General features: G+C 30.8%; 7 protein-coding genes and 1 non-coding gene across 12 annotated transcripts in view; 6 read left to right on the plus strand and 2 right to left on the minus strand.

Annotated features, from left to right (window-relative positions):
- Positions 1–8,307: 8,307 nt before the first annotated feature.
- On the plus strand, positions 8,308–13,455 carry LOC109797746 (importin subunit alpha-1b). The gene is made up of 11 exons (XM_020357872.3): positions 8,308–8,662; positions 9,037–9,133; positions 9,225–9,316; positions 9,402–9,533; positions 9,871–10,056; positions 10,989–11,152; positions 11,247–11,325; positions 11,986–12,114; positions 12,209–12,336; positions 12,443–12,824; positions 12,975–13,455. Exons 1-10 carry the CDS (start codon positions 8,447–8,449, stop codon positions 12,819–12,821), a joined length of 1,602 nt encoding a protein of 533 aa, XP_020213461.1. The 5' UTR covers positions 8,308–8,446; the 3' UTR covers positions 12,822–12,824; positions 12,975–13,455.
- Positions 13,456–22,770: 9,315 nt separating this feature from the next.
- Positions 22,771–28,880, plus strand: DPD1 (Polynucleotidyl transferase, ribonuclease H-like superfamily protein). Of its 2 annotated transcripts, none has more exons than XM_020356263.3 (4): positions 22,771–23,312; positions 26,644–27,288; positions 28,175–28,380; positions 28,498–28,880. In XM_020356263.3, the coding sequence occupies exons 2-4, from the start codon at positions 26,717–26,719 to the stop codon at positions 28,707–28,709; spliced, it is 990 nt and encodes a 329-aa protein (XP_020211852.1). In that variant the 5' UTR covers positions 22,771–23,312; positions 26,644–26,716; the 3' UTR covers positions 28,710–28,880. The 2 variants fall into 2 exon arrangements, with proteins under 2 accessions (XP_020211852.1, XP_020211850.1); XM_020356261.3 differs by lacking the exon at positions 22,771–23,312 and adding an exon at positions 25,397–25,603.
- LOC109796439 (GATA transcription factor 16) lies at positions 22,913–23,276 on the plus strand. Its single transcript, XM_083076335.1, has 2 exons — positions 22,913–23,017; positions 23,118–23,276. Exons 1-2 carry the CDS (start codon positions 22,913–22,915, stop codon positions 23,274–23,276), a joined length of 264 nt encoding a protein of 87 aa, XP_082932461.1.
- A 556-nt stretch (positions 28,881–29,436) lies between the features above and the next one.
- On the minus strand, positions 29,437–29,510 carry TRNAT-AGU (transfer RNA threonine (anticodon AGU)). Its single transcript has one exon. It is a non-coding gene; the product is annotated as a tRNA-Thr (tRNA).
- A 3,120-nt stretch (positions 29,511–32,630) lies between these two features.
- Positions 32,631–39,369, plus strand: LOC109796438 (kinesin-like protein KIN-14G). Its single transcript, XM_029271068.2, has 19 exons — positions 32,631–33,078; positions 33,569–33,735; positions 33,839–33,982; positions 34,150–34,389; positions 34,490–34,561; positions 34,644–34,712; positions 34,828–34,938; positions 35,049–35,258; positions 35,344–35,425; positions 35,516–35,611; positions 35,712–35,888; positions 35,976–36,082; positions 36,163–36,341; positions 36,439–36,600; positions 36,779–37,032; positions 37,122–37,285; positions 37,372–37,551; positions 38,286–38,803; positions 38,918–39,369. Exons 1-19 carry the CDS (start codon positions 32,964–32,966, stop codon positions 39,027–39,029), a joined length of 3,159 nt encoding a protein of 1,052 aa, XP_029126901.1. The 5' UTR covers positions 32,631–32,963; the 3' UTR covers positions 39,030–39,369.
- Positions 39,370–40,597: 1,228 nt separating this feature from the next.
- LOC109797925 (putative protein phosphatase 2C 5) lies at positions 40,598–44,227 on the plus strand. 3 transcript variants are annotated; one of them, XM_029271067.2, is made up of 7 exons: positions 40,598–40,836; positions 42,215–42,386; positions 42,465–42,682; positions 42,763–42,870; positions 42,976–43,101; positions 43,183–43,418; positions 43,613–44,227. In XM_029271067.2, exons 1-7 carry the CDS (start codon positions 40,828–40,830, stop codon positions 43,830–43,832), a joined length of 1,089 nt encoding a protein of 362 aa, XP_029126900.1. In that variant the 5' UTR covers positions 40,598–40,827; the 3' UTR covers positions 43,833–44,227. The 3 variants fall into 3 exon arrangements, with proteins under 3 accessions (XP_029126900.1, XP_020213683.1, XP_029126899.1); XM_020358094.1 differs by lacking the exon at positions 40,598–40,836 and adding an exon at positions 41,426–41,640; XM_029271066.1 differs by lacking the exon at positions 40,598–40,836 and adding an exon at positions 41,426–41,640 and having other exon boundaries at positions 43,321–43,418.
- Positions 44,228–52,814: 8,587 nt separating this feature from the next.
- LOC145949364 (wall-associated receptor kinase-like 20) lies at positions 52,815–53,777 on the plus strand. Its single transcript, XM_083059099.1, has one exon. It carries the CDS (start codon positions 52,870–52,872, stop codon positions 53,494–53,496), a length of 627 nt encoding a protein of 208 aa, XP_082915225.1. The 5' UTR covers positions 52,815–52,869; the 3' UTR covers positions 53,497–53,777.
- A 10,107-nt stretch (positions 53,778–63,884) lies between these two features.
- LOC109796150 (TOPLESS-related 3) overlaps positions 63,885–70,478 on the minus strand; it is a 10,563-nt gene continuing 3,969 nt past the window's right edge. For both annotated transcript variants that reach the window (XM_083059100.1, XM_020355808.3), the window contains 19 exons: positions 70,402–70,478; positions 70,124–70,256; positions 69,931–70,040; positions 69,692–69,761; positions 69,543–69,616; positions 69,375–69,470; positions 69,212–69,304; positions 67,905–68,032; positions 67,550–67,784; positions 67,293–67,463; positions 67,120–67,203; positions 66,216–66,368; positions 66,008–66,118; positions 65,729–65,908; positions 65,521–65,649; positions 65,318–65,413; positions 64,785–64,967; positions 64,518–64,693; positions 63,885–64,353 (listed from right to left, as the gene is read on the minus strand). The exon at positions 70,402–70,478 is cut by the window's right edge and continues 39 nt beyond it. In XM_083059100.1, the coding sequence (XP_082915226.1) occupies positions 64,137–64,353; positions 64,518–64,693; positions 64,785–64,967; positions 65,318–65,413; positions 65,521–65,649; positions 65,729–65,908; positions 66,008–66,118; positions 66,216–66,368; positions 67,120–67,203; positions 67,293–67,463; positions 67,550–67,784; positions 67,905–68,032; positions 69,212–69,304; positions 69,375–69,470; positions 69,543–69,616; positions 69,692–69,761; positions 69,931–70,040; positions 70,124–70,256; positions 70,402–70,478 (2,516 nt within the window). In that variant the 3' untranslated portion in view covers positions 63,885–64,136. The remainder of the gene's footprint in view (positions 64,354–64,517; positions 64,694–64,784; positions 64,968–65,317; positions 65,414–65,520; positions 65,650–65,728; positions 65,909–66,007; positions 66,119–66,215; positions 66,369–67,119; positions 67,204–67,292; positions 67,464–67,549; positions 67,785–67,904; positions 68,033–69,211; positions 69,305–69,374; positions 69,471–69,542; positions 69,617–69,691; positions 69,762–69,930; positions 70,041–70,123; positions 70,257–70,401) is intronic.

The following is a 70,478-nucleotide window of genomic DNA, read 5'->3' on the forward strand; positions in this document are numbered from 1 at the left end:
CTAGACGCTTCCAAGGAGTAAGGGTTGTCAAACGGGCCCCTTCGAGCTCACAGATCGGAGTAGGAGTTGAAAGTAAACAAAGTTTCTTCTCAAAGATCGCGTTGAGCCATAGTTGAAGTAGCCATAATGGGCCGGAGAGATTCCGAGGTCCAGATTCTCGAAAAAGGCTCTCTGAAGCTTCATCGAGACAAGTGTTCAAAGAAGCCAAAAGAAGTTTGCTTAAACATATTTTCTTCTTTGAATGAAGAGTTTGGGCTAATATATAATAATATTTCGGAACCTGGAGTGAAGGAGTACAGAAAACACACGCAGACAACCAATACATTAAAAAGGCAATGTGTTCGGAGGTCGAAACAGGCGTACCGGGTTGCCCCAGATGCGCAGTAATGAAAGCCAAGTAGGTCTTTTTGTCCCAAGAGATCGAAATCTCCTTGATCGAAATTTCTTCTTCAAATGCATCAGGATGGAACCTATCCCCAATAGGCGCTAGACCCGTTATGGCAGCAATATCGAGCAAGGTAGGACAAATAAAGCCACAAGGAAACTCGAAAGCCCGAGTTTCTCTGTTCCAGAAAAAGATAGCAGAAATGAGCATCTGAGGGTCGAAAAGGTGAAGGTCGAATTTAGCTAATTGGATGAATTCGAAAATACCAGTTTCTTTCCACTCAGAGTGCATTGAAGCCTCTACTCGCGTTAGCCAAGATGAATGTCTATCTTTAACAGGAGGGAACGCCCTAAAAATTTTAGTAGTATCTCCAAAAAGGGTTAACTCTATCTCTGGGGAATGGATGAAAGGTAGGGTAGAGGAGTCTTCAGGTAATAGAGTGTTACCAAATCTTTTCTTATTCTGACCAGCGAAAGGACCAAGAAAAGCGTGAATAGAACCACTTTCTAAAGAGAAAGGGAGAAGTACCTGGGATTGAAAGATCTTCAAACTGGCTTCTTCCATGCCGGGGATAGGGACAAAAGTGTCATCACCATCTTTGACCTTGCAGACCTGAGCATTGGTCATCAGTAAGGGATTAACTTGAGTAGAGGTTGCAGTAGCCATGGTGGTTACAGGGGTAGTGGCCATGGTAGGTGATGTTGCAGTAGCCAAGATAGGAGACGACGTAGAGGCAGCAGTAGGCGACGCTGTGGAAACTATGGCGGCAGAGGTAGACGCAGCAGAAGAGGCCATGTTGGTAAGAGTAATAATGAAAAGCAAGGAACGGGAATGAATAGAAAGAAGAAGAACAGGGGTGCCGGAGATCAAGAACCAAACAAAGCAATGGAGAAACAGGGAAGCACTGACTTGGGCATGAAGGAAGAGATGAGTAAAATGGTGAAAGTGGTTTCACTCTAGGGTAAAAACAAGGTTTTTAACGCATTAGTGGGCCTGAGGTGAAACGGGTTTATCAAATTAATTCAAATTTTAATTTGAAATTTCATAACAGTCGCCAAAGATGTTTTCTAAAGAAAGAGATTTATGGAACAGTGTGAGCATGCGCCGTCAAGGAAATCAATTTCCCATCAAACAGTCATTTGCATTAAATGTGAGACAGGAGTAGGTTTTCATCGAAGAAATATAAAGGCACTATTTAAACCATTCGATGGAGAGTCAAGAACAACTCTCGATAAGAATTCAAATCTCTCTGACCAGTAAGCATATCAAGATTGAATTCCTAGGGGGGCATTTGTTAGGGTTACTTGAAAATCGTATGACTCGAAAAGGGTGTTTGTACTCGAAATGAAGATAAAGGTCAACACCTACTAGGATTGTATCAGGAGCCTTAATTATTTGCGTTCGAAAGTCGAATCCAAGAGAGAAATGCTCGAAAATAGATAAAGGAGGTTACCAGAGGTTTCCAAAAAAGGTTGAAGAGTCAAAACGGAACAGTTAGTGGAAAGTGAATCGAAAAGATAAAAAACACGTGGGATTAACGGTTATGAGAAGTTATCTGTCAGACCACGTAATAAGAACGTAGTGAATAACAGTTATTTTCCAATAACTCACGCGTACATATTTAACTGCCCTTGATTAAGTTCTATAAATATGCAAAACATGGTAATTTACGGAGGTCAGAAAACTCATACTAAAACTATACTCTCAAGCACTCTCTGCCTACGCATATGACTTTCGTGCATGAAATTGTTTTTGGGTATGATTCCTTCTCGGCCATTTTTCTGTTTTCTTTTTAGGAGTAGTATTAGTGTAGTTCGTTCTTCTTATTTCTTTTGATTACGTAGTTCCAGCATTCTGGCATTGTAATTCCTGTTAATTATGCAAGTGAACCATGATCTGTATTGCAAATGTATCTATCGTTCATGCTGTTTATTTAAGGATTTACTTTCATGAATATTATTACTTGATAATCATTGATGAATATTTAGAAATAAGTAGCTTTTAAATCTTTCTGCTCCATCTCGTTGTACTTCAAATATCTTAAAATGAAACATACCTAAATTGAAACGTGTGTCGTGCTAGTCCGAATAAAAAGAATCCATAAAACGAGTTTCACCGTAAACACAAGCTAAACGACTTTGACCTCCTCCATTCTCTGCTTCAAATCACGAATCAGATATGTTCTTCACCAACATTGTCAACTTTCTCTTAAACCCACATCCTCTTCCAACATCCACAAAACGCATCTCGATGTTGTTTTTGAGGACCTAATTCGCGTTCCGAATTCCAAACAGAAAATTTTTTACGGATATTTCTGTCAGAAATTTCTGACAGATTTATATTTTCGTCAGAATTTTTGACAAAATTTTTCGTCTTTCCGCCAGAAATTTTCGACGGAAATATAAATCCATCAAAAATTTCTTATTTTTATTTCTTATTTTTAATTTCTTATTTTTATTTTCCAAAATTAGAATTTTTATTTTTAATTCTTATTTTTGATGTAATCATTTTCAACTACTTTTTATTTTTTTAAAAAAAGATAAATAATTATCTTAGGTGTCACCTACAACAATTACGTATACGATATTTAACACCTCTAAATTTTTTTTTTAGTTTTTTAAAATAAATATTATTTATCTACCTTAAAATAATCAAACTAGTGAATTTATATTTTAGAGGGATGAAAATCAAAGAAAAATATTTTACTCATTTTACAAGTACAAAACAATCTTTATAAATTTTACAAGGATAAAAAATAAAGAAAAAAATTTACAAAGACCAAAATCAAAATCACCCATCTTTTAGGGACTAAAATATATTTAAACCTTCTAAAATTAATATTTTTGATGTTAACAATTATTTTAAATAAATAATTTATTTTTAAATATTTATAAACTTCTCAAAGATGTTAATATATTGTCTTTAAAATTATAGTAAGCAAGTTCAAGTGTGAATATTTTCATATTTGTGTGTTTCATGAGTTTTCTATTAAATAATTAGTGCATATATTAGTTTATTTAACATAAATAGTAATTTTATATTTTAGAAAAAAAAAATATTTTCTAGAAGTAATAAGCTTAAAATTACACACACACACACACACACACATATAATATAAGGGGTTATAATTATACCGGTGTAACTTTTACTAAGTATTACGCCGCTCAATAACTTTATATTAAATGTAAATTTTGTAAATCTAACCGTTAAATTGAAAGTTCATATCACTTTATATGTGTATATCAAATTTTGTTAAAATTGAACAACAACTAGAAAGTAATCAAAGTGTTCATATTTTAGTGTATTTTGAAATGAATATATTACATCAATTTTGTTTTATAAAAATGAAGTATCAAATCATCTTGGATTAATATAAAGTTTTATATATATAATCTAAGAGATATGAACTTTCAATCTAACAGTTGGATTTACCAAATTCACATTTAATTAATATAAAGTTATTGAGAGGTGTAATACTTAGTAAAAGTCACATTTAATATATATATATATATATATATATATATATATATATATATATATATACATATGAGGGGGTTATAATTACACCTGGGTAAATTTTACTAAGTGTTACACCGCTCAATAACTTTATATTAAATGTTAATTTTGTAAATCCAACCGTTAAATTGAAAATTCCTTACTCTTAAATCATATATACAAAATGCTATATTAATCGAAGATGATTTCTTATAAAACAAAATTAAATCTGTCAGAAAATTTATATTTTCAATGAGAAATTTTTTGTAGGAAAAGCTATATTATTGATGGAATATTTTAGACAAATTTATATTTGTCGAAAATGTAAGAACTGGTTTTAAATTTGATATGAAAATATTATAATATAATTAGATAAGATTTTAAGTTAGTATTTTATTAATGGTTGATAATTAAAAAATAAAACAAGGAAAAATATTTTTTTTGAATTTTATATGTTTGATTTAAGATAACTTATAAAATAACTCTTGGTAAAGTTATTCCGCTCAATAACTCATGGTGTGTGTTAAATTTCATCGATCCAATTAATTGTTAAATTAAAAGTTTTTAAATTTTACTAATAATTAGTATAAAAAAATTAGTTTTGGAATAAATTATTTGATAATTAACAATATAATTGAAACATTAATTATTTTAAATTATTTAACTAAAATCTTATTTACAATTTACTATATGATCTTAATATTTTTGTATAACTAATATATGGTTTTAAATTTGATATGAGAATATTATGATATAATTAGATAAGATTTTAAGTTAGTATTTTATTAATGGTTGATAATTAGAAAATAAAATAAGGATAAATACTTTTTTTGAATTTTATATGTTTTATTTAAGGTAAATAAATATATTAAATTAATTAATAATTTATTTAAAATGTTAAAATTTAATTTATAAGTATGTAATAAATAAATATTTATAATTTTATAAATTATATTATCATTATAAATTATAAAATTAAATAATTTAAATTATAATTTTAAATAGAAATAAGTAGATGTCAATTATAAAAGTAAGTACATATAAATGAATAATTAAATATATTATTATTATTATTATTATTATTCGTAATATAAAATTATTATATATTATTATTATAGTACAAGTATGAGATTGTATATTTGAGGATGACATAAATGAATTAATTTGTACAAGTTATAGTGACAACATACATATACATTTCGGTAGCTTACTCATTAGAACTTCACAGTTAAGCGTGCTTGACCTGGAGTAGTATAAGGATGGGTGACCTTCTGAGAAATTTCCCAGAAACTAAACAGTGAAATATCGTAAAATAGAATCCTTGAGAGGCCAAATATGAAGGTTGTTACATTAATAAATTTATTAATATTAAAAAAAAATTCTGACAGAAAATTCCGTAAAAAATTTCTGATGGAAATTTTTGACGGATTTTTCCGTTGGAAATTTATGACAGAATTTTCCGTCAAAAATTTCTGACAGAATTTTCTAACAGATATTTTATCAAAAATTTATGACAGAATTTTTCGATAGAATTTTCTGACGGATTAAATTATTTTCGACGGATTTTTTTGTCCGACGCCACTTTTTTCGACGAATTGAAATCCGTTGAAAAAAAAAATTCATAAAAAATTTACCTATTTTTGTCGAAAATTTCCGTAAAAATTCAGCATTTTTCTTGTAGTGTTAATTGATGCATTGTGGGGACAATGTTGAGTCATGTTGTCTATAAGTGACTGTAGTATAAGGGTCATGTCGAGCTATATTAATTATATATAAAACAAATGGATGTTGATTCGTATGAGAGTTAGGTTAAGTTATATGTGTACAAAGTGACAGAAACGAGTAGGATACAAAGTTGAGGAACATAATCCCAAATCAACTACTAGAAAGGACATATTATTTGAAGGGTAGTCGATGACTGATTTCATAAAAGGCTTAGTTACAACAGTGTTGTATGTTGAGAATTGATTGTGTTATGTAATTGACTTGTTAATGTTGGTAGTATAGTTGCATTTTTTACTTTTATACTTAATATGTTGTTTTCTTTTGAATGCTAACTTACCTTGCATATTTTTTTTTATGTTCTAATGTTACTTGATTGACGGCCTATGTCATACTTCAGTTTTTAGATTATTATATATATATATATATATATGTATATATATATATATATATATATATATATATATATATATATATATATATATATATGTGTATGTGTGTGACAGAATTTTGTTGAGGAACAATATTTTTAGTTCTAGTTGACTTGATATTCCTATACATATATTATTACTTGTATTATCTAGGAATTATTTAGTTTTAGGTAGTTATATTTATAGTTTTCACTACGAGTAATTGAATTGTAAAATGTGGTAACATAACGGATTTTTACTAAAATTAACTATAAATATAAATGATTAAAGAAAATACACTTGTATTTTATTTTTAAAAATTTAATTTAATTAAGGTGGTTAGTTTACGTAATACTAACTAATAATAATAATTTTACATAATACAAAACTGCTAGTTTTCGATTAACAATTCTCAAAATTAGAAGATAAATATATTACTTACATTCATTGTTATTAATATGACAATATTCAATAAGTTTTTCCAACCAATAAATTCTTTTGTCCATTAGCTAACATGATTATGTAATGTTTCAAATTTTTTTATTATAACTATGATATTAATATGAAGTATCTACTATCATAAATAATAACTAATTTTTATAAAAAATTATAGCACATACAAATTGAATATTCCTTTCCACTTTAACATGACTTATATTAGGTAAACATTATCTAACACTCACATTTAATATTGATTTATACATAACATTCTAAAAGACAAAGATAAATACTCTTGCCTAAAATATATATATATATATATATATATATATATATATATATATATATTAATGATATATTTTAGAAAAATCATTAGACTTTAATGCTATAAAAAAGTCAACAATACATTATTTTTGGTGAGAAAAATTAACTGTACATACATGATTACATGTATAATATATTTTAATAGATTAGTAATTTATCCTGTACAAAGCATATCATAATAAATGTATATTTTATATAATTAAATTTTATAAAATCTAAAGTTATTAATTTTGGTCTCTATTGTTCATTTTAAGCAAAATAAATATTATTTATTTGAGGGATTTATATTTTTTTTTTTAGAAATGTCACATATTAACATAATTTAAAATATAGTTGTGTGTCATTATGAATGATCACTTAATGATATAATAAACATAGAAATAATTAACAAGGATCACAAAATACTATAGACTAAAAATTCAATTTGAATTTTAGAGTGGAGAAAAATAAAGAAAAAAAATTTACAAAAACCAAAATTAACTCATTTTACATGAACTAAAAATATATTTAATCCTAAATTTTATTTTGAATTCACAATTAAAAATTTTAATGTTAGAAAAGGTTACTTTTAACAAATGACATTATTTTAGAAAAGGGTTATTGGAATTTAATTTTGACAAAGAAATAAAAGAAAATATATTAAAAGGGATATGCGGATAAAATATTTGAGCATGCAATTAAAGACAAAAGAAGAAAAGATAGTTTACTCTATAAACAAATATTTTTTATTTTATTTAATATGATAATTTATTTCCATAAATATATTTCTTTGGGCAAAATATCCAAATTTATTTGTCCAGAAAAAAATCCAATTAAATTGGGTACTAACTAACGTGCTTACCTTACTTTCCTGAGGAAGGCGCCAATAACATTGCTTACTTTTTGGGCCATAATAAAATAAACGTGGTTTATGATATATGCACCTCCTTTTTTTTTTTTTTTCAAGTACACCTCCTTTTAAAAAAATAATTAAAATTTTAAAATATTCTTAATTTTTTATTTTAAATTTTTTAATTTTATATTCACAACATTTAATTTAGTACTTTTTTTTACATATCTTTTCTCCTTTTTTTAATTTTTACATGCACCCCCTTATTTTTCCTTCACCCCACCTATTTTGGTAGCATGTAATAATTGAAAGAGAAAAAAAAAAGTGTGTGAATAAGAAGAAGAAAGTAACAAATTGAAAGTTAAAAGTGTAAAATTAAATTTTTATTTTAAAAATTATAATATTTTATAATTAAAAAAAAAAAGGAGGTGTATATATGATGAGCCAATAAACGTTGATTTCGACAGGCCAACTAATCGAGGCCAGGCCCCGGCCCCGGCCCAATGCAGAGAATCATCACAGAAGAATATTGTTGGAATGCAAACGAAAACGTTGGTAGCCGTACGAAACCTTTCCTCCAATTAAAGTAGCTTTTTCCCTCATCTTTAAATTCAAAAACCAGTGGCATTTTCGTAAATGCAAGCCGATCCAGGTCCACTTGTGTCCCCAATCATAAACCCTCTTTTCAAATTCCCCAACAATAAAACCCCAAACCCTCTTCACCATTTTATTCCTTCGCTCTCTCAACTCAATCGCTATCTACAAAAACCCTACGGTTCGGTTACCCATTCCCAGTCCGATTAAACGTGCGGTGCCTCGTACCGTCCCCTTCGATTCAGCACGATGTCGTATCGTCCTTCCGCAAGCGCCAGAACCGAGGTTCGTCGGAACCGGTACAAGGTCGCCGTGGACGCCGATGAAGGTCGCCGTCGGCGAGAGGACACCATGGTGGAGATCCGAAAGAACCGTAGGGAAGAGAGCTTGCAGAAGAAGAGACGCGAGGGTCTGCAATCTCAGTCCATGTCTGCATCAGTTCACTCTACTGTAATAGAGAAGAAGGTCAATTATGATAATCTTTTGAATAGAGTTCACTTGCTGTTTATTCGTTTATATATAATACTTTGCCTCTATTCAAATCTCACTCCGCCAACATGGATAAGTGATTATGTTAAGAATTTAACTGTCCAAGTAGGACTCTGGTTTTTGATTGAGTTTGTGTTGCGTTCGTGTTTGTTTATTGAAAGAGTTACGCCTAATGCGTTGGTTAAGAAACGTGGAACAATTTATCTTCTCTTGCTCTTGATGTGTCGTGCTGTACTTACCTATATGAGGCCTTAAAATTTGATTGTTGTTATGTACTTATGTTGGATTTGCACGAACCAGAAATAAGTTGAAGCTTAATGAAACGTGGTTGTTTTTCTGTCTTGCTGCAGTTGGAACTCCTGCCAGCCATGGTTGCAAGTGTGTGGTCTGATGACGGTAGCAAGCAGTTTGAGGCCACAACCCAGTTTCGGAAGTTGCTTTCAATTGGTTAGATAATGGTCTATGGCATTTTTTGTTTTCACCTTTTGGTTTATGGATGTCAAATGATCATTGATGAACTCTGTTTATGTCTTGCCAGAACGTAGCCCACCAATTGAGGAGGTTATTCAAGCTGGTGTAGTTCCACGCTTTGTTGAGTTCTTGATGAGGGAAGATTTTCCTCAGCTGCAGGTTTGTTATCTGCCTTGTTTTACTTTGTGATAAATATTTACCTCTTCTTATATATTGCCTTGCCGGTGTTTAATGTATGTTGTAGTTTGAGGCAGCTTGGGCATTGACAAATATAGCTTCTGGAACATCTGAAAACACTAAGGTGGTAATTGATCACGGTGCTGTCCCAATTTTTGTAAAGCTCCTTGGTTCTCCCAGTGAAGATGTCCGTGAACAGGTATATTTCATGTGTCTTTTCATATTTTTTGTCTATTGGTAAAAAGTATACGCATTCTTAAAATGTGGAGAACAATCTTTTTTTCTACGTTGTTTAACCAGAAAATGTGTTTCTTTATGTTTATTTTGGAGTTGGATGGTACGCTATTTCCTGGTATAATGTTTGTATGTTTGTGCATGTGCATGTGCATGTAAGTGGGGTGAATTCAGTGACTGTGCATCCAAGTGTTATTATTTGTTAACTTTTAGCCGACAATATTAATGAGAAGGATGACAGTACCCAGCAGTTATATTTCATTTAAAGTTTAACACATTTTCTGTGTTTTGGAGACAATCAGGCTGTGTGGGCATTAGGAAACGTTGCTGGAGATTCACCCAGATGCCGTGATCTTGTTCTCGGTCATGGAGCCTTGCTTCCTCTGTTGACACAATTGAATGAGCATGCCAAGCTTTCTATGCTGAGAAATGCTACTTGGACACTATCAAATTTCTGCAGGGGAAAGCCTCAGCCTCATTTTGATCAGGTATGAAGTTCTGCATTGTGTTATCAGAAATAAAGAAGTTTTGGTAGCTTCCTATTTGTTGCTGAATGCTCTTCCATGGAAAAATGAAATCGAACCCTTCTTACTTGTTTTGTTCATTGGAATTTTCTTGTTGAATAACATCTTGTATCTGCACCAGAGTAAAATGTTATGTTCTTGTCGATATTGAATTCTTTTAGAGTTTTTACTTTAATCTGATGAGCAGCTTCTTTTAGCTTTTTATTCTTCATTTTCTATGAAATAACATTTTTCTTGTCTTTTATATAGATATATTAGTAAACTGTAGTGTGCTATCTTGTATTTCCTCTGTGGCAGTTATAGTCGATTAAATTTTATCATTTGCTCATAAAAGCTATATTATTGAACGAGTAATAGGCACACTTAACTGTTGTAAATTACACTACTCTGATTAAAAGGCTTGGAAGAGCTAATTGTTGGCTACATAAATGGTATTATATGATGCATGTACATTATGTGTATTGGATATGTATGTATATCCTATGGTGATATGATTATTCTTAAAATATATAGGATGCAGTACATGTAGGATATTCATATAGGTATGTAAATGTACAAGTAACAAGTATTGCATAAAACATACTATTGTTTCTGTCCCTATAAAATTGTAATCTTTTGATATAGGTACCTCTTATATTGGAAGATATTTATTTTGATTTGTTATTTAAGAAACATGAGACCTGTTATCTCATTCCTGTTAACCACATTATCCCTCAACAATGAAGCCCTAGCGCCAGGATCTAAAATTTTTTTAAGGGGACCAAAACAAATATACAAGTATTGTAAACGTATTGTATGCCAATATGTGAAGCAAATGCAAGTTGGTTTTCCCAGTTTTGTTTTGCTGGCTCTGTTATGACCCAGTATTAATTGATTCTTATTATTCTTTTTTACAGGTTAAACCTGCACTTCCTGCTCTTGCCAGTCTTATCCATTCAAATGATGAGGAAGTATTGACTGATTCCTGTTGGGCACTTTCATATCTTTCTGATGGTACAAATGACAAAATTCAAGGTGTAATTGACGCTGGTGTTTGTACCCGGCTTATTGAGCTTCTAATGTGAGTATTCTGAATCTAAAATATGAATTTACAGTAAAATGCATGCATTGCAGTGTTCTTCTGTCAAATTCTAAATATTATTTTACTTGTTCAGGCACCCATCCCCTTCAGTACTTATTCCTGCTCTTCGTACTGTTGGAAATATTGTTACTGGAGATGATGTGCAGACACAGGTATTAATTTAGTTCATGAATTTCTCATGGTTCTTTTTGTTAGCTACTTGGTATGCAGGTTACAATTTTTTATTAGGCAGGAACCCGTAATATATATAAGAAAGAGAATTATTTTACTGAATTAAGTCAAAAGAAAATAGGAGATCCCTCTTTCAAGGGTTTCCCCTTCACAAAGGATTTCTCCTTTTGGAAAGGGCAAAACTCAACTCTCAAATGATAGAAGACCGAATGCTCTTCCCTTACATCCTCCTCCTATTTATTTACCTCATAACTCCCCTGGAAGGCTGGAACTAACTACAATAATAGACCTTAGTTCCCAACTCCTGACAAACTGATAATAATGTTGAAACAGAACTGAACTCAAGATTGAAATCTCCTTCACAAAGCAGAAAAATATTGCTCAAAATCAAAGATGCCAGAATAGAAAAAATGCAGCAGATATAACAATTTCTAGATTAAGCCCCCAATTTACTATACTGTTTTGCCCCCGTAATATTCCCTCCCGATCCTTATTATTATTACTATTCTGTTGCTTCTTTTTCTGTAGAGAATCCATTTTTCTGAGGAATCTGTCTATTTCTGCTTGGATGAGCTAATTATATATAGATACGCATTTGTACTCACATAATTTTTGTTTGTGTTGTGTTCTTTTTTGCTTAGGTCATCATCAACCATCAAGCTCTTCCTCGTCTTCAGAATCTCTTGACTAATAATTATAAAAAAAGCATAAAGAAGGAAGCATGCTGGACCATATCAAACATCACGGCTGGGAATAAGCAGCAGATTCAGGTGTAGATTACATTTTCATTGTGTTGTAATTGTGCATTTATGGTAGTTAAAATTTACGTGTTTTCTTTGTGTTTTAATTTCTGACAATCCACAGGATGTAATTGAGGCCAACATAATTCCTCCTTTAGTCCACTTGCTTCAAAATGCTGAGTTTGATATAAAAAAAGAGGCTGCTTGGGCTATCTCAAATGCTACTTCGGGTGGATCTAATGAACAATTGAAGTATGGAGAGATTCTTGAGTTTAGAATGTTCCTTTGAGATTATTTTTGTGTTGCAAGTATAACTTTTTTCCTTCAAAGATTATGAATCTTTTTCCTTGGTTGACAGGTACCTGGTATGTCAAGGGTGTATTAAGCCCTTGTGTGATCTTCTAATATGTCCTGATCCAAGGATTGTTAATGTTTGTCTGGAAGGGCTTGAAAACATCTTGAAGGTAGGAGAAACTGAGAAAAATATTAGCAATACTGATGGTGTGAATCTATATGCCCAAATGATTGATGATGCGGAGGGTTTGGAGAAAATTGAGAACCTCCAGAGTCATGATAACACGGAGATTTATGAAAAGTCAGTGAAGATTCTTGAGACATACTGGATCGAGGAAGATGATGAGACTATGCCTCCAGGGGATGTTGCTCCTCAATCAGGGTTTAACTTTGGTGGCCCTGGAGTTCCTACTGTGCCGTCGGGAGGATTCAACTTTAATTAAAAGGTATTCATGCTTTACTAAGATAATTTTATGTTTTATTTTTCCTTGTTATTTTTTCTCTGCAAATTCTTTATTGGAACTAGTAAAGTTTTCCGGTTTACATTCTGGTTTCCTTTATTAAGTGGACATTATTTTGAATTTTGTTAACTGCAGGAGTTTTGGCTGGTCTATCTGTAAAGTCCTCCAGTTTGACAGTCCAACATTTGGTGGTCAAGTCAATGTCTTTGCATTGTCCTTGGTTCCTGCAAGGTTCAGCCTTGGTAAATAGAGGGTTGCTGGACCGGCTTGGGTTTTTGAAATGGCTGGTTTTACATACATTATGGGAACAGATGGTTGTGGCTTGATTTTCTTTGCCATTTTAGGGCTATATATACTAGAGTTTGCTTTCTGCCAAGAGATCTTTCCGAGTGACTTGGCTTTTATAGAATTGTTGATTTTCGCTAATTTTTTTCTGTCATAGATTGGATTCATTAAGTACCACACGAGATTTTGGATGTTTTGGCAAATACCGAATGCTACTATCTTTTATCTATGTTTAGTTACTAGATGGAGTTTTTATTTTACATCTTTCTTTGTAAGCTTTTTTGAATTTTACCATGAAATTCTATTCATTATGTTCTCTAGGTTCCTTTCAGGCTCGGTATGTAATGTTTACTGATCTGGTACGGGATAGGTCTTGCACCACTTTGTTCTCTCATCCATGCATTTTATCTCATTTGCACTCGTTTTGTGTATCAGATTGCCTTTATTTGCTTTGAACATTGCTTCATATTTCTAACTACTCGTGGCCTTCGATGGAACGTATAAATGGATAGTTATGTTGATTTGAAGAAGAAACTGTCGGTGTCAATTTCTAGCATTCGATATTCTCATGTATGATATGCTTGGGGAACTAAACATGTAGAATCTGATTTGGAATGTAAGTCATTTTTAGGGATAGAAGTGTGTTTTTTTTTTAAAAATGACGCTGAATTCCTTATAAACTGGTGCTAATTCGTTGATTGAGAAATAGTTTTTGTAATCCATTCCGTCGTTAAAAAATTGTGTCTTCAAATATGTTTAATTAATGTTTTAGATTTGAGGAGTTTAATTTAAAACTTGGATGCTTAAGATGATGTCAGCAATAGGAAAAATAGCAGAGATCCACCGCCAGTATTCGATCTCTTTTGCTTATTATGCCTTAACGAATTACTCAGGCACGTGCTTTTGGTATTACGATTTTGTTTAATGTATTATCAGTATAGCTTTCTCTTAATGAGTTTTAATTATTTTAAAAATGTAAAATTTACAAAAATATAAGCTCTTAATGTGGAGCCTGTCTTTTTCATTATTTTGATGTCCTTTAATAAGAATTTTGGATGTTTATTTATTCTGTGTAAAAGATAAAAACTCGAAATAATCGTTTTTGATAAAATTGGATTTGGATCTTTCCAGCATAGTTATTTCCATCGCCTCTCCAGCAGTCTTTCTAATTTTTTATTATATTTTTAATTCACTTTTTCATTGCCACGCTGCTTTTCCTTGTAATTTTTTTTTTGCTGGAGATGCAGTACAGCAGGAGAGGATCTGCCTTTGATCATGTATGTGATCCGAGCCAGTGAAGGACCTGTCACCTGTGGCATGCTTTCCTCAAGCTCATTCTTGGCGTGGCTCTTCACAGGCTTATTCAACGGTCCCTTTCGTGTAATAGTGTTTAAGCTGTTGTCTCATGTCTCAGTTCAGTCATCAGGTATAGTCAAAATCGATTTGGACCCCTGCATTGCTGTGTTGATTGATTGAACAAGTGAAAGATGTTCACTAAAACTATTTAAAATAAAACTATCATATAACTGAATTGCTAAAATCGCCATTACTATCATATAAATAGCCATTGCCTCCTTTTCTAAATTGCTAAAATCGCCCTGAAAATAGCTTGTCATTTTGCTTACTCTTCCAACTTCGAAATGTTTTCGACAGCTCCTCTACTCTCTTCAGTAGACCGTAGATTTAAGGAGCTTTACCTTGACTACCCCAAACTGGTAATTGATCTCATGGACTTTACGATTTACAATAAAAAATCAGGTTAAAATTGTGATTATAACGGATTTTATGTTGGAGAATTTATTTTAGATTCAAATTTAATTGAGTTGAATTAATATTAGATGATTTTTTGTACTGTATTAAAAAATTTACATTGATATTTATTATTAACTTATTTTTAGAATTAAAAATATAATTATTTTTCTTAAAATCAATTTTATGAAACCAGTTTTTATTCAAAATCTAAATAGACCCCAAAGCATTGGATCTAGACAGATCTTGGATCTGTACGATTGTGAATTGCCAGCGCTAATTAGTAATTATAACCAATTAACCATGGATCCTTCGCACTGGATCGCATGAGAATTCAAGTAAAATTCATTAAGGTGTTTTATTTATTTATTTATTTATTTATTTTTCTATATTTAATATTACTATTATTCAGCTTCTGAGTTGGTGTGAATAGCTATGTAAGAAGCAAAGCCTTGGGAAAAAAATTAATTAATAAAAGTACTGGTTGGACAGTTTTACACCATAAGGCCCAAAGAGTTGGTTCACACAAATTCCAACCAATTTCACAGAATAATTCAAAAATTCCAGGATGGTCTTCTGTTGGATCAAACATAGATGGAGGGACGATTTTAAACTTTAAAGTCTCATGAAGATAATAAAAATAATGAGCTTCAACGAAGTGGATAATTTCTTCAGGACTATTAGGTTTAAAACCAGGAGGATATAGCTTTTTTGTTTTTGCAGTATCAGGTAATGGTTTCACCATAAAGATTAATGGAAAGCTATTTTTATATCCTCGTAGGTGGAAATCAAACTTCTTGATTCCATTCTTCATAGCCAGTGCTTCTTTGTAGGTGGTGTGCTATTGTTTTTCTGCTTCTTTGAATTGTCCATTAGCATGCCCACAATATAACCTTTTTCCGTCTACTTCTTCAATGAAAACGGCACCCCAATAATGATCACTTGCATCTGTCTGGAGGATTTTTTTCCCATCTCCTGGGATCTTAATGCAGGAGGATTCTGTGCAATCTTTTTTATTTCTTGGACAGCTTTGGTTTGTTCTGGTCCCCATTGAGGGGGATCTTTCTTCAACAGTTTTGAGAGAGGGCTTGTGTATCTAGCAACTTTCGGAATGAAATCTCTGATGTAGTTTATGATTCAAAGGAACTGTTGGATCTGTTTGACAGATAGATTTTCTTCAGGAAAGTTAAGTAACTCTTCAGCAATATGAGGTTGAGGTTGATAAGTTCCTTGAGAGAATTTCATCCCCATTTAGTCAATTTCCTATTGGGCTAACTGTATCTTCTTTTCTGAGAACATGATACCATACAAGTTTGCTCTTTCCAGGAATTGGCTTAAAAGCTTTTTGTGACTCTCCATGTCTTTGGAGAATAAGAGAATATCATCTATGTAGATGATAGCATTATCTAAGAGTGGTTCAAGTATCTTTGTTATTGCTTTCTGGAATAGTGGTGGTGCTACCTTTAAGCCGAAAGGTAGGACAGTCCATTGATACTATGCATTGGGTATGCAGAAAGCTGTCTTGTGCCTTTCACTGGGATCAACTCCTAACTGCCAAAATCCGGATTTGAGATCAAATTTAGAGAAGATTTTTGATTCTTTTAGCAAGATAGGCAGAGTGGATGTCTTGGGTAGTGGAAACTTGTCATCTTTCAAGAAATGGTTGAGAGGCTTGTAGTCAACGACTAATCTTTTCTTTCCTCTGAGTCTTTCTGATCTTTTTTCTACGTAGAAGGCTGGGCACGCCCAATTTGATGTCGTATGTTCAATGAGACCTTGTATGAGCAGTTCTTGACATTCTTGTTTGGCTAATTTAAGATCAGATGGAGATATGCCTGGATGAGAAGCTTTTGTGGGATTTACATCCTCATTTAGCTTGAATGGCAGGTGTACAAAGAAATCAGGATTTTTCCAGAGTGGTTTTGGATGGGTGAAATCTTTATGATTATCAGAACATAAAGATCTCAGTTGTATCTTGATTTCTTCTAATTCTGGTGGAGCTTCAGAAAGAGAGTACAACTTACTGGTTGGCACGAAAGGCTTAAATTCTCCTTTGAATCTGAGTCCAGTTGGATGGATGAGTAGCTTGTGTGCTTGAGTGAAAACATCCATTCCAATTAAGATATCTTTGTTAGGGAATTTAGTCCCAACGACTTTGGACCAAATTATGCAATCTCTGAAATGCGGATGCCTACTGGTGCTCGTGAAATGACTTCTGATTTGTAGATTTTTCCGTCAGCTGCTATGAAGAAGGTATCTTCTTTTTTCCAGAAATGTGGTGGCAAGATTTCTGGATTCATCATAGTCTTAGAAGCACCTGTATCAAGAAAACCTATAACCTTAATAGGTTTCTCATACTTAGATGGTAGGATTTCAATTTTCACATTGGGGTGTGAAGGAACAACAGTTGTCATACTATCTCATTGATCAACAACAAAGATTGGGACTGAATCTTCCTCTTGGCTATAGTCATCTGTATCACTACTAGAGTTGTCTGAGAAAGAATCTTGTAGAGCAAATACAGTATCTTCATCTGCAGAACTTTGTTCAGAGTAAAGGGATTCTACTTCATCCCTATCATTCAGATGTAAAGATGTAATCATCTTTATGGCCTTTTGAGCTTTATTTGGACAGGACTTAGCAAAATGTCCTCTTTTGCCACAGATGTAACATCTTTGCCCTGGATTTTTCTCACGAATTTCTTTTTTCTTAAAAAACCTATAAGGTTTCTTATACTTCTTCTTCTTGAAATGAGATTTGAACTTCTTGCCTTTGAATTTTTTCTTTGAACAGTGGCATCGGTCCTTGTCTTTGCATTTGATCTCCAAGAAGGGTTTTCGGCAAGCTTTGGCATACTTTCCTTTATCTTTCAGCATATTTGAGAAGTATTCATGTTGTCGGCAAAGCTTGTCTACAGCCTCTTGGGTCATCTGATGGATTCGACCCATTGTTAGGCCTATAAAATCTTTATTCATGGCAGCATCCATTCTAGCAAGTTCTGGCTGGATTTCTGTAGGAAGTGAGCTAACATAGGTGCTTTTCAAGCTCGGATCATTCATACCATTAAGAAGATAGAATCTTTTAAGCATCCTTAAATAATGCTTATCAAGATCCTTTAGTTTAAGAGAACAACACTTCATCTCAAAGAATTATTGTCTGATTTTTCTGTTTGTGAGAGCTCCATCTCTTATGAATTCTTCGTGGAGTGCACCTAGGACAGCAGCTGTATTTCCCAGCTCATGAAATGTGTTTTGACCGATTGGACCTAAATTAGCATACCATTCTTTTAGGATGCTAGTCATCCTACATTCAAATTCTTCAATGATCTTGTAGGATTCAGTATCTCCTTTCATAAACCTGGTGTCTAGCCAAGCTCTAAATTCAATTAGCCGAGATCTCCATTGACTTGGGTCAACATCATCAAGGGTGAACCAAGGTCCCCTAGTTGGTTTAGCGGTCCTATTTCTAGGACTCTGTATTGGGCTCTCATCAGGGGATTCATAAATAGGATCTGGTCCAGTAGATGCCATTAAAACAAAGAGATCTGCTAATTGTGCTTCTGATGAAGCTGTAGTAATGGAATCTTCGTTAGATAAATTTGTGAGAAGATCATCTTCTGATCTAGTGTTTACAGAAGATTCTAGAATAGCAAGTTGTTCATCCTCCTTGATCATCATCTGAGAGTAAGGGTCTTGTGAGTCTTGAAAGTAATGACCCTTTCCAGTATCGTGCCTTTTTGGTGACGAAACCGGGGTAGAAGATTTGGAGTCATCTTCTATTGATTTAGAGATTTTTTGTGAACTGGATTGTGTCTTTCGCCATTGCCAATTTGCAGAGGCAGTAGGAATGTTGTAATGTGGTCTTTCAGGTTTAGACCATGAGACGGATTGTGTCTTGAACAGAGAATGAGACACAGGTGCAGGAGGGTGCAAGAATGCGTAAGGATCTACAGCAACTGGCTGAGGCTGTAAAGCCTTTTTCTTTTGTTCTATTTGTCCTTCTAATTGGAAGAGTTGAGCTTTTAAACTCCCGATTTCTCGATCCTTTTCATTTAGTGCTGCACCAAATGGAATATTCTTTATTTCATTCTTCAGTCTGGAAATGTCAGCAGTTAACTTTTGGTAGTATGTCTTCATCTTGGATGAGAGATAATCCAGCTTGTTTTCTGATTTTTGCATACTGCTTGACATTTTTGTAACCTTGTCATCAATCTTTTTCAGCAAGGAGTTCTGTGCTTGAGCGTTTTCAGTTTGCCAGTTGAGAACTTCTTCTGCCTGACTTAGTACCTTTGGCTTTCTGTCAGTACCAATCTCCGAAGGAATGATGGTGGGTTTGGTAGAACTCGTATTAGGGTTTATTTTTCTTTCCAGAGGAGGAAATTCTACATCTTTGTTTGCTTCAGAAAACATGAAGCATGGTACTGGTTTAGGTGTAGGAGGAGAAAACCTTTTCACCTCATCTGAACACCTTGGTGAGATCATGCTGTAAGAAGATCTGCTTCGTTGATTGGTCTGTTTGTTGAAAGAAGACTTATTCTGTGAATCTGGCCTCCTGTTAGGTCGAGGTGGTGACTTACAGGGTGTATTCCACTCCTCATCGTCACTTTAGTCACTATCTGATTCACTATCTTCTTCTTCACTGGTGTCTCCTGAGTGCATCCAGCAATCGCACTCAGGATCGCACATTTCTGGGGCAACATCCCAGATGAAGTGACCGTTGATTCGATCGGTATAGATCTCTCTCCCATCTGCATGTACCGCAAAGATGGGAATTCTTTTTTCCTTGACGAAGGGTTCTAACATCATTGTTTGAAAAATTGGACCTGAGGCTTTCTCAGGTTGTTGAAAGATTGTTCTGACCGTTCCGTCGACGGATCTTATGAAAGTTGCTTGATCCGTTTGGATTGGCTTGCCATGGTGCTTGTGGAGATTCTCATAATTTGTCACCCATTGTAATGGGATGATCTCCTTCAGCTGTTCCCTGGAGATATTCCTGGGAACCTGGACAATCGATGGACTTTCTTCTGCCTGGTTTGCAAGAACAAACAAGGCACTATCATTGCTGCTGGGTAAGGCGAAATTGACTGCATGGGTCTGTAGCCTATATATGATTTGGTAGTGGAGAGTAGCACAAACATCATCAGCGGTCTGGGCAGCTCCGGTTATCTGGACTTAGACCTTTAGTCTCTCTGGTACAGTGGGGTCTCTTAAGCTAACATTGTAATTGGGGAACAATGTCAGGACGACACTTCCAGCATGAAGTGTAGTCAAGACCGTACCAATCACAGCATTCTCGTAGTGCAGATAGCTAGTATCCAACAGGGAGATGCTTGAGGAGACAGGAAGTCCTCGTCTCCCATGGAGTGTGAGCATCAACCTAATGGCCCCGTAGTGAAGGTGGGTGTATCCATCGGTCCTCCAGTGTCGGATGAGTTCCTTTGGGATCTCAATAGTAACATACTGCTCCTCATAAGTGGCCATCAAAGAACACTGTTCCATCTTAGAAGATTGAACGTATTCCTTTTCATGTGGACGAGAGGTTCTGACCAACTGTCTAATAGATCTAAGAGTAGATCTTTGGCGTTTGAATATATTATATGGACTTAGAAGGGGGGCAGTGCTCTCAGAGATCTGAGCATCTTCGGGGACATATGAAAATTCAACTAGGTTTTCGATCTTTGGTGCTAGAGTTCTAGAGACATGGTTGGGTAAAGATAAGGAGGTGTTTAGGAAGGCGGGTTGAGTGTCTGAAGTAGATTTTTTCATGGTAGTAAAATCTCTCTTCTACTCACTCTGTCCTCTAAGATAGTATTATGGCCTCAGTATTTGAGATTGTTAGGCTCTGATACCAATATGGCCGAGAGCCTTTGAGACTTATGACTCATTTATCAAAATATAAGAACTTGCTTACTTATTCGGCATCCTTCGCCGAGGTCATTTCAGCCTCTGTCTTATATTTAACAAATTAATCATAAATCCTAAGGATCGGAAAATACTGGATCAATGGTTCATAGCGTTCTGTTGTACAAGATCCTCTTAAAGAGGCGAGTACAGAACATACTTGCTCAACCATGTACCACCGAGAACATAATACTATAATAGGATCAAGAGTTTTCGAAAGAGAGGAAGAGAGGTTTAGCAATCCATGAGTAATAAACACACAAGAGAATTTTATTGTAAACTTGACTTGGTTACAAACTGAAAGAGAACCCCCTTATATAAACTCGGAGGGGATCTTATGAGGCTTACAAACAACAAGGATTTTACACATGGCCAATCCTGATTGGCTCCCTAAAAGCTAAATACAGTAAAGAACCCTCGTGGGGTATGACTCACACAACTAGACAAACTATTATGACTCAGACGATAGGAACGGGTACAAACAGAGGACCTACATGGTCATGACTCATATAAAATACAAGCTGTCATACACACTTATTTTTTATGGCAGACAAGAGGGCAGACAGTATGAAAAGTAGATTCTCATTATTAGTTCCTTTTGATAATGGGCTCGTGACTAGGAGAAAGATTCGGATCTGATGCATCTGAATCGGAACAGTTGTCTATCAATTCAGTATAGTAATCATCTTCGTTGTTTTCTCCTAGATCATTAGCTGTCTGAAACTGTTCATCAGGCACGTAATACTCAGTTCTGCTCATGAAAGTATTGACACTCTGATGGCTCGACTGGGTAGGAATGAACCGACTTTGGGATGAGCTGGCTTCTCCTTGGATTTTTTGTTGGATTTTTGCTTCCTTAAGATGGTTGATCAACTATGTCCTGTAACTCTGATCTGGTGGATATGTCTCAAAAGTTCCCCAGAAATAAGCTTCATTTTTAGACCATAGTTGTCCTGTTGGTTTCTGGAAATAAGGGCGACTGATGATGGCTATAGAAGTTAAAGACTCACATTGTTTTTTGCTTTTCCCCATTTGATTCTTTTGGAAATCAAGAACCTTTTTTAACTCACTTCTCCACCATGGGAGAGGTGAAAACCATTCTAATAAAGTCCAGAATAAAAATTCTGCCTTGTCTGGATTTATCAGAATGTTGTAAGCTGATTGCGTCTTCAGGCCAAATTGACTGCATGGGTCTGTAGCCTATATATGATTTGGTAGTGGAGAGTAGTACAAACAGCATCAGCGGTCTGGGCAGCTCCGGTTATCTGGACTTGGACCTTTAGTCTCTCTGGTACAGTGAGGTCTCTTAAGCTAACATTGTAATTGGGGAACAATGTCAGGACGACACTTCCAGCATGAAGTGTAGTCAAGACAGTTCCAATCACAACATTCTCGTAGTGCAGATAGCTAGTATCCAACAGGGAGATCCTTGAATATAATTAAAAGTAATGTATTAAAATAATTACTATATTACATGATGAATATAATATTGAATTGAAAGTAATGTATTAAAATAATTAAAAGCCTTTAAAGATAGTTCATTGAAATAAAATTATGAAAAATGAATTGTAACGAATAAGGTAAATGGTAAGTTCAAGGATGAAATAAAATTATTATAAAAACATGAAATTTAAGGAACAGTTCAAATGATTTTTTAAAAATAATTTGCAAGTAAGATAAAGTTTAAGAATTTAATTAGGATAAAATTAAAAATCGAAGTGTTTAATTAAAAAAGTTGTTTTATAATTTTGTGCAGGCACGATGATTTTGTACGCGTTTTCATTTGAATTGGAAGGGGATATATATGGAGAAAAGTAATAGTGATAAATTTAGAATTGATAAGATATTTTGGTCCCAGATTAATGATGATCCTATTTGTGTTGGGCTCATCTCTAAGATATGGTTATGCATAATGAAATCTGTCCAACCAATGAGGAAGGTTGTATTAATGAGATTATTATATATTGTTAGTGTAGTCTTGAAATTTCCACTAACCTTGTGGGTGTGGCAGTGTGACACGTGACAGAGACACGTGTCATTGGGAAGAGGAAGGGTAGGGTAGGGTTTTTGGATAGTCGGTTGCATGCGAGGGAGGAGGGTGTGTTATTTGTAGTAGAGTGATTGAATTGAATGACAATCATGGATCTCAAGCAAGAATGGGCATCTCTGCAGAGCAAGAAATGCTGCGCTGACTGCAAAACCACCAAGACCCCACTCTGGAGAGGAGGACCGGCTGGACCCAAGGCCCAACAACACCACCCACTTCTATTTCATTTCCCTTTCTCTTTTTCTTTTATGCCCTCAATTATTTATTTTTTTTATTTTTTATTTTTGGGTCATGCAGACTCTGTGCAATGCTTGTGGAATTAGGTATCGGAAGAAAAGGGCTTGTTCGAGGAAGAGAGAGGATGTTGCGAAGAAACAGAGGTGGAAGATGTTGGGCGAGGAGGAACAAGCTGCGGTTTCTTTGATGGCCTTGTCCTGTGGTTCTGTTTTCGCTTGAGTCATTCATTCCATTCCTTAATTCTCCTGATTCAAGGTAACCAACAACCTAATTAGTACTAATCGACAAACCTTTTTCATCTTAGCTAATCCTCTTTTTTGGGCCTTGTAAAGTTTTTGTCTTTCTTTTTGTTAGAGGGAAAGGGACTGCCATCTCTTTTTTAGGTTTTTCACTACTGTTTATTCAGGATCATAGCTTCCATTAGTTACTCATGTAAGTACTTCTATTTCAGATTAATGTTTCATTATTATAGTATATATTATATAATATAATCTTCTCTGTTCCATACTCTCGCTCTTGTGTTGTTATGGTTCTTGGTGTTTAGCCGCTTCAGGGAATTAATTCCTTCATCAACTGAGCTTGTCCAAATCAATAAGACAAATCTTGCCCAACTTTCTTTATTCTCGGATATTTTTATTTATTTATTTATTACTTTATGTATAAGAATATACTATACCATTACTCCCTCTGAGATGCAAGGATCTTTCGAGGTTTTTGCCATTTTGGCTTAATTATCGGTTAAGCACTTTGTGTCTCGTTTCCATGACCCATGGAGGATAGGATAAACTTGGTAATTAATGAGAAAACTAAAGACATACATAAATTCGGATAACTAAAAAAATGTTCAGTCTGTATTAAAATAACTGCATAAGGGATTTTCGCTCATTGATTAGTTTTTACTTCATTCAAGCAGATTAATCTTTAATTATGCGGCTGATTAGTTTTTAGTTTATTCAAACAGATTATTCTTTAGTTTATTCAGTTTGGGCGTGAAATATTATTTTTATTGAAGAAAAAAAAATTGAACGAAATTCTTGAATTTTTTTGATCCAAGTTAGTTACTTTGCTCTTTAAAGTTGGAAAAAATACGTGCTAGTTATATTGAAGGATCATTTATGTTGAGATTTACGTATTCATTCATCTACTAATTTCATAACCTAAAAATGTTTTTTTTTAATTTACTGTTTGGGTAAATAGTTTAATTATAAATAAGTACTAGTGATTGAAAGCATCTCTCCTGAATGGTATTGAAAAAAAAACAGGGAAAACGAAAAATCACTACTCATTTTTTTTAAAGACAACTTATGCACAATTTTTAAAGTGTTTTATTCTTATATTAAAAATAGAGTTTTGTTTTAAACTGCGTATTAAGGGGTCAATATTTTAAAGGTACAATTTTAATTATAATTGGAATAAAGAAATACAATACTTGCTTACAGAAAAATAAATCCTCTCTTTCCTTAATATAAGAGTAAAGTATAATCTTGCTGGTTTCAATTTTGCTCGTAATTATGGTTGAATATTTATTTGCAAACATGATTCATAATTATTTTATTTTAGTTGTGGGCTCAAAAGCAAACAGGCAAGGGTCACACAATTCACAAACCCATAAGGCCCAAAAGTGTTGAGAAACGTTTTTCGCCGAACTAGCTGAAAGTTGTGGGTCTGAAGAAAAGGCTTTAGGCTTTCCTTTGTGAAAGCAGACATTAATTTGCACAAAAGAAGGGCCCAATAATAGAATTCGGGTCAGGCTGGTAGCCCTGTGGTCTGTTTGGGCCTTTTCATGTGGATATTGTAGAAAGTAGCAAGAAATCTGTTAGTTAGCAACACTGAACAATCAAACCAATTGTGGCAATTGTAAAGCAACAAACATGACTCAAGCAACGGATATTCGCACACATGATTCTTTTTCTTTTTCATACTGAAGGGAGACGCACATGATTTCTTACCATTATATCCTATATGAGACCAAAACATTTTTAAAGTATATAACTTATACCGTAAACAAAGAAAACCACCATATTTCAATTAATGAATTTCCATCATCCACTTCTCTTCAATAACGCACTTGACGGTATTCAGGTAATTTGGAGTTCTCTTGAACAATTCAACACGACACAGGCAAATATTTCTGTTTTTTTAATTCCAAGTCGAGGAATGATAATGTGTATTAAGAAAATAAATAATATATTTTCAATATTATTACAATAAAAATATAAAAATTGTTTTTAACCAATTAATAATATTTAGTACAATATATTGTCATTAATTATTCCTTTCAGAGAAACAATTGGTTTGAGTTTTGCATCCATTGAAGTTTCAACAGTAATATAAAAAGAAAAAGATTGGAGAAAGGAGTTAAGTGCAGTTAAAGTGAAAGAAAAGAATAGGCGATCCGCAAGTTACGAAGTTGTTGAACGGAGCACGCTCCCTTCTCTCTCTCTCTCTCTCTCTCTCTCTCTGTCACACACACACACACACACACTATAACTACTTATTTTCTCCAAATGCCTTTCTTCTTCAATTCCAATCACACCCTCTTTCAGGTAACTCATTCTTTCAAACCTTCTTCTTCTTCGTTGCTTCTTTGACCTTTGAATTTTTTCTATTACTTTCGATTCGGAAAATATTTATCTGTGTTGAAATTCCTTAGAAAGCTTTTGTACACGTATGGGGTAAAACAAATTGGTATTTTGTTGAAACAGATAGCATTTCTTATCTTCTTATTCGTGCTGTTTGAGATTATGAACTACAGAAAATGTCTTGCTCTATTTATTTTTTGTTGTTATTGTTGTTGTTGTTTATCTATAAATGGAAGATTGTACGAGGTTCGTTGATGTAATTAGTGTATCGCATGATTTCCGTCTCATAAACCCTTATTATATTGATTGATTAATATAGGGTTCATTTATATAATTTAAGCTTCCTATTCATTATATTCGCTAAAACGGATTGTTACCTCACCACAGTCTGCATGTGGCTAAAAGTATGTGTATTGTTTTATAAATTGATACTGGAGTACATTTCCTTTTACGGCAGAGCCGTAATCCTTCTGGGTTAATGAATTCATGTGATGACAATGATAAACCCGGAGAAGTTTTTCCATGAAATAACTTTTTCAGCCCCCTATTCTGTTTTTAAGGAACAATATCATCTATTTTTCTTTGGGATTTTTCTGCTGACTGGCCCTGTGTGGAAAATCCCATATACTATTGTAATTATGCATTTAGTTTGTGGTGGTTGCTTTGTCAATACTTTTATGTAATTCTTTGTTCTCTTTCAAAAAGAATTGGGATTTAGTATATAAATATAGGGTTTGTTTGCACTGGGTTTAGTTGTCGATTTGTCATTCTTAGCATGAAGTTAATTTAGATAAATCCAGCAGTTCAACCCCTGAAATTTTCTATTTAATATGATGTATTTCTTTATCCTTCAAAAATTTGTAAGATGTAACTTCGAAATATATATGTGTGACATGATTTAACACTGGATTTAGCATTAAAAGATCAGACTTCTATGATAATGTACGCCTCTAGAGTTTTTCTTAGTTTGTGTATTACATTTGTTCTGTTTTATATATTTTCAGGTTATTGCTGTTGACTCATTGGTTGAAGAATTCTTGATCAAGCAATTGTCTTAGTTGTCGTAATTGAATTCAAATGAAAACAGGCTCCATGATTTTTTCACTATTGCATGTACCTGGATGTAGAATACAAAGCTTAGCTAATTTTTGGGGTGAAACCTTCCACAGTTTCAGTACAAATTGTGGAAACAATTCTAGCATCAGGCTGCTTGGTTCTAGAATTTATGGTCTTCAGGGAGGACATAGAAAAAAGTGGACAAGACCTATAACTACAAATACAGAAGGCAACAGGAGCACCAAATCAAAAAGTATCAAGCATGAAATTTTGAATGAAACCATTTTAGCAAGTTCTACAGTAAATGTAAATAAAACACAGCTAGGTCAATTCCAGGCAATTGAGTATTGTGACTTACAACAAGAGATTGCTCAGAATAAAAACTTGTCTAGCTTAGTCACTGTTATCGTTTTTGATATTGAGACCACAGGGCTTAGTAGAGAGAACGAACGGATCATTGAAATTGCACTTCGGGATCTTCAGGGTGGTGAGAACAGCACTTTTCAGACTCTTGTAAACCCTCAATGCAAAGTTCCTAATTCACGTATTCATGGCATTACAACTCAGATGGTCAACAAGCCTGGTGTTCCAAGGTAACCTAAATCTCTATAGCTCTTGCACATCTTGGGTCCTTGGATTATCCTTACCTTTGCTAAAGAAAGTATTCCATTGTGTCTTACAACACAGCTTCATCATATGTGTAGAATTTTAATTGATTAGCCAATGCTAAAAAGTGTGTAAATTTAGGTGGGGCAGTCTGAAAATTTTACTGTAGAGGTGAATTTAGGTGGGGCAGTCTCAATATTAGTGGCACATATTTTTCCCTTGTTGAGGTATATGGCTTAAGAGCATGATTGAGCAATAATCTACAGTTTAAACTGATGAAACAACTATGTTGGACTCGGATACAATATGTTATATACAATGAGTGGATTTTAGTTTCAGAAGTAATCAAGGAGACTTCACATTTTTATGTTTGATTTTATGAGGAGTTGTCGTGCACATTTTCTGAAAACTTGAACATAAAGTGGTAGAAGAAGAATGTAGTTGTCATGATTCTTAATTATTGATGGGCATAGAATGGATGACCGAACTTGTCTAATAAACAGACTGATAAGGAGATGTAGAGTTTCAACATATGCAGATACAGTGTTTGAATATTTCTATCCTTCCAAAATTCTTTATTTATAGTCATTGCACATGGACAGTGAAGTACGTTGGTAAGTAGGTAACCATGCTGATCGGATGATGTAGTGGAAGGAAGAAAACATAAGTTTCCGGTTTTATATCTTCTATATGATATTAATCTGAGTCTAGAGTGTTGTTTATTTATCATCATGTTTCTAGTAACTATCATCATGTTTCCCATTTGTTTTTGAACTGATTTGTTTATTGACATTGCTGATTGAAATAATTGACACTGTTAATTTTGCAAGTTGAACTATTGAACATTTTTGTGCTCTTACGAATTTTCTGAAGGATGGTGGACCTAATTCCCATCTTATTGAACTACGTTCAAACTCGTGAGAAGCCTGGGGGATATGTGTTATTTGTAGCTCATAATGCTCGTTGTTTTGACGTACCCTTCATCATCAATGAGTTACGAAGATATTCTATGGAGATTCCTCCCAATTGGTTGTTTTTAGACACCCTTCCTCTGGCTCGTGAGCTAATGAAGTCTGGAGGTCTCTTACTCTCGTTTCTCTATACAAACATGCATGCGAACATATACACGTACACACACATACAGAAATTCTTGCTGTTTCTGTGTGAAAACCTTAACTTTTTTGCGGTGTTAACAGGAACAGAACTTTCTTCAACATCCCTTGCCGCCCTTCGTGACCTCTACAGAATTAAAGTGGATGGATCAGCTCACAGGGCCATGGTGGATGTGAACACGTTGTCCTTGATTCTTCCCAGGTTGACCTTTGATCTGAAATTGACCTTATCTGGCCTTGTCAAAAAATCATTCACAGAATCAGATATTATCAACTCCAAGAAGAAGAAGAATTAGATTAGTTTTCTGACTGTATTATCTATCCATTCATGTTGTGGCAAAAGAATTATTTGTAACCTAAAATCGGGCTCTCTTCTGTTTGTATTTGAAGGAGAAAGAAGAGAAACATTGTTTGTAATTGTTGACTTGTTCTCAATAAAATCTAATTATTGTTTATCGGCTACCAAATTTTGAAGCTTTTACTCCGCAGCAAGAATTACTGATTCGGTTTTAGTGGAAGGCATCCTGGTTAAACAGGATAGTGATAAGATTGTAGGAAGAAAATGGTGGTGAGGACTAAAAAGGTTTGTCTGATAGTTTTATAAATTTAAGGGGGAAAAGGGATGTTATCAAGGGGTAATTTTAACATTTTGAATTTTCTTAATTTCAAAAGTCTTAAAATAAAAAAGAACGATTATTTGTTTTCCCTTATTTTTAAACATTGAAAGTAGCATGTTGCAGAGTTAATTCCTTTCTTTGATTTGGTTAATGAACTTCCAAAGTAGTTGAACTATAGCATGATTGTTTTATAGTTGAGAAGCCTCTATCATTAAAATTGTTTTATAATTGAGAAGTCTCAAACGTATATATGATGAATATCATTAAAATGAAAAGCAAAAACCTTGCTTTTGTTGAGAGTCGAACTCATGACATGATTGTTTTATAGTTAAGAAGCTTCAAACGTATATATGATGAATTCAAACGTATATATGATGAATATCATTAAAATGAAAAGCAAAATCCTTGCTTTCGTTGAGAGTCGAACTCAAGACCTCCCGCTTACTAAACGGGTGCTCTAACCAACTGAGCTACGAAAGCTGTTGACTTATATCTTATTAAAATAATATTACTTTTATATTCTAATCAAAACCAGATTCTATGTTTTGTGGATTTGAATCCTCTTGAAACTTATTATTAAGAAAACTTGATACCAATGTATAAATCAAAATTACCATTTCTCGATTATCATTTGAATTATAACACATTTATTCAATAAATAACTAAATTCTCAATATCCAATAGATTAAGAACTTTTCTAACTTCAATTTTGCTGGATTAAAAAGTTATGAATTAAGGAGAGAAACAAAAGAGAAAAAAGAAAAATAACTTGTGAGGAATCTCATAACTCTCCTTTATTTTCTTTTAATCTAAAATTTCTTATATATTAACATAAAATACGATAAGCTGAGTGGTTTTATAAGTATAGTCTTTTGTTTGATTGTGTTTTACAAATAATGCATACATTAATATCATATTTTAGGTAGTAGGATTTATTAGATATTAAAGACTTTGTATGATTTGATATAAACTCTTTAAAAGTTTATAAATAAAGGTCTTTGATGTCCAAAATAAAATAAATTTGGTACAAAGTATTTATGTGTTCTTAATATATATATATATATATATATATATATATATATATATATATATAAATAAGTTACGACTTTTAATATAAATGTTAAAACTTATTAAAAAAAAACCAAATCTACACAAGGGAAAAATGTAAAAAGAACTTATATATGAGGCTCTTGGACATTTTTTTTAGATTCATTTTGACACATCAAATTAATAATTATTCATAAAAAATAAAATTAGATATTATTGAAGACCAACAAATCATTGATGTACATAATATTATTCTAATAATCTATACATTATTAAAGTAAGATATAAGTGTTGGTGGGTTTGGAAATGATCCATAATAACAACGTAATTTTTTAAAAGTATTTTAGAGGAGCTGCTCATACATTTAGAGAGATATTTTTATCTTAGATTTTGTTTACAATGTATCCAACTTCTTTAAAATCAAGTGATGACAACATGTTCAAGGTTGTACATGTACTGATGATGTATGAGGAACTGGAGTGCTTGACTGCTTGCTTCGTATATAGTTAATAAATAGTATAGTAACCACAATAATGGATTTTAAAATAAATTGCTTGATTAGTAAATACACCATATAGATGGTCTAACTTTTGATAATGGATGGATGCATAAACCTTGTTTGTCTTTCATGCTTGTTCAATTGCCTCTCACCCTTAATTTTTTTTTAATCTATTCTTCATGTAATTTTCAGAATAATGTCCGGGACATGGTTAATTAAGTTGCACAAATCAACTCGATATATCATTGGTGAAAAAAATCCTTCCATTTTTTTAAACTTATATATGTTAAATTACAAAAGTGTGAATTGTGAAAATTAGTCTAAAACATCCCAAACCGTTATTCTAAGACCAATTGCTAATTTATTCGTGAGGGTACAAAATGCATGAACAATGAATCAATAAAATCTATGCATAGTTGTGGACTTAATTTTGCTTCCATGAAAGTTTATGGCTTTTATCATTGACAACGAATAACGCTCAAAAATGGAAGTCAACATACCCATTAAACCATTTACCAAACTATTTTTTTTGTCTATTTTTTTTTAATGTGAAGAATTTCACTTTTAAATAAAAAAGTCTAATAATAAATATATTAGTTAGGAAATTAATCATTAAGATTGTAATTAATTTTAAATTTTATTATATATGTATTTTATTTTATCATAAATCTCAACCATTAATTTGTAAAAAAAATAAAAATTAATGATAAGTAGTATGATAAATTGTAACAATCACTTTTCATAAAAACTTGTTCTTTAATTAAAAAAAAATGTGTTTTTTTGAATGATTACATTATTCATAAAAAATGTAAGATATGTCTCTTTTAAAAATTATATTTGTTCATCAAAAGACATAAACAGTCTATAGATAAAACCAATTTACATGTTAAAAGCATACAAACATAAGAACATAACAAAAAGAAACAACATGTGCACACAAAAAATTGATTTTTTTGTATACAAATCACTCCACTTCCTCTCTTATGAGAGAATTAAGGAAGCTATTATTTTCTTACCATTGACAATGATAATTTTGATTGTGCTAGTATAAACCATATATATTCAAGGCTTCATCTTATACTAAAAGAGATTCATCGTCACACATATCCAAATTTTGTAGAGATTGGTAGGAATAATATGAACTAAAAATTTAGTGTTTCACATATATTTTAAAGAGTTGCATGTATTCCTTTGATATATCTTATTTGTTGCAAGAGCATTACCATCAATATTTTTCTCTTTGATATTTTTTCTTTATTACAAAACTGTCATCACCAATATGTTCCAACATAATTTTCAAATAAATGATGGTGAGTGTACTTTATTTTCTAAAATAAGTTATTTTATTAGTAAATATTGTATATAATATTACCTGAATTCATGATTATAACTCACGATCTTACATAATACGTGCGATCTTACATAGTACGTGCGTGCGTGTATTTTGTCCGCTAATATAGAACTTCTTTAATCAATTAGTATAGTATTTATTGCTAAACATAGTAGCATCTCAAAACTTATAAATTGTTGTCTCATGTTAAATAGTTTTAATTTGTTTTGTTTATGACAACAAACTAAAGAAAAACATGTCCACCTAAACATAAAATTTTATATACATTAAATACATCAAACGAATTTACAATCGTTTGACTTACCTTTAATCTGTAGGTAGAAAAAGGGAGACAAGAAACCCTTAATTAAAACAAAAAAAAATGTTTTTAACACTAAATTGTCACAAAAAAAGAGAACAAATGTGAAATAGTTACTTCTGTAAATAGCCTTTAGTTTCTCATTTTATAACATTTCATAAATTCATTTTATTTATTTTTTGTGGAAGTTACCTTATATTTGAGTCTATAATAGTATATTATACCACCATTAGGATTATAAGAAGATAGGAAATAAATAGTATATTATGTAAAAAAAAATATAAAGTATAAACTGTCATTTTATCACCCGATAAATACAGACCAATAAGTGACACAGCGAAAGGCTCGGGAGAAAAACCAATATAGACAAGAAATTAGAGAGAGAAAAACCAGAGAACCAATAGAAAGCAAGAGAAAGGACCAGAAATTTCAAAGACATATTGTTTCCTTTTTCTTTCTTTAATTCCTTCACATTCTCTGTGATTCTACTATTTCATCTCGAAGCTCTTCTCATATTCACAATGTTTATACATTTGTTCATTTTTTTATTCCTCTGAGAATATAACCAAACTTTTGTCTTTCATAGCTAAGAATTCTTTGTCATTATCCCCAAGACTCGAGCTTTTCATATGAGTCTTGGGTTATTTTGTTTTGGATAATATATAATCTTTAAATTCATTTTTGGGTTTTTAAGAATTTTTTTTATAGTTTTTTTTTTTATTTTCTTGAGGCGTAGTTATGGAAGCTGAACAAGTTTTAACATTCTCTCTTGCTTCTGTGATCGAAGATGTTCTTCAACAACATAGTGGTCGGTTGGGCGTTAATTTGGCATCAAGAAAAACTGAAGAAGATTGTATATAACACCCCTTCTCTCCATTATTTTATTAATTTCTTTTTTCTTTTTTTAAACTTTTAGAATGTCATCATGTAAATTAATTCAATTATTCTTGTGTGTAGCGTTTTTTTTGTTTATTTTCTTGGTCAAAATGTTGGTTTCAACCAATAAATGATACTTATTTTGTTGAAAATCATTTTTTTTCTTCAATAAAGGGTCATGATTGTTCCTAGAATCATGGAAAGACCAAAAGTTATATGTAAATTATGAAATGCTTTTAGTATTATTCTCCTATCATAATTTGAATTTTATCTCAGTAACTAAAAGTTAAATGCAATTATTTTATTATGCAAATTATTATGGTTAAACTTCAATTTTGATTAATAAACAATATCAAAAGCAATTAAGTAACTGCTTTCAAGCTTTGTCAATTAATAATTTTGTGAACCATAGAAAATACGAATAATCTTCATGAAAGAATAACGTGTATACATATTTCGAGTTGCAGCCTTAAGAAGGTATGAAGCAGCACGTTGGCTGCGAAAGACAGTTGGAGTTGTTAGAGGGAAAGACTTGCCAGCTGAGCCTTCTGAAGAAGATTTCAGAATTGGATTACGTAGTGGGATTATCCTTTGTACTGTTCTTAACAAAGTTCAACCTAGAGCAGTGCCCAAGGTATTATTGTATTATAAAATAATGTATTTTTTTTTTTTTTTGCTTTATTTTGACACCTTAAGTATTTACTCTCCTTTGAAATTTATTGGACTTACATTGTTAGGTAATTGAAGGCCCGTGTGATTCTGTTATTATTCCTGATGGAGCAGCATTGTCTACGTATGAATATTTTGAAAATGTAAGGAGTTTTCTAAAGGTTGTAGAGGAAATGGGGATTCCTACTTTTGAAGCTTTTGATTTGGAACAGGTTGTTGACTAAACTTGAAACTTTATTTTTAGTACTTTGATGGACTCACTAGATTGATATCAATGTCAATACATCATTGACGACATTGTTATTGTTGCTAGTGTAAAGTAATTATTATTCTTTTTCTTTAATAAGCTTTTGTTTTCCTCCATGTGTTGTATTTATAGGGAGGAAAGTCTTCTAGGATAGTGAATTGTGTTTTAGCGCTCAAGTCTTATGCGGAATGGAAATTCGGAGGAGGAATTGGGTCGTGGAAATATAGTGGGGTTGCTAATGCAAAGCCTCCTATCTCTGGGAAACCACTTTTGAGGGAGAACTCAGAACCATTGATGAAGCCTTTGAGGACTGTGTCATCAGGGGACATAGATGGTTATATGAGTGATCCCGGACTCGATCGAAATGAAAAGGTTAGGGACTTTATTGTTTATAATATTTTACGTTTGTCTAGATGGTAAAGGTCATTTCTCTAACTTCTTTTTTTGTTTTTGTTTGAATTGGTATGCACAGGGTCCCTTTTCTTCCTTAAATTCACTTGTTTGTGAATATTTGGCCGACAAGAAGCCAGAAGAAGTTCCCATTGTAAGACACAAGACTTTTTCCCTTTACTATGTATGGTTTTATACCTCTTTAACTAATGATATGACATATTTTCCTATAACAGGCAGTGGAATCCCTGCTTAGCAAAGTCATCGAGGAATTTAAACATCACACCCGAATTCAACATGAAATGGTCTGTGTCTTCCTCTTTTCGCTATTTTCAACTTCATAGTCGATGACAACATTTTTCACATTATATGGGTCCATGAATGTTAGTGAATTTGATGTCATGGTTTTAATTATGGCAGTGTAAAACAACCCAGGAAGATAAGACGACATTTGAAACAGAATGTTCAAATTCAAAAGTTGCTTCTGAAACAGATTGTTCATTTTCAGAAGATGTTTTTATTAATGAAAGGGTAAAAGTCATATTCTAGAAATTCTTCTGTTTAGCAAGTGTAAATAAAAATGTTTAGATTGATCTCTATCACTATCTCAACTTATTGACTTTTTTGTCTATATTATTAAGATGGAAGAAAAGGAGGATGACCAAGACGTACAAGATAAACAAGAGGAAAGTTATGAAGAAAAGTATAATCAATTTGAACTTGAAGACTCAAGTAGACAAAATTTGATTTTGAAACAGCAAAATAATCAATTTGAACTTGAAGACTCAAGTAGACAAAATTTGATTTTGAAACAGCAAAATATAGTCGAACAACAAAATAGAATCACCTCGGTAATTATCACTATATATTAGAATTTGATATTGCCACCGTTTAGAAAATATTGATGTATACTAAGTTGATTTTAACATTCTTTAGGAATTGAAAAACATCGTCCATCAAACAAAGTTAGGAATGCAATCCATGCAAAATGAACATCGAAAGGAGATCATTTATCTAAGTAAGTTTAATAACAAAAGAAACCCCTATAAGTCAACATTTGACAAAAAACATACTAATTATTTATTTATTTGTTGTCAATCCTTAATAGGTAAGCATATGCATAGCCTAGCTTCAGCTGCTTCGGGATATCAAAAAGTTCTTGAAGAAAACCGTAAGCTGTACAATCAAGTGCAAGATTTGAAAGGTGAATTCTAATGATCAAGAATTTATATCTATATTTTTTCCCCTTAATTTTTGATGTTCTAAATGTGAGTGAATGGTGAACATTTTTTATATGTTGGTAGGAAATATTAGGGTGTACTGTAGAGTTCGACCCTTCTTGGGTGGTCAACCAAGCCACTATAGCTCTGTCAGTAACGTGGAAGAGGGAAGTATTTCAATCATAACACCTTCCAAATACGGCAAAGAAGGGAAAAAGACATTTAATTTCAATAGAGCCTTTGGTCCTTCTGCAACCCAAGGTTGGTCTTAATTTTTCCTTCCTTCCATTAAAGTTGTTGCTACTCAGCGTGTTTTTGTCATTGTTGATCTTTATGGTTTGCTTGCAGGGGAGGTCTTCTCAGACACGCAACCTCTAATTCGTTCTGTTTTGGATGGTTACAATGTTTGTATATTTGCCTATGGCCAAACGGGATCAGGAAAAACATTCACTATGGTAACAAATTCAAACAACCTTGTTTTCCCCTTTCATTTGTTAGAAAATTTATTAATTAATGCAACTACGTATTGGTGCAGTCTGGACCAGATGACCTTAACGAGGAAACCATAGGTGTCAACTATCGTGCACTGGAAGATCTATTCTATCTCTCAGAGCTGAGGAAAGACACCATTGCTTATGAAATTTCTGTTCAGATGCTTGAGATTTACAATGAGCAAGTTAGGGATCTACTAACAACAGATGGTGCTAACAAAAGATATCCTTTCTCTAATTCAAACTAATAGTGTTATCTACATGCAATGTTCAATTGTTGATTCTCTTGTCCCTTAATGCAATCCTTAACACCTGCATACGTTAGATATTCGTAACAGTTCCCATAATGGCATCAATGTGCCGGATGCCAACCTTGTTCCAGTTTCATGCACTTCTGATGTCATTAATTTAATGAACTTGGGGCATAAGAACCGAGCTGTTGGTTCTACTGCCATGAATGATCGTAGTAGTCGCTCTCACAGGTAATTAATTACAAGATTGTTATGGTTAGTGTTTTCAAGTGTTTTTCTAATTACTATGCTAATAATAAAATAAGTGGAGTGATATGATTTAATTGGGTTTGACCAACCATAGTTGAACCAAATAACATAATCATATTATTTGGTACTATTACTAACTAGTTATGTTATATTATTGTAGTTGTCTAACTGTTCATGTTCAAGGAAAGAACCTGACATCAGGAAGTACTATTCGTGGTAGTATGCATCTGGTTGACCTGGCAGGAAGTGAAAGAGCTGATAAGACTGAGGCCACGGGTGATAGACTTAAGGAGGCTCAACATATCAACAAGTCACTTTCTGCCTTGGGAGATGTCATTTCTTCCCTTGCCCAAAAGAATGCACATGTTCCTTACAGGAATAGCAAACTTACTCAACTACTTCAGGATTCTCTGGGTACAATGTTTCTTATATATTTCTTTGACTGCATATTACGTTGATGTTTTCTCTTGTTGGATACTAATGGAAGTACTTATGTGTAACAGGAGGGCAAGCAAAGACTCTCATGTTTGTTCATATAAGTCCAGAGCCTGAAGCTCTTGGAGAAACACTTAGCACTCTAAAGTTTGCTGAACGAGTCTCTACCGTTGAACTTGGAGCCGCACGCGTTAATAAAGATAATTCGGATGTGAAAGAGCTTAAAGAACAGGTTCTTAAGTTTATTTATTTCATCATTTTATCTTCAAATATATTGTTTTACGTGTATGATTATTTTGGTAATATCATGTTTATCAGATTGCTAGTTTGAAGGCAGCTTTAGCAAGAAAGGAGGGAGAAGCTGAAAATTCTCAACAATCTATCAATAGTAGTAGCAATGAAATACCCAAGTTGAAATCATATGCATCCTCTCCTATACAACGTAGTTGGACATCTGGACCTCGTAAGTTGCCAAAAGATGATTCCAGTAGCCCGGAGGTAAGCAACATGTTCATATCTTTATACCAAGTCACGATCTTATTTATAAGACATAAGTTAAAACAATTATTTGTTCTAATTCAAAGTGATTGATATATTAACTATTTTTATATTAAAATATATTCTTTTAATTTAATAAAGAGTTAATCATCCATATACTATTGATGTAAAATTTTTTATACTGACAACCAATCATATACTATTAACAAATTGAATACTACTAATTAAAGTAACTCACATTCTCGGAGGTAGAAATTAGTTAAAAGAGACTACAATATATATATATATATATATATATATATATTTATTTATTGTAGTATTTACCATTTACCTTAACATTATCAAATTAATTTAGTAATTTAGAAATAATTATCAATAAAAATCTAATAGGTATGTACTAGTTGTTAATCTAAATATGATTTTTAAGATAATTATTATAAAAATTAATAAACTTATCATATTATGATCGATTAATAGTCTAAAAATTATTTATGTTGTATGTTATATATTATTTATTTTATAATAACAATAATATGATTTAGTACTACACAATAGACACCCGAAAGCAAAATTACTAAGATGAAACTTGTGATTAAAATAGTATGTACATAGTTATAGATTTAAACTTTATTGCTATATATAATTGTAATTTCAATTAATAAAAAAGAATCACCTCAAAGCATGATATAGGAGGAATGAAATTATATGATTGAGATCCATATAATATTTTGAAGGGTCTGAAAAACACCGCATCAACCTTGAAGAGACGAAGCCTAGATCTCCATGACATGCGCAGGGATTCATCTCCGTGGCCAAATGTTAGTAGAGGTCTTGGAAAGGAAGATGACAAAGAATCAATTTCTGGGGATTCGGTTGATAAGATTTTCATGAACAGGAATGACAGCATGACTAGTGAAGATGGTCTCATGGGGCCATGGGAAGCAGAAAGCAAACAATCTTCTCCAATGTTAAGTCCCACTTATCTCACAGAGCCTTCTAAAATATGCATGGACCAACAACCTTTGCATAAAAAGGATAACAAAGACGATGAAGATTTACCTAAGCAAGGGCTTGATACGGCCACCACAGAGGAATTGGATGGGAACGAGACTGAAACTAGTGAATCTTCAGAACTGGACTTGCATTGGCCATCACATATACCTAAACCAATCATCGGTTCAAGCGGATTAGGCATTAGAGCAAAGAAATCATCAAATATAAGACCATCACTAAAGAACCCGCCAGAAGTCAGGTAAACGACCTTTTTAATTAGTTTATGTTACTTACTTTTGTTGCATATAATTAGGCTTCTCAAATATAGTAACTATCTTTATTTTTTCTTTCCTTCAACCTTTTATGCAAATAGGAGTATGATCCCATCATTTATTCCTGTGCCAACACCAAAAAAACCCACCCCAATTACTCAAGCAAGAAAGCCTCCAGGCTCTAATGATATAAGGAGAAGGATTACCAAGTGAGAGCTCTTCCAAGGTTTTCTTCATTTTCTTGCTTCACAACATTTAACATATTTATCGGCTAGATCAGCATTCAAGGTGTACTTGGCATTGATTTGTTTCTTTAAATATTTATGACATCAAATTTATCTTTTAGAGAATAAGAAAGACACTAAATTGATTTAAGTTATTGTCGTCGAGTATGACAGAGAAACCAGTTTAATGTCGTTACTCTTTATTTCACTAAGTTTGATGTAAGTGTATATCTGGAGGATTAAGTAATAACTTTTCTTTTGTCCCCTTTTGTATCTATAATTTTGTGGAGGAATTTAACAAAAAAAAAGTTTTTCTATTGGGGCATATACATCAATTGCTTGAGTTCGTTATTTAATCGGCTGCTCTCTGCAATATTTCTTACAGTTTGTTCCAAAGTGCATATAACAGTATGCGTGAGACAATGTTTAACTAAAAAACTAGACATTTTTGATAAAATATGAATGACTTAATTGACTTCCTTACAAACAAATTTTATAAAAAAAAGTTTTGAATATGGGAAGTCATCTCCACCGTTATTAAACACCATTATTATTGAACATGATGCTTATAACATTATAATATGATTAACTAACAAAAAAATGTTACTTCAATTAAAAAAAATAAGAATCATACTCATATTTTATAATAAATAAATATCATTCAATGATAAGAATCGTACTTATATTTTATAAGAATAAGTCAGTTTAATAATAGAGAGTTAGAATAATATGCACTTATCATTGTAATTTTTATAAATAAAATAATATTTATATTTTATAAAGATATGAGCTTTATTCACATTATTCTCTTTAAATCTTTAGACATATTTTAACCTTGATAAATTTTCATAATTTAACTCACCCGATATTTTTGTAAAAAGAAAATTAATGCATAAAATAAATCTAGAAGCATTTGTTCTAATTACAGCTAATATTTAGATTAATGTTTAAGAAAAAACATATTTTACAAAAACAAGTGTTATTTTAATTTTTAATATAATATTAATTACTATTTTTCTTTTTACTATTTTTAGCAAATTACCATACTGAGATTTACAGAAAAATACTAATAATAAAATTAAATTTATAAAAATATTAAATATGTTTTAGTACTTAAAATTTTGTTAATTTTATTTTTAGTCCTCAAACAAACTTAATTTAACTTGTCTTTTAAATTTTTTCATAAACAAAATAATTTTGACACCAGGAAAGAATAAAAATATTAATGAAAAAAAATAAAAAACTAAAAATAAGAATTGACAAAAATTATTCAAAGACCAAAAATAAAAAATGAAAATTCATATTTAATCTTATTAATTTTTTTTATGAGTTAATCATTTATACACTGTCCGTATAAAAAAAATTTATACTGATAATTAATTATACCTTTTAATTATACTGTTAAAAATAAATATATTTACAATAACATGATATAATTAGAAAATATAATTGATTATCGATATAAATTTTTTTTTCATAGATAATATATAGGTGATTACTCTATTTTTTATTTTCTTTCCGTGTGTTAGAATTTAGGACAAAAAAGTTATTGTGAGGATTTCCTTCGTATACCCAAAACCAAAGTTTTTGCGCGTTCTCTCTCTAGTCTCTAGTCTCTACCAATCAAATCAGAGTCACGGAGCAACGCTCTCTTATTCTCCGTCACTGCCACTCTCAGTCTCACTGTCTCTTCTCCTCTCTAGGGTTTATCGCCATTCGATCTCAACCTCTCTTCTTCCAAAAATGCCGATTCCACAGTCTCACCGATAGTGCGCCTGCTTTTGCCGATGCGCAATGTACTTCATTCTCGCTCCTCGATCTACTGTATTTTCACCTCTCGCTTTAGCTTTTCCTAAAGTTTCGTTATCATTCATTCATTTCCATTTCTCGGTTAAATTGATTCAATGTTTTATGTGAACCTGTTTTTTCCGCTTTTCCTAACTTAAAACCATATTAATGTTTACCTAAATTTGACCGAATTACTCAATTTTGTTTTAATAATTCCTACTTTCTCTTTGACCTGCATTATCGTAATCGCAAATTAGTTGAGACATTGTCTCGTGACTAATTCTTCTCGTGGTGATTTTATCTGATTTGGATATTTCACTTCCTCGGATTAAAGTAGCTCTGGTTTTACTGTTTTCTTGTGAATCTTAGGCTTTGGTTTTGTTTCGTGGTAATGCACGTTATTTTGCTTAGATTTATTGCTTCTTACGTAGATCTTATCTTGAAAATAGACTAATCGCGTGGATGGATATGTCACGGGTAGATCTAATAGATTACAGCGAGTCTTTTGGATTTCTATTAATTTTTCTTCGAATTCGTTTTGATGATTAGGTATATTTTCTTCACTGAGGTTCCGGAAATGTTGAATTCTGAACTTAGGTAGGATGAGTAGGATTGAATTATCGAGGACGCAGCCAGCGCCGGTTCCATTGGCGACTCTGATTGGCCGCGAGCTTCGAAATGGAAAAGTTGAAAAACCTTTCGTGAAGTATGGACAGGCTGGATTGGCCAAGAAAGGAGAAGATTACTTTCTGATCAAGACAGATTGCCTCAGGGTTCCTGGGGATGCATCCACGGCTTTTTCTGTCTTCGCGGTATTATTTGTCCTCTTGCTTTACGCCTATATTTACTCTAGTTGACTAACATCGTTTTAGACTTTGGGGAAATGTCTGGTGAAAGAAATTTTTGAATATTAGCAAATGAGAATATGGTCCAAAGCTAAGACTGAGTTGGTAGTTTGTTCTGCATTGTGGTTACTCGGGGTTAGTAGGTTTTCAAATGAAAATTGATGCGAATTATTTTTCTCTTCTTTACATTTCTTATTCTTAGTGATCAAATGGAGTGTTAATTTGAGTTGACACAAGTGGTCAAGGATTCAAGGTTAACTCTCATCTTCCTATGGATGCGGGTTTGATTCCTTCTTAGGCCACTAAAATCTCACATAATGGGAAACTCTCCTTGGGGAGACCCCCTGGCACCCAAGAGCTGGTTGAGTAGTTGAGACTGCGTAAAACTGTTTGCAGTTTAAGCCTGTTCTGTAATCTTTTAGGTGGGCTTTGCTGACAACTTCAGCATGCCATTGGCACCTTGTCTCGCAGTATTGTTTGCTTCCCTGTTAATTTATTCTCTCAATGGTTATGGTACTCATAAGGAAATCTTGATTGGCAGATCTTTGATGGGCATAATGGTATATCAGCTGCTATTTTTGCGAAGGAAAATTTGCTAAGTAATGTTTTGAGTGCAATACCACAAGATATTAACAGGGATGCATGGCTTCAGGCCCTTCCTCGGGCCCTGGTTGTTGGTTTTGTGAAGACTGACATAGAGTTTCAGCAAAAAGGTACATACAAATATATTCTTTTTTTGCTTCATGGATCTTCTGTGCATGTTTAAGCTGATAAAAAAAAATCATCTTCAGGGGAAACTTCCGGAACAACAGCTACATTTGTTTTGGTTGATGGATGGACTATCACTGTTGCATCTGTTGGGGATTCCCGCTGCATATTAGATACTCAGGGAGGTGTAGTTTCTCTGTTGACAGTTGATCATCGACTGGAAGAGAATGCAGAAGAGAGGGAGCGTGTTACTGCCAGTGGTGGTGAAGTAGGAAGACTCAATGTATTTGGAGGCAATGAGGTATGGTGCAATCACCCTTGTGCTTTCTGTTAGAGATTGCTTAAACTTACTAGTAGTTTGGGTTTGCAATACGTTTATAGGTTGGGCCTCTTCGCTGCTGGCCTGGTGGGTTGTGCCTATCTAGATCAATAGGTGACACTGACGTGGGAGAATTTATTGTGCCAATACCACATGTTAAGCAAGTGAAGGTGACTTGGTTTCATTATTATGATCTTTGTTTGGTGACCTGTTTATGTGGAAACTTTTAGTTCTAAGTTTCACTGCTCATTAACATCTTTCTATTGATTTCTCAGCTTTCAAATGCTGGTGGAAGACTTATTATAGCCTCTGATGGTATTTGGGATGCTTTATCATCTGATATGGCTGCCAAGTCATGTCGGGGTCTACCTGCAGAGCTTGCTGCAAAACTAGTGGTTAAGGTGATGATTAGTTCTAACATTCTTCCCATACTAGAATGGATGTCCAATATTTAGTAAATTCGCTTTGTTCTTTTTTCCCAGGAGGCTCTAAGGTCAAGGGGCCTCAAGGATGATACAACTTGCCTTGTTGTAGATATTATTCCTTCGGACCTACCTGTATTACCATCAATTCCGAGAAAGAAATATAATATGCTAACTTCGCTTCTATTTTTTGGAAAGAAATCTGAAAACTCAGTGAACAAAGCTACCAATAAGCTTTCTGCAGTTGGTGTTGTGGAGGAGTTGTTTGAAGAGGGTTCTGCAATGCTTACAGAAAGGTATGTTCTGGTTCTGTCATTTAAATTTTGAAGCCTTTATCAGTTTACCGGCTTGCATGCTATATTGCTATGTCTTGAAGTGTAATAGGCTAATAGCAACTTATCTGTCAAGTGACTGGAATGAAATGATTTCTTTTGCATTTGGGTGTATATGCATGGACAGTTCTTAAATTCTATATTTTCTTAAAATGCAGGCTAGGTAAGGATTTTCCGCTTAATAAGAATTCTGGTATTTTCCGCTGTGCGGTTTGCCAAGTGGATCAACCCCCTGGTGATGGTTTATCAGTGAACTCTGGGCCTTTTTTCTCCCCAGCGTCAAATCCATGGGAAGGCCCATTCCTCTGCACAAACTGTCGGAAGAAGAAAGACGCCATGGAAGGAAAAAGACCTAGCAGACCCACCGTTACAGCATAGTAATTATCTAGTATTACAGTAACATAGTAAATATTAGTATAATTTTTCCCTGGCAGTGTGAGCATGCTTGATTTTACATTTTCGGTGTTGATTGTCGTCATAGATGTGTAAGAAATGAGGTTGAGAATTGAGATAGGTGTAGTAGGTGTTTTTGAAAGTTGCTGTAAGTTTGATTCTGGCTTGTGCTCAGCTGTTGGACTGACTGACAGAACAAACAAGTTGTCTCTGGTAGATATAAATTCTAGTGGAATGTGCTAACGGCTTGTATTTGTAAGTAAACTGAAGCTTTTGTGGCTGCCTCTCTTTTGAGAGTGCTTTAATGGTACAGCCCAAATGCATCTGTATCTTCTAAACTTTCGTTACACAAATACAACATGTCTCAAATGTCCTCTGAATCTGATGACCAGGATTCTTGTGAACTCCAAGCCCCCAAAGTATGTGCTGATTGGATTCTCTCATAAAGAAGTTGGATAAATTACGGATTAACTGCGGGGCTGTGCTCTTGTTAAATTAATAATACTTTCTTAGAAGTGCAGTTTATAGTCTTAGAAGGAAAAGTGGAGAAAATTGCGTTATCGATCAGAGTATTGGAATTGTAATTTCATGTTCAGGATTGTTTACTAAAAAAAAAAAAAGACGATTTTATGATGTTGCTATTTTTAGAGTTAATTTTTTAGAAATATTTTCTTTAGTTATTAAAAATGAGCAATAAAGATGATTATATACTTTTGGGATTTTTTTTATTAGTTATCATTATAACTTTCGAATCATTTTTTTAATTAAGGACTTTTTCTCTAATAAAAAAATAAAACTAACAGTTTTGTATAACTGTTTTGAAAATATTTCCTTCAATCTTTTATTCTTAATATAACTGCTTTTGAATTCTATTTTGCATAACGAGTTTCGAAATTAATAAACACAGATTGTTGTTGTGACCTCAGTTATGGAAACATGGATCATTAATAAACAAATATTGTATTTTTTTAATCAATGGGTAATTTGGACTTAACCCAAATTTGAAACCGAAGATTTGTAAATGTCCTAATATTCGATGGCTGTATTTGGAATCATAAAAAAAAATATTTAAATTGATTTATAATTCGAAACTACTGTTTATAATTGCATTATAGAAGACAAGTTGAGTTTGAGTTTATTTAAAGATTAAATATTATATTTGGAATTTATTAAAATATGCTTAATTTTTTATTTTATTAATAAATAAGAATAAATATTCTATTTACTAGTATTAGTTAAAAAATGATTGTTTTCACTTATTTCATGATATTTTAAAATATTAATTTTTAAAACAAATTTTAAATCAATTCATATATATATATATATATATATATATATATATATATATATATATATATATATATATTAGGTGAATCAATTCATATATATTAAACGTGAACTATTATTTTGTATAAAAGTATTTTGAAGAGTTATTTTTTACGAGAGCTTTGAGAGATTCTTTTAACTTCCTATCTAATTCAAATTTTTATTTATCATATTTATTTATGAATTAAATTTTAATATTTTTAAATCAAATTATCAATAATTAAATGATATATTTATTTATCTTAAATCTAAAATATAATATATATATATATATATATACACACATATTTAAATATCTATTTATATTACTTTTAAATATAGTATCTATTTTTATAATTTATTATAAATTTTAATTATTTATAATAAATATTTAACGCATAAAATATACATACTAAAATATTAATAAGAATATAAATTAAATGGAAAAGAGTAATCAACCACCCTAAACTTTACCTCTTTTAGAAATAGGCACCATAAGCTTTTATTTTATACTAATCAATCCTTAATATTTATTTATTTTTTAAATAGACATCATGAACTTTAATTTTTGTTTTAATTAATCCTTAAACTTTACTTCTTTTACAAATAAACACTCTCAATTTTAATTTTATTCTAATTGATTTTAACATTTGATAATTTATTATTTTTATAAAATTTTTATATTATCAATTTAGAGTTAAATTATTTATCTTAAATATCAATCATTCATTAATCTTTTTCTTTTATGTTACATTTTTTTAAATATAATAAAAACACGTTTAGAAAAAATTAAAAAAAATCATAAAAACAATAAAAAGAAGTCTTTATTTAATTTTTCTTCTTCTTCTAAATTATATGCTTTTAATATATATATATATATATATATATATATATGAAAATAAAATTAATATATATGTGCTAAAAAATTAATAAATAAGTGGGAATCAAAATAAATAAATGATTGATATTTTTTATCTTAGTAATTTAATCGCAATTTAACATGAGAGACTTACAAAAATAAAAATAAAAATAAAATTACAATCAAGGTATTTATTGATAAAAATGGTAAAGTTTAAGGATAAATTATAATAAAATTAAAGTTTAAGATATCTATTTATTAATAATATAAAATTTAAGAATCAATTGGTGTCTATTTAGAAAAGACATGAAGGTTAAGGAGTTAAGATGACTAAATACTTTTTTCAAAATTAAAAAAGTCATATTTTAATAAAATATGTTAAACCTTTGTCCAAACAATGTGTCGGGCAATGAACAAACTTGGAGCCCATAATCCCTGGTGCTCATAAACCCACTATCACATTAATAATTCAAGGAAAAAAATAAACTAAAGTGTGATTTTGGAAGAAATAAATAAATCTTCAAGAAATATTATTCTCTCTCTAGTGGTGTGTATATATATGGGATTTACTATATCATACCTATATTTTTTTAATGGAGTAAGTTACAACTTACACATTTTTAGTTGGAAAAAAAAAATCATTTCTTTTTGTTTAAAATAATTAAATTTTAAGGACAGTGTTGTAATTTTTCATCTCTTTTATTGTGTTTCTCTCACCTTCTCGATTGAAGTTCCCTGGTGGTATGTCTCTTCTTCATTTTTTTTTTTCGTTCATGTTGTTATGCCGTGTTGAACACTCTCTAGCATGTGTCTTATTAAATTGTTCTTTCTTTTCCTGCTTTTTTTCACTTTGTGCATTTATTTAGAGAAATTGTTCATAATTTTCCTGTAAAATGGTTTGTAGATTGAGAGGAATTAATTTCTTCTTTCACATGGCAAGGACTAATTTGCTCTCTATGTTCAAATATTCTGGTGAATTGGTAAAATACCAAAAGAGTCGCCAATAAATGGTTTCTAAGATATATTATTAACATAAATTTAGTATTTCCCTATATCCTTAATTAAATAGCTTCTCAAGTATAAATTGTTGATTAAATTATATTTTTATCCTTTATCTTATTTTTTATATTTATTTTATTTCTTTATTTATTTGAATGTTTAACTTAGTCTTTTATTTTTAATATTTATTTTAGTTCTTTATCTATTAAAATATTTAATTTAATATTTATTTTCTATATTTTGATTAATTTGGTCCTTTTAAGATAACAATAATTTTTAAATTTGTGATATAATTTTGAATCAATTTTGAACTAATTTGAGATGTAAAATTTATAACAATATATTTAACTACATAAAAATCAAACAATTCAATTGATGTTTGAATCCATAAGAGTTATGACATAATGAATATCGTTTAAAAAATGTCTAAACAATTAGAAAATAGTATGAAATTATAGCTTTTGAATTTTCAATTACATTTTAGAGTTATTTACATCATGTTTACGATATATTTTTAATTGAACTCTCGTTGTATTCAACTATTTTCATATAAATGGATATAATAAGATAAATTTCAAGTCTTAAATCAATAAAAAAAAATAATTCAAAATCATATTTTAAAATTAAAAACAATCATTATTTAAAAAGGATTAATTGGTCCAAATTTAAGAAATAAAAAATCATAGTAAATATTTTAAAAAAATAAAAGACTAAAGTAAATCTAACAAATAAAATAAAGAATTAATTTAGCCTATTTTTTTTAAGTTAAATAGTTTTGTAATACAAATGAATCCTTCAAATTGACCACTAAAATATTAGTAAATTATATCAACTTAAGAGTTAAATTAACAATTATTCAATACTTAGAGGATTATTCACATAATTTTATTACTCTACGGTCTATTTAAGAAAAAGGATAATACTTAAGGATCAATGATTTATTTGAAATAAATTGATAAAAATATGTTTAAAGTGTATTTTATTTTTCATTTTGATCACTACATTGTATTAAGTTAATTGTAAGATACTTTCATGATAATATCTAAACAATGTTTTTTATTATTTTTTTTATTATTATTAGTGATAATGTTATAATTGCTAAAAATGAAAGAAAAGAATTTTGTTAGAGGGATTTTTTTTTCAAAATTGGAAGTTGTGAACATATTTTTTTAATTTATTTTCTAGAAAAGGAACTGTGGAAGTATTACTCATATGTAAATATCTTAAAAAACATGCAGCATAGGATATTGACACATTTGTTAACATTATGTAGCTAGTGTCAACATAGCACATACGCACATTTGTCAACATTATGTAGCTAGTATTAATGCAAAAATCAAAATGATCGAAGAAAAAACTTTAAAAAGGTTTTATCATTTTTTTTAGAGTGTGACATAATTGATGATAACACTTTTTAGAACCAAAATCACATTTAACCTAAGATTAAAAGAAAATTAAAAATGATTGCTTATATGATAAATCTAATTTTATAATAAATTTCAATCCATATTGTTATTAGTACTCTTTTTTCTCTTTTCACGCTACACTTTTGTTGTTATGAAATTCTTATTCTATTACTTTTTTCACACTCCTCTCTTCTCAACCTACTTTTTTTTTATAAAAAATTTCAAACATATTTACACCATCTTTCATTTTCTCACTTTCTCTTTCACAAGCACTATTATTCCTTGTTCTGTATTGTCACACTTTTGTTGTTATGAAATTCTTATTCTACTACTCTTTTCACACTCCTCTCTTCTCAACCTACTTTTTTTTATAATAAAAAATTCGAACATATTTACACCATCTTTCATTTTCTCACTTTCTCTTTCACAAGCACTATTATTCCTTGTTCTGTATTATCTTCTTCATATGAGTTTTTGCTCTTCCATTATTTATTCTCCGACAATATTCTATTTATTATTTTTTCACATATCACCAGTTGAATGGAAACTAATTTTCCTTACATTAAGATACACAATAAAACTAGCTAGTTTTTATTATATCTTACACACAATCTTATCAAAATGCTTAATGAAAACTAATTTTTGCCAAGGATATTTTTATCAAAAATAAAAGTGGTATTAAAATAAAATAGGAAGTGTGAATAACATGAGTCTAAATTTCCATGTGAAGTGTTACTAGTGTGTAACATTTCTTTTAATTGTTCTTTATCTTGTACATCATATGTTACTTTTGCATCAAGAAACAACTTCAATGAATGTCAAGTCCTAATAAAAAGTCTCATTGCTATCTTTAAATTATTTTAAAGGTGTTAAATGTTATCTCTAATGAATAAATAAAATAGTTATAAGATTTATTTTGTCTTCTTACTTTATTATTTAATAAAAGTAAATCAAAACTATTGATTTGACTCTGTTTTTAAAAAACAATACTCAACCACAATTGAATGACTCCAACTAAAATTTTTTATTTAATCATTCTAAGCATAATCATATATATATATATATATATATATATATATATATATAATTAAAGAAAAATCAAAGAAATGAGTTATTATACAAGTAAAAATGAAAATGAAAAATTTAAAGAGATAAAAGAAATAAAAAGTCTTTAAAATATTTTTATTAAAAAAACTGAAAATATATTCATTAGAAAATAAATTTTAAAAATACTATCTTCCAATATAATTATTCTAATTTATAAATATAAAAGATTCATCGGAGCTTCGAACTGATTTTTAGAATTTGTGTTGTTATATAAAGTGAAGGGAACTATGGGTACGATCATGCAGCGGATTACAGATTTGAATCGATTTTTCTAATGGGTAGATGCTGTAATGGATAGCTTTGGGAGTTGAGTTTGTGGTAGGGTTAGTCTTTTACAATTTAAGGAATTATAATTTAAATATATTTTTAATTTTTTAAATTTAAGATAAATTTAATTTTTTCTTTAAATTTAAAATAATTATTTTTAGTTTTTATAAATTTTAAATATTATTTTAATTCCTTAAATTATTAATAACATATTTAAAATAATAGATTAAAATATTTATATAATAATAATTGAGTTTAATATAATATTTTCGTTGAAGAAATACTAATAAATAAATTTTATGAAATGGTATTTGATAAATTTTTTAACAAAATTTAAATATAAAAATTAAAATAAATTTTTTAAAATTATAAAATATAAAAAAAATGAATTTTAAATTTAATGAACTAAAAATATATTCTATTCTTTAAATTTTTACTAAGGAATATACTTGCATTTAAGTATTTAACATCTAATCAGAATAAAATAGTTTTCAGATGATTTTTCTGAATATAAATGCTATAGTGGGTTACGGATTTGACAGGTGGTGGAGCATGAATGATTCTTGTTGAATATATATATATATAGGAAATGAGTCGCCAAATAAAAGTATGGCATATGGCCACGTGCTCAACATATGAAGCGGAACACTGTTTGGCTAAAACGTGAAATCCCAAGTAGAGAATTTAGAATTACTCGAGTGGTTTGTCCTTTAGTACTTTACTGTTATGAACAGCTAATTATTGGAAGACCACTTCTGGAAATGGGGGAGCACCCTAAACTGTGTTTAAAAACCCGGATCGAACCGGTTAGACCGGTGGTCTAGCCGGTCTGAATTTTAAGTTGGATCAGTTATGCAGTCGACCCGTTTTAAACCGGATTGAACCGATCAATTTTTTAGTTCAACCGGTGAACCGGTGGGTCAAACCGGTTCAACCACTTTTTTTTCTTATTTTTTTTAAAATTTTTTTAAGGGACCATAAACCACAAAAATAATAATGAAAATTGAATTTCTTAATGGAAGAACAAAGATTCTTATTAAATATAACAATGACTACTTGTTCTAATGTATTTGTTTATAATATATACAACTTAAATAACTTTTATAGTATATTATTAATTTTAAATTATATATTTAATAATATAATGTCTATGTAGATATTACATATATTATTTTGTGATATCAATTACAAACATATTATGATATTATATATGTACATATTATTTATATTTTTAATTTGTATTAATATACAGTTTAACATGTAATTTTTTATATATTTTTTTTATAAAATAAAAATAAAAATAATCTTAAATAAAATAGAAAAATTAAAATTTAAAATAAGATATGAATTTATTAAAATTTATAAGTATAAAATATATTTAATATGAATATTTTTTTAATAAAAATAAATAAAAATCGAGTCATACGGTTCAACTAATGACCCACCAGTTCAACCTTTGACTCACTGATCCAGTACCTTAACCGGTTCGATAACCGGTCCGATTTTTAAAACTATACCTTAAAGAGGCAATTGCATGCCATAGTGGGTCCCGCCTGCCATGTTACTCACAACACTCTTTATCATCATTCACTCAAATATTTCAACTCACCAACTAATCATGCTTTAAACATTTAGTTATACTTTTAATCATAGTTTTAAAAACTGGACCGGTCATCGAACCGGTTAAGGTATTGGGTCAGTGGGTCAAAGGTTGAACCGGTGGGTCACTGGTTGAACCGCATAACTCGATTTTTATTTATTTTTATTAAAAAATATTCATATTAAATATATTTATACTTATAAATTTTAATAAATTCATATCTTATTTTAAATTTAAATTTTTCTATCTTATTTAAAATTATTTTTATTTTTATTTTGTAAAAAAATACATAAAAAAATTACATGTTAAACAGTATATTAATACAAATTAAAAATATAAATAATATGTACATATATAATATGCTTGCAATTAATATCACAAAATAATATATGTAATATTTACATAGATATTGAATTATTAAATATATAATTTAAAATTAATAATATACTATAAAAGTTATTTAAGTTGTATATATTGTAAACAAATATATTAGAACAAGTAGTCATTGTTATATTTAATAAGACACATTGCTTTTTCATTAAGAGATTCAATTTTCATTATTATTTTTGTGATTTATGGTCCCTTAAAAAATTTATAAAAAAAAAAAAGTGGTTGAACCGGTTTGACCCACCGGTTCACCGGTTGAACCAGAAAATTGACCGGTTCAATCCGGTTTGAAACGGGTCGACTGCATAACCGATCCAACTTCAGATTCGGACCGGCTGGACCACCGGTTCCCGGTCCAACCGGTCCGACCGGCCAGGTCGGTCCGGGTTTTAAAACACTGCTTTTAATCATTATGTACTTACAACATCAAAATAATTTTTATATATTATCAACTAATCACAAATTATGAAAAACCTTAAGTAACTTGTATATGAATAAATAAATTTATTATATTGACAGTTTTTAATTTTTTTTAGGACGAGTAGTTTTTAGTTAAAAACCACCATTATATATACAAAAAGAAAAACTTTACACCCTCTATGTATAAATTATTTTTTCTTTAATCAAATTTGGATTCAATGTTCTACTCACCAATTCCAATATTCAACATTTTTCCCTTTATTTCTTTCAATAATAAGAATGAAACTAATACTTTTAATCATTTCGGCCACTAATTTTGTTTGATACATCATATATTTAATTAATTGTTATTTTTTGAATAAAAAAAATAAGATTGTAAAATTTTTTTTAAGGATAAAACTATGTAATAATCTACTATTATATTGTAACTTATGTAATAATCCAAAACTTGTAAAATAAGCATGTCTTATTTTTCTTCTTTTTCTCTCATTTTTTTTCAACTCAATATATACAATTAGTCTATTAGAAAACTTTATTATAAAAAAACGTTTGCTTTTGGGTTGTTGAAACTCTTGAGCCAGTGTGCCAATTGTAGTATAAATAGGTCACATTGTTTAGCAAACCTTACTTGTTAATCAAGAGATAAGTCTTCTTAGTTGGTTTCTTCAAATAATGATGGTAGGCTTTCTACTCTTTCTACTAAGTAGTCTTGGTCTAGTAATTAATGCATCAACCCTTAGTGTTTGTTCGAATTGTGGAGATTCCGTAGTCCCATATCCACTCAGCACTAACGAAAATTGTGGAGATAAAAGGTACAAAGTCTATTGCAATGATAGAAACTTAGAGTTCTTGTCAGCAACAGGGACTTACTATAAGATCCTTAGAATTGATCCAAGTGTTAACAAGCTTGTCATTAGCCCACCCATTATATTGAAAAATACTTGTTATTCTTCTGATCTATTCAAGGGAGGCTTATTGCTTGATGAAAGCTTGCCCTTCAATATATCTACTCAAAACACTGTCATGTTGCTTAATTGCTCTGATAATATCCTTCAGTCTCCTTTGAATTGTTCTTCAAATAGTATTTGCAGGAAGTTTGAGGAAAAGGTGGAGGAAGGAAATGGGTGTATGAACACCCTTTGTTGCCATTACTTAAAAGATTCAGCCATGAATTCCCATAAGATCAGAGTCAGGTTTGGAAGTTGCACTGCTTACACTTGTTTGGTGGGTTTCAAGCCTGATGACCCTCTTGAAACATGGAACTATGGGATTGAGTTACAATGGTTACCTCCCAATTGACTAAGATTGATGCGTGCTTATGACAACAATGACTCCTTGTTATGTGATACTTTTAATAAAGAGAAACATGCAATAATAATGTGAGTTTGTTACTTTTGAAGGTTTTGTTGTTAGAAGACCAAGTCACATTGTTAAGTGTATGCTCTTATTTGCAAACCATTGTTCCTTTCATGTTATGTTGTGTTCTTTAGTTTTGACTTTGGTTTTGAATATCAAATTTGCTTGTTTGCTTTGTTCTAGTTTTTATATGAATAAAAGTAGACTTCCATTTCTTATTCTAATTGTATTACTTAAATCATTAATTATGATATATTTCTTGTCATACAGATATTGTAACACATTTTAGTGATTGATAATTTTTTATCAATCATAATTTGTCTCATCAAAGAAACCTCTCAACACCTTTAAAATAGTATAAAAATAATAATAAAACACATATATACTAAAAGTTATAATTTTATGATTATATTAAAATTGGTGTGTATATGCAAAATTGTTTTGGTGATGTGGCCGCATGGTGGGAATCTTGCGGATTAGCAACTCTTGTCGTACTACTTACTTAGTGCTAGTTGAAAAGAATTACCCACATGTTTTGTTTTTTCTTTTTGCTTTCACTAGAAAAATAGTTTAACAATTAATTGGACAAATAAGTGGATTTTTTAGATCTTCAAATTATCCATCCTCTCATGCATGTGTATGGACTGCTCTGCCATCCTCAAATGCCAAAACTTGCACCATTTTTCAACTTTCAACTCTTAAGACGATTAAAGAAGATGATGATGTCCAAGCGACTCTCCTATCAAATTAATCTTCTCTTGAGTAATCTTTAGCTTCAAAAATCCGAGATCACAAAAACAATGGGGACAAAAATTAACCTCTATCCATTCTTTCCTAACATGGACAAATTGAAGATGCTCATGCATGCACTATATAATATAGAAGGAGCCTTACCTTTTCAAGAACTAATTTTCTGCCACACTCTATCCTTGATAAAATTATAGATTTTTTGTTTCTACCAACCACAGAAATAAATCCCAAATACCCCCTCTCCCTGTTCCTTTTCTAAAACCAAGAGTTGAAGTAATCAAGGCTTTCATATTCTGCTCCACATTTATGCTATATGTTACTTCAGAATTTTACTGAAACATTTTATGTGATTTTTTTTACATAACACTCCATTTACATCATGGTTGACGCTTGTGACATATTTGTAAGATAAGTAGAATCTCGATTTAGAAGATTATTTCATAAACTTAAATCACAAATTATTTAAATCGAATTGCATCTACTCAATTATACTCTAGGCATATTGAGCTCTAAGACGTCTCGTGAGGTAGGGCATGCTCATTACCAATAATGCTAAAGTAATTACGTAATATACATTATCACTTAAGCTTTTAACACAACTATTTAAATGCCTCAAGAAAGTGATATCAGAGTAAAAAAATCTTATATCCAATAGTAAAGAATAAAAATATTTCTTAAACATAAAAGATTTATAGGATGTTAATTAAATTTTGAATAAAATCAAAATATTTATTTATACTTTTATTTTATTTTAATTTTATTATTATTATTACTATTATCATTCTCATTATTATATAATTGTTAATTGTTATTAACATCAACATTTTCAACATATAGTCATGACAACTATTTAGTACTAATGCTACCTTGACAGTTCGTTTATTAGTACTTTTGTTACTTCAATAAAATGTATTTATTTTACAGAAATTATACATAAAATATTTTATTTAAATGAATTATAAAAAAACTTTTCTAAATAAGAAATACAACATTAATAAAAATGTTAAATAATATATATATAAACATATTTATAAGTTTTCTATATAAAAAAAAATACTCTTCAAAATATCATTCTCACATACTACTTTATTTGAAAATAAAATATTGATTTTTATCAAATATCAAATATGCCTAAATTAAGTCTTTTATATTGTTGTTTTTTCGTTTAGTAGACTCTTTATGTTTGAACTATTAAATTTAACTTAAATATGTTTAATAAATTATAATTTTTAAATAAAATTAAATTATTATTATAAGATTTGTTTCATATATAGTAAAAGTTATAATCATCAAATGATTACATGAATAATTATCAAAGAAATCATACAAAAGTATCAAAAAAAATAAGAAAAGAAAAAGAAAAAGAAAAAGAAAATATACTACATACAAAATATTTTTACTTTCTAAAAAATTTTAAATAAAAAAAAGATTTACAAGAATATAGTTTTCTGGAAATAATTTTTATTTTATTTTTTTACAAAAATATTTTTATAAGGAAGTAAGAATCCAATTTTCTAAATTAGGAAAAAAGTTTTATGTATATAGAAAGACTATAATATCCTTAAAAACAAAAAATATATTTTTCTTTTTCTTCTTGTATTTATCTTTTTCTAGTGCTCTCATTCCCCTTCTCTCCCTCTTCCTCTCTCTCTCCTTCTATTTCTCTTTCTCACTCTCCTCTCTCCCCCCTCTCCCCCCTCTTTTCCCTCTCTCTCTCCCTTTCATATCTTTTTCTCTCCTTTGTAACTCATTTCTCGACCTTGTCAATTTTAATTATATTATTATTTATTAAGACTTATTTTGTTTTTATATTTTAATAATATCTGTTAACACTTTTTATTTTTTTTTATTTGAATAAAATGAAATAATTTTGTTTCTTTTAAATTATAATGTAGATTTTTTTTATTTTTTTGTTGACTTCAATATTTAATAATTTTAGTAAATTTTTAACTTTTTAAAATAGTTTAGTGTCATATTTATAATAAGATTTAAGTAAATAAATATATCTAATGAGTTTATTTTAATAAAGGATGTTTTTGTAAAAAATCTTCATATACCTAGAAATATACTATTGTAATAAAACATAAAAATCTTTAATTCTTAAAAATTTTATATAAAATACTTTTAGGAACTTTTACAAATAACCAAACATATTTTGGTTATTCCAAAAAAATTATGATTCTCATGATTTATAATTCTTTAGAATCATGATTTTTGAGCATGAAAAAACTTCTCCTCTACTAAACACTTCCTAAAATAAAAGAAAAGATAGATACCAAAATACATAATAAATATTACAATGGTCATTTAATATTAACCTTATCCATGTACAATCATAATAACTTCTAAAAACTCTCGATAATCATCTTAACTCCTAAAATTTCAATACTATAAATTTTATTGGTTAATTGCCCTAAATTCCTGGACATCCGTTTTAAATTTTCTTTGAATAATTCCTTTTAGACCTCTTTCTTTGAATATGTCAAAAATTTGTGGATAACAATTATGTTATGAGTAGCACATTTTTATTTTATTTTTTAATCTATAGCAATTGTTAGGACTTTATTCTTACGAAGCCTATGTATTTCATTCTCCAAGTTTAAATTTTTACTTAACCATTATGGGATAATTTTACTCGATAGTTTATATTTTGTTTATTCATTTTCCCATTTCACACTAATTAATTTGTACAGTTTTTAAATTTATTTGTCATATTTAATTCTACACGTAATATTACATTAATTACTATATTTTTTCAATCATGTCTTAAAAAAATATATATATAAAATTCCAAAATAACAAACGAGAAAAATAAACAACAAGATAAAAAGTTGTACACAATTTTAATTAATTTTTTTTTTAATTTATGTTGCATAATACAGGTAAAAAAAAAAATAAAGACCTTATCCCACTCTACATCCTAGGTCCCGTAAATAAATGGTGACAATAGTCGATTAAGATTATTTCAATTAATCATGAAGACTTTAATGACCGTTGCTGTCATCTTCTCACTGGAGTTTAAATTTAATATACATTTAATTCGCCAATTTTCATTGGAACTTTGGATTAATTTTTCAAAATCTTGCTATAAATTATATATAAGGGGGGAAATTGTGGGGAGATCCTGTAGTGGATTACAGATTTGATAGGTGGTCAACCAAGATTCTTCTTACGAGGATACTTGATATTATTGATTATACACCATTACAACTACATATGGGAACGTGTGAACCAAAACACTACTTAGGTAAAACTTTATACCCTCTAATATCCAATTTAGAAACATAAGTAGTTTGTCCTTTACTACTTTACTGTTATAAATAGTATTATTAATTAAGACACCACTTCTGGAAAAGGGAGCACCTTAAAGAGGCAAGTTGCACTTCATAGTGGGTATATGGTCTGGTGTGCCATTTTATAATTACTCATAATCACAATTGACTAAAATATTATGTGATTCACTTCAACTTAGCAAGTGATTATACTTTAAACATTTAATTAAGATCCGAACCAAAGTTATACGCAACACCTGTTTTAACAACTGCCCTTGAAATTAGGTTCAATAAGTATATAATAATTTCATAGACTAGATTTCTAAATGATAGCTAGTAACCAAGTTGAATCAGCTGATCCTCGTATCACTTGTGTTTGACAAAACTCCATTAAATTACATGAAAGATGTAAACACAAGAATCTGACAATTAATTAAAACAAATCCCAGTTCAACATCCATTTTCTTTCTTGCTTTCTTTCTTTTTCTTTTGTTAACAAGAATGAAATTAAAATATTTTTTTTATCCTTCCAGCTTCACTAATTTTATTCGATACATTAATATTTCTTTGCTTTGTGCAATGTAAATCCCTAAAAGTAAGATTTATGTATTCTTAAATATAAACAGGCGATCAAATAATTTATAATCGTGTGGCTAATTCTTGATTGATATTTTGTCACTAATGTCAAATATGATATAATACTTTGAAATAGAATACGTTAAATTATTGTATTAGCATTAATTAATTGTTATGTTATGTTATTTGAGTGTGTTAAAGTGGATCATTTGATCTAACTAGATCCATCATGTATTATTTAAAATTCAGACTAATTTAATAATCTAATTAATTTTTTTTTTTTTGTGAATTTATAAAAAGTAGTCCAACTCCACCTATTACATACTAATAGATTAAATAGATTGTCTTACTTAAAATTAAAAAAAAATATTAGACTTAATAAATATTAAAATTATAATTGTGTTATTATTGGACAAAAAAATATAGAAAAGATTGTATAAATCATAATAAACTTATGAAGAAAGTAAATTAAGATAACCAAATTTTGAATAAAATTAAGATAAAAAAAAAATCAAGAAACATAAAATAAATATTAGTTAATTAATAATTACATTCAGAATTGTGCAAGGATTAAAATTGTGCAATTAACTAATATAGCTTATACTAATTAAACAGATAAAAAAAGTAGAGAATATATAAGATCGACTTGTAACATTGAGTCATGATCTTGCATACCAATTAGTTATATTGTTTTAAATAACAAATGTGATTTTTAAATTCTTGTAAAATTACATTGTATTTAAAAACTTTGTAAACTTTTTTAATTTGATAGTTAAAAGATGGGAGACATCTGATAGCTTGTAAAACGGGCTTAATTTTTATATATTGCTAGTGTAAAAAAGTTTATACAATTGATTAAAAATTATTTTAAATAATAATATAATTTTTAAAATAATTATTATAAAAATAAGTAATTTTATCATAAATTATAATTTATGATAAAATTATAAATTAATAGTTGAAATACACAACTTTCAGAGATTGGTATAATTAATTTACACAACTTTTAGAGAAGAATCACAGTTGAAATATTGAATATTGAACTATTGTCTAAATTAGTTTAATTATTGGTTTGATATTGAAAACATTGTAAAAAGTGATATAAACTCATGCTTGAAAAAGTATATAACATCATACGTTATTTATAAAAAAAAAAAATACATGTAAAATTAAATGATTATATAAAATAAATAATTAAATAAAGTTAGCAAGAACTTTTCTTATTATTTTTTGTTAAAAAATTTAACATGGAAAAGTGAGAGGCTAAGTCCCTTGAGGCCTTGGCCCTATCACCCTTTTATTTGGAGTTGTGTGAATTAGAAGTTTTAAGTACTTCCATTAAATAGAATTGAAATAAATAAAACTTTTATAAGAAAGGGTATGGATTAACTCCAAGACCATCGACCAAATTGACATATTTAGACATGATATATTAACAAATAATTTTAAATCAACACTAATTATTGTAATTAGTAATTGATAATGTAAAAAAATAATTAATAATATAAATATATAATTACATAAATTAACATTTTAAAGAAATAAAAGTAAAAATAAATCAAGTGGCCAACCCCACAAGTTAACCTATGATGAATCAAATTAGTGTGGCTAGGCCATTTGTTTTCTTGTAAGTGAAATAGGCAAATTTTTTATTGAGATTGTTTCAGGAAAATTGATTTTATAATGTTTTCTTTTATAATTCATACTAAACATATTTTAATGCATTAAGCGTTTTTAAATTTTATCATAAATTTTATGATATCATATCTATTAGTATTTTAATATGATAAAAATTATTTAATGAGTTTTTCTTTCTTCATGTTTTACATGTATTAGTTTCAAACTGTGTTAAATTTAATTGGTATTATTACATTGACATCGAGTTAAATTATTATAGTTAACAAGAAGAACCTCTATTTAATAATAATAATAATAATAATAATAAATCTTATTTATTATATGTTAAATGTTTGGTGCAGTATTAATAAAGGAAAATGGAAAAAGAATAAAAATGTTTTAATCCTACTAATATTATCTATTTATAAATTAACTTTTTTAATAAATTCTAGACATTAAGAAATGTATAGTAATGACTCATGACTTCAGTTATTATTGTTATAATTTTTTTTTTATTCAGTTTAAATTAACGAATATATCATACAGAACAATTTTAGGATGAACAAAGAACGATTAATATAACCATTGATACAATTGTCATGATTGATATTATTATTATGATTGTCACAATTAAATAATAAGATGTTATAATTGTCACTATTGTCACAATCCTAATAAAAAAGTATTTAATAAATTTAGTCTATGTCATTGATGACATATTGACAAAGAAAGTTGTCTTAAATAATAAAAACTAAAATAAATATCTGCAATGGAACAAAGGCCTATATCAAATGTTTGTAATTTTATAAGAGTGGAAGATAACGTCATAAACAAATTATAAAATAAAATTTGAATAAGGTCAAAACCGATAATTTTGTTTTTTTAGGAACTAAATTTATAAAACAAATATAATATAAGAATTAAAAACATATTGTTAGAGTATTCTATAGCGTTAATTTCCTTAATCATATATTGCAGTTGCAATCAGATAGCGAAAGTGGTCGAAATGAAATTGACTTTGAATTTTAGGAACGACCTTATTTAGTATTTACTGCACACAAACATTTACTCTAAAGGCAAAGGTCAAGGTGGCTGAGACCAAGAGTCACGGCCGGTCCAACCATAAGATTGTCAAGTCCTAATTTTAGATTCTTAAAATATTTTTTTTATTTATAAAATTTAATGAATTAATTATATCAGTCCTAACTTTAATTTATTGATTATTGTCTAAATTTAATATTGTAAGGATTGATTCGATTCTAATATTATAATTTTTTTGAAATTTCCTTTTTTTTTACTAATGAGCGTTGATTTTCTGACTGATCTTTTTTAAATCTTAAAATATATTAGACCGGCCCTTTCAAGAGCAACAGACTATTCTTTGGTTTGATCCCACAACAGATTTCCATAATTACACGCTTTTTCTGAAACCAAAGACAATATAATCACTGTTCCTTTTATTTTCCTAAGGTTAGCTTGTTTTGTAATGAAATGTGACAAGTTTTTTTGGGACGACACCTCATCAGGTCAAGGTGTTCAACAACACTGCAGAGTGCAGACAAAGGAGGGAGATACCCAACACAAGCAATGAGGATTATGACAACAATATGGATTGGCCCATGGGCCTCCAATGTGGTGGAGTAACGCCCCATTTGTGGCCCACTAAGTTGTGGTGATGCTAAGGAGTATCAGAGCTAAAACTCTTCAAAAACTGGCCTAGACCAATGTGCGAATCAAGTATTTGAATTATGAATATGATTATTGTACTAAAATAATGTTTCAGAGACCTGAGTGTCAGGATTCATAGGTAAAATAAACATTACTGGTGGGGAATCTAGAGATATAGAAAATGGTTAATATAGAAATGAGAGGAAAACTACTTCTGTAGTGAGGGATAAAACTCTCCTCTACCTCTATGAATGCTGCAGAAGCGGCTAGTTCAACTTACAGAAGCACCGATTAAAAACTTTTTATACTTGAGACTTTCTTTTTAAAAATAAATAGACTTAAATATCCTTTTAATCTATCAAATTTTGAATAAATTTATTTTTTATCCTTTAAATTTAACGATTTTTTATCCTGTAATTTTTAAAAATTTTGTTTTAATCCTTGAAATTACCGATCATATATTTGAAAGTGATAGATTGAGAAAATTATGCAATATCAATTATATTTATTATAATATTTTTGTTGACAAAAGCATTGTCAGATAAATTTTGCGAGACAACTAAGGATGGCAAAAGGAACCCAAACCCTACAAGTTAAGGCAAAATCAGCCACATGAGGGACGGGAAAATATTTGCTTATATGAGAATGAGTATGAGACAAGTATAAACTTGCAAAATTTAGTAGGTACGAATGCGTATATGAGTACTATGATACTCAATCCGCCTTGTCCCGTAATTATATATGTGTGTATATATATATATATAATATAATATAATTATTTAATGATAATTTATTTATATATATATATATATATATATTAATTAGTATAATATATATTGTTATTATTTTATATCCAAGATACAAGTTGAAATTGTTAGAGTACTTTTTCTCTAAACTTTATCGTAGTTCGTCTTTAATTGAAATTAATAATATCAAAAAATTATGTTACTCATTGTTTGAAAAGTGTTAAACTAAAGTTAAGAGAATAATGAATTTTTTAACTTCACAAGCAAATGTCAATTCAAACTTAAATAATATAAATCTATAAATTTTATTAATGATTATGATTCATTTGTGAATGATACAATTGAAACACAAACAAAGTTTAAAATAGAATTTTACTTGAAAGAAAAAGTTTTGTCTATGAGTGTTACTTTTGACATTTATGGATGGTGAAAAACAAATGGGATCAAGTATCCAATTTTGCAAAAAAAAAATGTTAAGGATATTGGCAATCCCAATTTCAACCGTAACTTTAGAATTTGTATTTAACACATGAGGTAGATTTTTGAGTCCTTATCGGCTCCAAGAATTTACTCTGGAGGCACTTAAGTGTGCACAAATTTGGTTGAAACACATGCAATAAGGTAATAAATAATTAAACTTTGTTTATTTAATAAAATTTATTTTTATTTTTTATTGTTTGCTTTAATTATTAATTTAAATTATCTAATCATTCATTTTCTTGTCATGTAGTTTCTATTGATATTACTGAACCAAAATAATATATAAACTTGGAAGGCTAATGTTTACAAAAATATGAAGAAGTTGATTTCAATGATGAGATCAAATGTCTATATATTTTTTTAAAAAAAATTGTAGTATATAATTTAATCTAAAATTTTAATCTGTAAACTAATTTCTATATAATTTTTTTACATGTTTAGGAGAATATTGTTAACACATGATCATGATGTTGGAAATTTAATTATAACTTTTATTATGTTATTTTTTTAAAGTTTATTTACAAATATTTAATATTACATTTACTTGTGTGAAATATTATTTTTTTGTTGATTTATTTACTTTATATAAATAAAATATGAGTTGCAATTGCGAACATGGAAACATAGATATGCATCATATACAAGAATAAGAATTAAAATTATTACCCGCATAAGTATAGAATTAGATACATGTATTATTTTTAAAAATGGATATGAGGACAGGTACTACAAGACTTTATCCAGATCCAACCCATTTCCATTCTTAGTGACAACATCCGACAAACTCTTTATCAAAATTTAAATATAAGAGTAAACATTTTTTTTAAAATTATAAAAACTAAAAAGATCATTTTTGAATTTGAGAAACAAAATAAACTTATTTTAAATTTAAAAAACTAAAAATAAATTTATTTAAAATTTGAAAAATTAAAAACATATTTAAGTTAAATAAATAAATAAGCAACTTGTTAAAAAAAATAGTTTAAAACTAGGAAATTTTTGTTTGTATTTTATATTATTACTACACAAGTACCTGCCTTGAAAGTCTCGAAACTACCCTAGCTTAGCTAGCTGCTTCTCTCTCTTCATGACACGCTCTCCCTCACAAATAATAAAGAACTATGAAACATTGTCATCGCGGCCATCTTCGTGCCACAAATAACAAATAACTCGAAAGCAATATATAATCTCTCTAAGACCAACAGATTTCATACAACAAATGTGAGGAGAATGAACAGATTCACATTGTTAGCAAGTAACAGGTACACTAGAGTGCAGTATAATAATGTGACCGAGTTGACTAGAACAAATTTAGGTATACAGGACGAGCTTACTGCTGAACATTTGCCATTTTTATGTCCAATATGACCCTGACAAGACCTTGATTAGGGACAAATGGGGGAATCGATCTAAAAATCTAAGGTGATAAAATTACAGATGGAAAGAATATGCTGGTATGGTACAATGAATGTTCTTATCGTTGTGCCTGATCGGGTGTGTGGTTGGTTGTTGTAGATGATGATCCTGTTCTACCGTTCAATATTCCATTATCCATAGGTGGACTGGTTCCCCACTTACCTTCTGATTCACTGGGCTCTATCACTTTCACAGACCCATCTGTCAATCCAACTGCAAATTGGTTGGGTTCTAGGGGATGAGCCGCAACAACAACAGGATACACAGATTGATTCCTGCAACATAGTATTACACAACATAGATCGCTAGTTCAGTTTCAATCCAAGAATTTTGCTAATCATGAGATCATGAAATGGAAGTAAGATTTCAAAATACATCCTTGAATATATGCTCAATGTTTAATACAGTAAAGGGTAAACAGCTGTTGGCTGAAACTTACCCGCTTAGAGCCGTAGGTGAGAAGTATGTGGATTGGGCAATCCGACATCTTAGTCTCAGGCTGTCAGCATCAAAAACCCCAGTGTTGCCATCGCAAAATGTAGCATAAATTAACTGACTGTTGCAGGAATAAGCTGCATATGATATAGGAGCAGACAGAACATCTTGTGGAACCCACTGCAGCAAGTTAATTTATAAGAATATCTCAGTTTTATTTTTTGTCAGCAACAAGCAACTTATCAATATTAGGCAGACAAATTCTCTTTACCTGCCGAATGCGGTCCATCTTAGAGGCATCATATATTGCCAACTGAGTCTCATGGGCTACCAGTAACCGGATTTGGTCTGAATGAAACTGCACACGTGTGTCACCAACAGGAGCCTTTCCTGCGGGTAGTTGTATAGGAACTGATTTTCTTTTCTCCCATGTATCGATGCTCCATACACAAAGCTGTACGCAAATTATTTCAACGAAGTAAATTGTTATGGAAAGGCACACTACACGTTCACAGAAACAAAAAAGAAAAATGATATTAAACAACAGATTAAGCATCGGCACCTTCCGGTAAAATAATTTCAATGAAGTAAAATGTGATCTAATTTCATAGGAATCCAGAAAATACAAACAAGGCTATCCTGTTATCCTTTACACTGGGAAGCAAATCTAAGGTGAAACCAAGTAATTACAAACAATCCAAAGACGGATAACATAACACAGAAATCTCGAAAACAAATTATGCACGAGAGGTTTTCCAAATCACCCTGAATATAAAATGAAAGGAGAACAGTTAAAAGACATACGTGAGCATCAGCACCAGATGAAACCAGGATGTTAAGACTGGTTGAAAAGGCTAAACCAGTAATTCGCTTTTGGTGACCCTTCAATTTAGATTTCACCTAGAAGAGTACCACCAAGAAAAACGTGTTAATTAAAAAATAATAGCATAAAGATAGTAATTTAAAAATAATTTAAAATAAAGAAAGCAGTTAAAGATAGTAGTCACCTCATCCACTCTAACATTATAAATGTGAATTGTTGAATCCTCCATCCCAATGGCTATGATGTTGTTATCTTGAGGGTGGAAAGCCAGAAAGGTAGAGGCAGGGGGTGGAGGCATGAATGTTGTCATTACCTATATGAAAATAAACCATAAGTAAACAGTAAACTTAGCAGCTGAATGGAATATCATGGTTGTATCTCTGGACATGTACCTTGAATGTCATCATGTTAAATAACGAAACCTTTCCACCACAGGCAGACATAACATAGGAGTCATTCTTTGAAAGCGCAATGCAAGGAACAGCTTCATCAAGGTTGACACCCGAGACATCATTAGTCATAAGAAGACCACTGTTGGGTTGCCAATGCTGTGGAACAACACTGGCAGTTGCCTATAATCGTAAAACTTCAGAATTCTGTTCTCTATTGAAAAGGGAAAAGTAATGACAAGCATAAAGAAAAGTTAAGGATTAGAGAGCGATTATCATTACCTTCCCATTGAGATTTTGTTCACTACGAGGCCACTTCCACAGCTTCTGAACACCATTTGAACCAAGTGCCAAAAGACCAGCACCAGAGTTTGTATATAATAGTCGAACGACCTATGTGGGACTCTAAGATTTAAAGCAGTTCACAGTACACAAAAATTGGAATATAAAATGGCAAATCTCATTTTCATATAAATTACATTCAACAAACCTTGCTGGAAGAATCTGTACTGTCAGGCATGGTAACTAACCGACAATGGACAGGGTCCACAATTTCAGACAGCTGCCATGGTTTAGCCCTGTCTATTCCATCTTCCGCAGTTCTAGGTTTCTCCACATTTCGAACTGTGGGATCAACTCCATTCTTCATTTAAAATGGCAAAACCAATCAATGAGTTGTGATACATAATTCATGACCAATAAAGTAACTTAAAAAAAATAACCAAATAATTTCACAAAGAAATACAGGCATCCTATACTACCTTCATCCTTATATATACCCTTTTAACTAATTTACAAGAATTAAGAAAGTTGGTTAATTTAGTTGAGGACATTGAATTTGTTAATAATTTGAATTATTTATTCAAAGTTATCCTTAAAATTATTACGACATGTCCCCTCACGCATTTCATCTATTTACTTTTCACCTAATTAAGTAATGTGTGGTTAGTCATCTTCTCCGATCCTCACAAGAGAAAGAGTTTATCTTACTAATTTACATCATTTATGGTTTATTGCCTAAAAAACTACAAGTAATTTAAGGGTATTTTTTATTATAAAAAAAATAATGCAAGAAACAATTTGAAAGGGGTCTTATGTGACAAACAAATTTCTAAAAACATTTTTATATAAAGAGATGGAGGTAGTAATAAAAGTATCCAAAAGATTGTCAGTCCTCCACAGTATGGAAGGGCATGGCATAGTGCAACTAAGCATGCCAGAAGAAGAAAATATCACGCTGATCCGACATGCTTGTGTAAATATTAAAAGAAATGAAACATTAGTTATCACTTATCATAATGTATTAATTTCTAATTTTTAAGCTACGACTAGTATATCATAGTCATCATAACATCATAATCAGGCAAAATGAGTTCACAGGGACATATTCATACAAGAATTGGAGAAGGCCTGACAGGTGAGCTCCTTTCTACTTTACAGTTGACAGGACTAACATTAACAGCAGAAGAGCCAGATACCTAGATATCATAAACCAAATGGATAGCATAAGTATGTATTTTGATTTGAATATCAAGAACCAAGAAAATGTGAAGAAATAAGTCACAACCTTGATTGCAGCAGATTCAATGGGTGGTGGCCTCAGTGCTTCAAATCCTGGAGTTTCAACTGTTCTCAGGGATCTAAGACCAGTAGCATTGCCAAGAATTTTGAATCCATTGTCCGCAGTAGTAACAGCAAGAAGGTTTCCTTCCTTGTTGAATCTCAAGTGTGGAAGGGCCTGAATGGAGATTCATACAATTATATAAGGAATGTCTTCATAAAATGTAAGCTATATTCCAGAAGACTTAAAACAGTTAACTCCACCTGTAGTCCACCATCTGCATCGGTGCTTGTTAGGGGATTAATATTGTCCATGTCCCAAAATTTGATTTGGCTATCCTCACCAGCAGCCAAAAAGCGATTTTGGGTTGTGTCAAACTGCACGACACCAGTAGATTTCTTTCTGAACCCATTGTATGTTCTCTTAATGGCTCCTTCACTTTCATTCCATTCAACTAGAAAAGACTCTCCATCTTTACTAGTCCCACAAGAAAACAGTCTATAAAAAATAAGGGAGGAGGATAAATAGGAAGACATGTTTATAAAATTTTATTTAACACATCTTCATTATCCATTGAACCTGAAACTTAATACATATCCCCATCCAAATCCTTCTTACCTACTTCCATCAGCACTGTAGAGCATTGTAGTACACCAATGACCTGGGGCATCATAGTCAACCCTAGAACCCATATTATCGTACAACCAGGCTTTTATTTTGCCATCAATGGCAGTTGAAAATACAAACTGCGAAGTTACAATGACAACCTTTAGTAACATTGAAGGAAGTGTTTACTAGAATAATACAATCATAGACAGTATGTACACTCTTGGGCTTTGCTAGAACCTAATAAATAATGAAAGAAAAAAATATGGAATAGAAGTTGGCTCTAGAAAGATGGAAAGCAGGAAGATCAGAAGTTTCTATCTTTTTTAATACTAATGCTATTTTTTACATGCTTTTTTCCCAAAAAACACTTCATTATTTCCTAAACCAAAATATTGCACATTTTTTAATTTTCCATTCCACTCCTGCCTGTAACACCATAAATGCTAGAAGATCGTGCACAATAAAATTTTATCCAGGACATGTATCCAAATTGACTTATTTAGGGTACTAGTTCATGGCACATGAGGTAATGTCAATGAAAATCGGAAAATGTACAAGAGGTGGGAGGATACAGTAGCAATTGAATAGGCAATACTATTGTCCTGCCTGCTCAGGTAGGTATAGTGGTGGGCAAGAAGCTAGTAGTTGATCCAAAGAACAAAGTATATGTTTATTTAGACTACAAAAGGCTGGATTCAAAGGTAGGGATGCAAAGAGATGTGGTAAATGACAATTGCACCACACTAGAATAGGTTACTTATGTCAGCACTCATGAGAAATGACTGATCGATCATACTATGAGACTTACAATTGTGGAATATGAGATATGATTGATTTCTTACATAGATTAAAAAAAATGAAGTTATCATTAATTAAAATTTTATGACCCAACTTGTTCCCATGATAAAACAACAAAAAACAGTAATAGCATTTTCAGTTCAATAATGCTCATGCTGTAATGCTAAAAACATATTGAATTAGTCAATCATAAATATAGACATACAAGACAGATCTAAAGCACTGAAAGAAGTTCAAGGATTGTATGCACATGTAGCTGCAACTTGCAAGAAATTAAAAAAAAAAATACATATTCCATGTAAACGGATCCTATGTGGAGAGAGGAAGGAAGCAATTATCCCCAAAATATTCTAATGATCACAATAAATGAGAAATGTTGTTTTTATAGTTCAGTAAATTAAAAGAACAAATCACTCTGCAGATAGGTAAAATTATAGAGCAATAATCTATTAAATTAGAACTCTAACAAAATCCAAAGAATAAACTAATAACGAAAACATATCATATCATCTTTGTACCTGAATGCTCTCCTTGTGATGAGGACATATAGAATAAACAGGTGCCTCATGCCCCTCAAAGTTAAATAGTCTTCGTCCATTTAAATCCCACACCTATTAAGAGTTTCTTATTTTAGACAAAATAGATACAGCATTTATGGATAATTACAACGAATGTATGCACCTTTATCAATTTATCATCTCCACAAGTTACAATACAAAGTTGTTTATTCGGATGAGCAAATGCCAAGTCATTAACACCACCAATATGGGCATCAACCTGCATCAGCAAGGAAACGTGAATCAAATTGTAATTACAACTTTGGTTACTTCTGATAAGAATAATATTCACCTCTACACGCTGAGCCAGCTCATTTGATCCGGTGTAGGTATATAAGTGAATCAAATGTTTAGTAAATGCAACACCTACATTAAAGCAATCAATTAGACATTTTACTCTGACAGACTCAGTTACAAAATGGTTTCAAAAACATGACATACCCACAAAATTTCCATCAAGGCTCCATGTGACACGGCTGACGGAAATAGGTGCATCTTTGACCATAGCTGCCTGTGAAAATTACCAACTATAAAATTCCATAGGTTGTGAATTCTCAAGCACCAATGGCCACCATCATAGTAATACACTAATTATCTGGTTAGACCATAACTAGGAGTACTATAGAAAAAGAAATACCGCACAGTATAAAAAATTCATTGAAAAAAAAAAAATTAAAAACCTGAAATGGTAATGAGCATGCTGTGATATCCCATATCTTGAATGGCTTTGAGACCAACCTGTCTCGCGACCCAAGTTCCCAGAGTGTAATTTCACCATTATTAGAACCAACTGCTCAATGGAAATATGTAGTTATATTTTTTACACTATTAGTAGCGAGATATTACACATAATGCAAAAATTATAGAAAATACCAAGAAGTAAGGTTTGGTGAGAAGGATGAAAGTCCATGCTTGTCACAGAGGATCCTTGGTGCAATGTCATAGCCACTGTTCTTGGTAGATCATCCAGCGACCAAGAGGCTTGTCTAGCAGCAGGATATGAAACCTAAAACAATAGATACAAATCATAGTGGCACAAGTCACCAACCATTACAAAGTGAGGAGCCCTATACAGCTCAGAAGCAGAAAAATCATTGGCATCAAGAATACCCAAATCACATTTAAATAAACCAATAAATCATCAAAATTACCTCCTCAACAGAAGGAGCAGGCCGGAGTCTTTTCATTAACTGCTCATGATCAGCATTCTGATAATCAACTATGCCTG

The sequence above is a fragment of the Cajanus cajan genome, chromosome 6 (genome assembly GCF_000230855.2).
Source record: "Cajanus cajan strain Asha chromosome 6, NIPB_CcT2T_4, whole genome shotgun sequence".
Taxonomy (NCBI): Eukaryota; Viridiplantae; Streptophyta; class Magnoliopsida; order Fabales; family Fabaceae; genus Cajanus; species Cajanus cajan.

Excerpts from the sequence above, each read along its gene's own strand:
- LOC109796439 (XM_083076335.1), top strand. The coding sequence starts at position 22,913 with ATGGATCTCAAGCAAGAATGGGCATCTCTGCAGAGCAAGAAATGCTGC. Across the intron at positions 23,018-23,117 it reads GAGGACCGGCTGGACCCAAG|ACTCTGTGCAATGCTTGTGG; the intron begins GCCCAACAACAC and ends TGGGTCATGCAG.
- LOC109797746 (XM_020357872.3), top strand. The coding sequence starts at position 8,447 with ATGTCGTATCGTCCTTCCGCAAGCGCCAGAACCGAGGTTCGTCGGAAC. Across the intron at positions 11,326-11,985 it reads GAGATGATGTGCAGACACAG|GTCATCATCAACCATCAAGC; the intron begins GTATTAATTTAG and ends TTTTTTGCTTAG. Across the intron at positions 12,337-12,442 it reads GGATCTAATGAACAATTGAA|GTACCTGGTATGTCAAGGGT; the intron begins GTATGGAGAGAT and ends CTTGGTTGACAG.
- LOC109797925 (XM_020358094.1), top strand. The coding sequence starts at position 41,431 with ATGAGTAGGATTGAATTATCGAGGACGCAGCCAGCGCCGGTTCCATTG. Across the intron at positions 42,387-42,464 it reads CATAGAGTTTCAGCAAAAAG|GGGAAACTTCCGGAACAACA; the intron begins GTACATACAAAT and ends AATCATCTTCAG. Across the intron at positions 42,871-42,975 it reads CACATGTTAAGCAAGTGAAG|CTTTCAAATGCTGGTGGAAG; the intron begins GTGACTTGGTTT and ends TTGATTTCTCAG.
- DPD1 (XM_020356263.3), top strand. The coding sequence starts at position 26,717 with ATGAAAACAGGCTCCATGATTTTTTCACTATTGCATGTACCTGGATGT. Across the intron at positions 27,289-28,174 it reads AACAAGCCTGGTGTTCCAAG|GATGGTGGACCTAATTCCCA; the intron begins GTAACCTAAATC and ends AATTTTCTGAAG. Across the intron at positions 28,381-28,497 it reads TGAGCTAATGAAGTCTGGAG|GAACAGAACTTTCTTCAACA; the intron begins GTCTCTTACTCT and ends CGGTGTTAACAG.
- LOC109796438 (XM_029271068.2), top strand. The coding sequence starts at position 32,964 with ATGGAAGCTGAACAAGTTTTAACATTCTCTCTTGCTTCTGTGATCGAA. Across the intron at positions 33,079-33,568 it reads AAGAAAAACTGAAGAAGATT|CCTTAAGAAGGTATGAAGCA; the intron begins GTATATAACACC and ends TTCGAGTTGCAG. Across the intron at positions 34,562-34,643 it reads AGCCAGAAGAAGTTCCCATT|GCAGTGGAATCCCTGCTTAG; the intron begins GTAAGACACAAG and ends TTCCTATAACAG.
- LOC145949364 (XM_083059099.1), top strand. The coding sequence starts at position 52,870 with ATGATGGTAGGCTTTCTACTCTTTCTACTAAGTAGTCTTGGTCTAGTA.